The 71,305-nt window shown below is 39.6% G+C and overlaps 6 protein-coding genes across 8 annotated transcripts; 1 reads left to right on the top strand and 5 right to left on the bottom strand.

Moving 5' to 3' along the window:
• The first annotated feature begins 9,486 nt into the window (after window positions 1-9,486).
• On the top strand, window positions 9,487-13,333 carry LOC144716448 (protein ULTRAPETALA 1-like). Its single transcript, XM_078591552.1, has 3 exons — window positions 9,487-10,251; window positions 11,389-11,725; window positions 12,957-13,333. Exons 1-3 carry the CDS (start codon window positions 10,041-10,043, stop codon window positions 13,123-13,125), a joined length of 717 nt encoding a protein of 238 aa, XP_078447678.1. The 5' UTR covers window positions 9,487-10,040; the 3' UTR covers window positions 13,126-13,333.
• THE1 (protein kinase family protein) lies at window positions 13,279-16,479 on the bottom strand. Its single transcript, XM_078571811.1, has one exon. The coding sequence runs from the start codon at window positions 15,865-15,867 to the stop codon at window positions 13,336-13,338; it is 2,532 nt and encodes an 843-aa protein (XP_078427937.1). The 5' UTR covers window positions 15,868-16,479; the 3' UTR covers window positions 13,279-13,335.
• Window positions 16,480-28,135: 11,656 nt separating this feature from the next.
• LOC144716449 (myosin-2-like) lies at window positions 28,136-36,052 on the bottom strand. Its single transcript, XM_078591553.1, has 24 exons — window positions 35,487-36,052; window positions 35,299-35,400; window positions 35,065-35,208; window positions 34,828-34,978; window positions 34,725-34,752; window positions 34,461-34,626; window positions 34,293-34,356; window positions 34,157-34,170; window positions 33,986-34,070; window positions 33,459-33,562; window positions 33,237-33,372; window positions 32,975-33,093; window positions 32,112-32,264; window positions 31,928-32,017; window positions 31,648-31,725; window positions 31,222-31,380; window positions 30,692-30,895; window positions 30,391-30,596; window positions 30,147-30,282; window positions 29,915-30,044; window positions 29,631-29,777; window positions 29,451-29,548; window positions 29,160-29,348; window positions 28,136-28,770 (listed from the first exon to the last, which is right to left on the bottom strand). The coding sequence occupies exons 1-24, from the start codon at window positions 35,784-35,786 to the stop codon at window positions 28,315-28,317; spliced, it is 3,459 nt and encodes a 1,152-aa protein (XP_078447679.1). The 5' UTR covers window positions 35,787-36,052; the 3' UTR covers window positions 28,136-28,314.
• Window positions 36,053-36,124: 72 nt separating this feature from the next.
• LOC144716450 (DNA replication complex GINS protein PSF3-like) lies at window positions 36,125-39,587 on the bottom strand. 2 transcript variants are annotated; one of them, XM_078591555.1, is made up of 8 exons: window positions 39,378-39,587; window positions 39,030-39,196; window positions 38,878-38,949; window positions 38,685-38,785; window positions 38,466-38,558; window positions 37,227-37,366; window positions 36,997-37,120; window positions 36,125-36,249 (listed from the first exon to the last, which is right to left on the bottom strand). In XM_078591555.1, the coding sequence occupies exons 2-7, from the start codon at window positions 39,072-39,074 to the stop codon at window positions 36,999-37,001; spliced, it is 573 nt and encodes a 190-aa protein (XP_078447681.1). In that variant the 5' UTR covers window positions 39,075-39,196; window positions 39,378-39,587; the 3' UTR covers window positions 36,125-36,249; window positions 36,997-36,998. The 2 variants fall into 2 exon arrangements, with proteins under 2 accessions (XP_078447681.1, XP_078447680.1); XM_078591554.1 differs by lacking the exon at window positions 36,125-36,249 and having other exon boundaries at window positions 36,860-37,120.
• Window positions 39,588-51,231: 11,644 nt separating this feature from the next.
• LOC144716452 (uncharacterized) lies at window positions 51,232-52,811 on the bottom strand. The gene is made up of 2 exons (XM_078591556.1): window positions 52,422-52,811; window positions 51,232-51,629 (listed from the first exon to the last, which is right to left on the bottom strand). Exons 1-2 carry the CDS (start codon window positions 52,714-52,716, stop codon window positions 51,355-51,357), a joined length of 570 nt encoding a protein of 189 aa, XP_078447682.1. The 5' UTR covers window positions 52,717-52,811; the 3' UTR covers window positions 51,232-51,354.
• Window positions 52,812-57,904: 5,093 nt separating this feature from the next.
• Window positions 57,905-63,367, bottom strand: AGD5 (ARF-GAP domain 5). 2 transcript variants are annotated; one of them, XM_078591558.1, is made up of 11 exons: window positions 63,097-63,367; window positions 61,990-62,048; window positions 61,637-61,740; window positions 60,637-60,691; window positions 60,431-60,521; window positions 60,174-60,360; window positions 59,396-59,594; window positions 59,125-59,297; window positions 58,787-59,017; window positions 58,340-58,407; window positions 57,905-58,195 (listed from the first exon to the last, which is right to left on the bottom strand). In XM_078591558.1, exons 2-11 carry the CDS (start codon window positions 62,039-62,041, stop codon window positions 58,048-58,050), a joined length of 1,308 nt encoding a protein of 435 aa, XP_078447684.1. In that variant the 5' UTR covers window positions 62,042-62,048; window positions 63,097-63,367; the 3' UTR covers window positions 57,905-58,047. The 2 variants fall into 2 exon arrangements, with proteins under 2 accessions (XP_078447684.1, XP_078447683.1); XM_078591557.1 differs by having other exon boundaries at window positions 61,637-61,727; window positions 63,097-63,366.
• Between the last annotated feature and the right edge of the window lie 7,938 nt (window positions 63,368-71,305).

The raw sequence follows: 71,305 nt of genomic DNA on the forward strand, positions 1-71,305 counted from the left end.
GAAAAATGGCATGTGGATTGAGGCACAAGAGATATAATAAACATCTAACTATCATAAAATTTCATAACATGGTATCTGAAAATTTAAAAGGATTTAGTCTTAAATTTTGAGGGTCAACTGTTCTCTCTATCCTCTAACCATTCATAACCTTGAATCCATAAATAAACACTAATATCTATTTAGAAACTATCCTGTGATTACTCCAATATGGGTAAGAGCAGTGAAAAATGTTATTTCTTGATGCATCAGGATTTCATGATGTTGTTGTCATTGATTGACATTTTAAGACAAAATATATGTGGATGAGCTCTCCTTCAACATAAACATCCCTTGATATTGTTGGATATAATGATGTAAGGTTGCTTCATTGCACTGACATTGTGGTCTTATTCTTAAATGTTTTCATCCATCAGTACAAAAAGCATTCCCAATCTCATCCACATATGATTTATATCATCCCACTATCATACATCTAACATGCCCCATATTCTACTAAATCATTTTATATGCATGTATGAAAATATCCGTATTTCTCAATTCACTGACTCATCCACCCATCATTACTACATGTCCTCATCTCTCTCATAATCTATCTCTAAATCCGTGAACTCCATCTTTCCACATTTCAGAGAATCATTATTTTTTATATTTTCATATTACCATCATTCATGTTTATATCTATTTCTTATCGTATGAAATATCCCTTGTCATCCCCCATCACCATTTAACAAGACATTAATTCCCTCCACTATCAGCCTCTAATAGGCACTTAATGTTGTCAACCAAAAATTTGTTGGAGAATTTTCATGAAATTTTAGGTGTTTAATTCATGGTCAAGGAGTCCATGGTGCAGACAATGTCTTTTGCAGTCATTAATTCAATCCTACGCCTTGTTTAAGGTTTCACTGACATCATTTTTCAAAGAATTTGTCTTTCCTATTGACTTGAATTTCTTTAAGAATTTAGCTTCCAGTTTTGCCCTCGAGTTAAAATGAAGACCCAGTTTGCAAACTAGTCATTAGTTCAATTCTTGAGCTAGTTAACAATCATAAAACTCTCATGTGGGATGCTCCTGAACTAGTTCATATCTGGGTGGCAATGAATTCTGGCATGTGCTTGTACGGTTGTTCTGAGATTGTCTGTTAAAGCTATAATTAACTCATAAACTGATAATCAATTTTAAATTTAATGGTTCAGTTTATGATTGATCAGACTTTTGTTACTGCTGTACAGACTTTGGGTGTGGAATGATTCAGCAATATGTATTGGCTATGAACTGACTTCCACAGGAAGTTGGGAAGATGAAGTAGGTGAGAACTAGACCTTGGGGGTCAAATTGGTCTGGTCCTTGACCTGATCTATATATGTGTCTATGGATGGACACATAGGTAGATACATAATCATTTGAACTCTAGGTCAGCTAATGGAATCTTTAGGAACCTAGAACTGTGAATGAACTACTCAATACTACTAAAGCACATCACATATTCCTTCAAAACATCTTCATTAACTTAAGAAATGCTATAAACTATTGTATCTGCACTTTAAATCATTTCAGCGATATTACATCTTCAACAAGAAGCCCATAATAACTTAGTTAAACGAACAGAGAGCTAGTAGAGGTCTCCCTTCCATAAAAAATGTTAGAAAAAGGATAATAAATAATAAATATTTAAATAAAAATAAAATTCTCATATTCTATTTTTAAAGTTTTTAATTTATATATGTTTATTTAATATTTATTGGATGAACATTTAGAATTTAATATGTAATAAAAACTAGTATAAAAATGGCATGGTCATTACAAACTATAAAGTTATAAATATACGAAGATAACACAAAAAAATATATAGTTGGTGTAAGAATACGATGTAATCTTTACATAAATGGAGATAAATATAATAAGATGAAATAAATAGACAACAATTATTTTTTATTTGTTACAGAAAAAGGGTGAGTTCAATATATTTAGACACAGGGTGTAATTATTTGATAATAGGTATTTCATTCTTCTGAGTTTCATGATATTTACTTAATTAAAATCATCAAAAATATGGTATCTACATGCTTCCATCATCATCATAAAAAGGTAAATGATATGGAAATGATTCTTCCAAATCAGAAAACAATCAGGAGATTAAATATAGGATTTAGTAATCCTGAAATTTAATTTGAGATAAGAGAAATAGTTACCTTGTTTTTTAAAAAAGTCTTTAAAGTCCCCAAATTTATTGATAATTGTATAACTAATTCAAATACTAGCTCATAAGGGATACTAAGCTTAAATAATATTATATATATTCTCAGAAAAATGGCCCTATGGGATTAAAATAATCAGTTTAAATGCACGTGTATATATCCAAAAAATATCATTTGTACAAAAAAATTGTAACCAATGTGATCAAAAAATAAATTATGGAATTGGATTTCTTGAGTAAATTTTTACTTAACATTTAAGAGATTTTTGAGCTGACATTTCTAAGAGTCACAAGTCTAACAATTGTGTCTCTGTGAATAAAACTTCACCAAAACATGATTCTCCATGGTGATAATTGACTCCGAAACATGTTTAAGAAGGATAAATCCCCAGGATTCGTGTGAAATGATGTTTGAATCATGATCTCATTATGGGTCCTGATTAAACATGCATTGAAATTTATAACTAATTTATATCAATCAGAAAACTTCGAAGATACTAAGCCCACGGTAGTTTGTCGGAGTTTTGTCTCAAATTGTTGACATGGTGGAATTTTTCTAGATGATAAGATGCATAAATGGATAAGTGGGCCAATTGAATTGAAAAATCTCACTCAAAATAAACTAAATGAGTTTGTACTCAAAATTGATGATAACACATTGAAAATAGTTTCCGAAGTGAACGATTCACTGTGAATAGGATCCATGGTTTTTAAACGAAGAACTGTATAATTCCAAGCCTCTGATTTAGAGAGAAATATCTACTTCCAATAATCAGGTTGCACAAATTTATGCAGGAAAAGAGCGTTTGAATTGTAAAGTGGCACTAAACATAACTTTCAATCCACAATGATGTATAGTTTTTGCACTGTCTATGAAAAGGAGGTTCTATCTCCAAAGAAATGAAAAACAAGATTTATTTTTCTTAAATAAGAAAAATATCTACCTATCTGACCAAAATGGAGTGTCATGATTAACATCTTAGTTTTTTATCGCATCCTTTGTTGTTGTTTTGTAACACACCAAATCTATTGACACTTGAAATATGGATTGACTCAGTCCAACCTGAATTTTCCTGCCAGACTCTGCTATAGCTATGCCTGATCTTTCAGTGTGTTTCACCCCATTCCTGCCAACCTGTTAAGCCTGCTTTGTGATGGCCGGCCCACTCTGTAATCTGCCACTTATGATATGCTTTCACTAATGTGTTCTACGTCTTGAACTAGGATTGAATAAGCCATTAATCCTAGAATAAATACAAATAAAAATTTAATATATAGAGGGACTTAACCAAATCATTATTATAAAAATAAAAATCTCTCAAGCAATATAAAAATTACTCATTTCAAAATGAATACAAATTTACGCATATTGTACAGATTCTGCATAACTATAACCTCCCATTATCAAACAAACCCCCATAGCTTGTTATAATCAGTTTTCCATGATGGATCAAATATTTCCTTATGTGTTCAACATGTAACTATTTGTGTGCTAATCATATTGTGTATCTTAGTATTGCTACAAAACTGGCATTTACTGTGAAATATAGATCATATATCAATAGAGGGTGAATTTAGTTGATATATTTAAAGTTCTTACTGAATTTGTTCGAAAACTTGATGGCATAAAAATATGTATTTAAGATGAACTTAAAGGGTTTATGATATCTTTATTCACATTTTATAAAATCCGAATGCAACTTTACTGTATTTTAATTTTTACTTATGAGAATTTGGTTGGAAGTCATCAGTGCAAATATGTACTAAAAAGGGTTGAGGTAACCTAAATATTATATACATTTATATATATATATATATATGTTTTGGATTTTTAATTTTACTAAATTTGCATTTATGCCCTCACTTCACTCCTCACCTGTGGCAGATACTTCTATGTGGTGTTTGAGACCTAAAATATTGTAAATCTTGTCCAAGGTGAGTCTAAAAGTTTTCTATTATTTTTACATATTCTAACTCATTGTATTTTTAAATTTAACACTCATGGATGCTATTTTCTCAATACACTGTTCTAGATAGTTTCCTTTGTGCTTGACTTGTCCTTGTCTCTTATTGATCCCTACAGCCGTACCTTCATCTTTGTTGTCTCTTGATCCTTGGCACCAACCCATGACTCCTTTTATTATGCCTTAGCACTGTGGAGATCAGGCGTGGAGCGAAGTCAATAAAGATGAAGATGAATCAGGCGCGGAGTTAAGAAGTTATCTTCAAGATAAGTTCTGCAAGAAATGAAAAGTTCTGATTTCTCAGAATTTTTTTCTTTCAGTTCTTTTAAGGGTGAGGAACTAAACCATAGGTATTTCATTGGTCAATAAGAGTAAACAACAATCTGAAACTGATAGAAGATATATAAAAACATATCTTGATGAGAATCCTTTTGAGAAATCCATTTCACGACATAGCACTATGCTTGTGAGTGAAGATAAAAAAGCAAGTGTGTATGGGTGACCCAAAGGTGATTTCGCAATTCTTAGACCTGGGAAGTCCTCCCGGTAACTTCGCTCTGTCGCTTCTGTTCCGCTCGTCTTCATCTTAATATTCAGACGAGCATCCTTCCCGATCAACCAGTATCCAATTTTAAAATATTTAACTCTGACATAATCAACCACATTGCATATTCCAAAGTTCTCACCAACTTTCCATTAATCACTTCTTTAGTCACACAGATTCAATCACAGCACTTATCTTTAGTCAAGTTGAGTCTTTTGCAGTCTATACCACAACCTCTCTTTGCCGGCAACAGTATATGATATTATTTATAAATCCAAAATTCCGATCCTAAGCTGAACCTATACTCCATATTATCCAAATAATATTATATCAATACTCCTAAATTACAATTTACACTCAATAAATGTAACAGAAAATATGTCTCATACTCAATCTCAAAAAAGTTCTCATAATATGAATTTCTTTGTCATCTTTATCACAACGTGATACACCATGTGAAATTATACCAATAAAATGGATAACATGCATATACATGATACATTTATATTTAATTATTATTAGTTTCATGCAGCTGAATTATTGAAATATTTTAGGTTTGTATATATATCCTAGTTATTTATGAATGATCGTAATACTTTGTTACTTTATATTACAAAATGAAATGAAAATATGATGCATCAAAATGAAAATCAATTTCTGACTTTCTCCTAATCTATTAAATTATCTGAAAGATGCATGATGATTAAGGTGAACAGGGAATGGGATGTCTAAAGACAATCCTGGGGTTGGATAAATCAATCCAAAAGTATCCAGATCTTTAATATCTGGATAATGTAATGACCTTAGAGACTCTTTCCTCATTCGAGGGTGGGAGTATTGTCTTACAACCACCATGGTAACGTTAGGTTGAAATTCAAACTCCCAAATGATCAACTAAAAGATGGTGCAAATCTATTCCACTAAATTTAATGGCGGTGAAAAAAACACAAGAAAACATTATAAGAGTAATGTTAATCATCAAAGAGTGAAAAGTGGACCTTCAGTGTTACCGTAGCATGATAGGGTAGTTCAGAGAGTAAGAGTCATGAGTGACAGAGGTTGGCGTGGATAACGGTGTTCTTTTATTGGCCAGATGTGGATACAATTGGTAGATGATGTATGTGGTACGATGGTACATGGTAATGGTAGATGCTATGTGTGAGCGGCTGTCGGTGGAGAAAATTGTGGCAGGCAAAATTGGGGTGTGCTAGGGGGGATCACAATGAGGATGACCTGTAATGGGCTTTCGAGGCTATTGGGGAATGTGAGTGGTGGCATAAAGATGATATTGATGCGCATGTGACAACACATAAAGATGATACTTAAGCAGTGGTGAGAGGGTGTGGTTGACCAGTAGCACTCAATTGACAGTAACTGAAATATTTTATTAAATCAACTGCTGGAGATTTTTATGAACCATATTTGAGTTTGATTCAATGAAAAAATATTTCCCAGGATAAAATACATATCATAAAATTTGAATCTTGTGATTTCGTGAATGCATTGAGAATATGTTTCAATTTTGAATCTCAGTGTGGAACACAACATTGAGTGATATTAGCGAATAAAGTAAATAATATGAGTATTAGAGAGAATAACAAGCCGAGAGAAAGGGTACCAATATTTAAGGGAAATTAAATTTATATTTTTACATATGTTGGAAGTCTTCTATATGCATTCAGACCTTCAAGTATACCTAGAACACTAGATAAGTATTCTTACTGAAGCTTATCAATAAGTAATTAAGAAAATTTTGAGATTATTTTATTGATTTATGTTTATGGAGAATCTTTGAGAATTTTTTTTGGGGATTTAGCATTACTTATTTTGTGAGTTAAGTGGGATATTTAAGCGATTGAAATGTCATCATTAGTGCATATGTTTGAATAAAAGACTATAGAAACATATTTTAGTGTTTCCTAGAGGGACTTGAGGGAAAAACAGGAAAAGGCTTTGGGAGCCAATCCTGAGGAAATTTTGGGGGCCAACTTAGGGGAGTTGACATTATGGCTCTCTACCGAAGAATTTGGGAATCATGGAGTTTAGAAATGAACTGATTTTTCTACTTTGTTGACATCCTCGTCAAAGTATCTTATTTTCAAGTAGTTTTTCTTGGGATCCCTCACAGAAACTTGGGTTAGGTTTTCCACAAACCATGGAAGATGATGAAGTGAATTAAAGGGCCTAAAATTTAAAAATATCATAAAAGGTGGAACGACTAACCACTAAATCATTCCTAACTAGGATGAATAATTAGGGTTGGAATGATTTTAGTGACTAAGGGTACATTTAATTCATATATAACTATGTTAGATATAAATATTATTAATTGTAAAATTATACTAAAATGATTACCGCAACCCAACTCCTTGGAAGTTATTAGTGACCTTTTATGCCCATGTACAAGTCTAGTTAATTACTTTATTAGCCAAATATTTCTTTATTGGTTAACTTTACACATCCATAAAACCATTCATTATAACATTAATAAATAAATCTATATGAATTAGGTCTAATAACATTAAAACTAATGTGATTGCAATATTCTTGAATAGGATTATACATGAAAGTTACAAGTACTCCTTAAAATGTTTCAGGATGGTGTCTCACTTCTGATACTTAAACAAAGTAAAAATTTATAAATGTATTCAAGGTTCATGGTAATTGAATTTTATAAGGTGTTTGAGCATAAGTTTTATGGGGTTCAGTAGGATTAATATCAGTTGTGACAAAGACAAGTGCAAACAATTTACTAGAAAGTCGAATTATCTATCTTAGGGCAAAGCACATTGGCATGAAAACTTACTTCATTAAAAAATTAATTGAAATAAAGATGCGTAAATATTTATTAAATATTTTATTGTAAATAGCACTTTTCATGTTTGGAACACAACAATACATGAGTCTTGTTAAAAACTAGGACGTTGGAAAGAAAAACTTAAATTACGCTTTGTGTCTATGGTTTTATAATACCTTGATGATCAATGAATAAGTGATTTTTCACATCATAGCTTCTTTGGCTTCTGATTTCTCTCCATTCTTCCTCTTTTTCGGCGCTGCCAATTCTTCATGGGACTTGAACACTTAAAAGCGGTATTTGATTGGGACTAATTAATTAAACAAATTCAATATTTAGTACTAAAGATCCAGGCAAGGTTTTCATCCTCTTTCTCTTTTTCTGCACCCCTTTCAAATTCTGTTCTTCATGTTAGTATAGGGGTAACATCAAGAAATGCAACGAAACTGGGAAAGTCAAAATTCAGAGGCCAATATTTTAATCTGTCCTTGGTGGCCATGGCCCCAGCCTTTGAGGTCGCCCATCCTGAGATGGCGAAGTGCACAGAGATGCGCAGCTTCGAATTCTTCTGGCCCCGGTTGAGTGCTAACCTTTATGGCTTTAATAGCCCCGTCGATCATTATCATGGTTGAGTTTGGAGAAGCCAACTCAGCGGGCAGTTTGACAGATTCAAACTAGAAAAGTCAGCTCAGAAAGATGATATATAGATAGATAGATAGATAGATAGATAGATAGATAGATAGATAGATAGATAGATAGACAGATAGATAGATAGACAGATAGATAGATAGATAGACAGATAGACAGATAGACAGATAGACAGATAGACAGACAGATAGACAGATAGATAGACAGACAGATAGACAGATAGATAGACAGACAGATAGACAGATAGATAGACAGATAGACAGACAGATAGACAAATAGATAGACAGATAGATAGACAGACAGATAGACAGATAGATAGACAGATAGACAGATAGATAGACAGACAGATAGACAGATAGACAGATAGACAGATAGACAGATAGACAGATAGATAGACAGATAGACAGATAGATAGACAGATAGACAGACAGACAGATAGATAGATATATAGATAGATAGATACATAGATATATATATATATATATATATAGATAGATAGATAGATAGATAGATATATAGATAGACAGACAGATAGAGTACGTTTACAAATAGATAGATTGATACATAGATATATACACATATTAAAAAAGGATAGATAAACAAATAGTCCATATATTCTAGTCTGAATATCGATGGATGAGACGGGGGAGAGGCCAAAGAAGTACGCTAAAATCTTTCACACAAGTTTTAGAGTCGTCAAGAAAAAGGCAACCTGTCTTCGTCTCACGCCTTTTCTCTATACACTACCAAAAACCAGCCTGTGAACAAAAATTTGCGTAGCCTCTCGTTGACCTTTTTTGTAGAAAAATGGACGCCTAGGCCTCACGCGGTGATTCCCTATCTCTACCATGTTTCTCTCTCTCTCTCTCTTACTCTGTTTCTTCTCTCACTACATCTCTTACTTTGTCTCTTCTCTCACTCTCTATCTCACCCTGTCTCTTCTATCTCTCTAACCCAGTATCTTCTCTCTCTCTCTAACCCTGTATCTCTTGCCCTGTATCTTCTCTCTCTCTAAACCTGTATCTCTCTATCTTACTCTGTATCTCAGACATACTATCTCGCTCCCTTACCCAGTCTCTTCTCTCTCTCTCTCTACCCATGTATCTCTCCCTCTTACCCGGTCTCTCTTTTCTCTCTCTTACCCTGTCTCATCTCTCTCTCTCTCTCTATATATATATATATATATATATATAAATATATATAAATCTGTTGCGGGTGTAAATATTTTTTCGTAGGTTTGGAGTTAGACCGGTCGGGGGCCTCCTTGGTGGCCGGTTTTGGGTGTGGACGGGTTGAGGTCACGTCGAACGGGCACCCACATAAATGTCCTCATTTCTCGTTGGCGGCCCGTCCTGGGAAGCCACGCCTAATCTTCCCTCTCTTGCCTCTTCCATCGCTCTCCCTCGTTGCCCACGTATTTCCCTCCGAATAGGTGGCCACTACGTCCCCTCCCCTACCCCCTTCTCATCTCCGTCGAGGACCACTGAGATTGAGCGAGAGCGGGAGCGAGAGCGGGAGCGAGAGCCAGCGATAGATAGACAGATAGATAAAGAGAACGTTAGAGAGAGCTAGAGAGAGAGAGAGAGAGGCTTTCTTGCGGTTCCTACCCGTCGAGCATCGCAGAAAGTCTGGCGGATACTTGGGGCGTACGAATCGGGAAGCTCGAGGAAAGCCCCACGCGACCCCCGTGTCAAGGGGCGGGTTAACTTGGCCTTCTCCATCAATCTCCTCGGCTCTCTCTCTATCTGTCTATCTATCTTTCCTCGTTTCTTTCTATCTGTATATCTCCTCGCAATACGCGAAAAAGGAAGGCTTTTTCCGTTTTCTTGGCTCAAGGGTCGGCGAGATTACTGTTGCCCCAAGGACCCTTGTCTCTCACGAACACGACGATGGCGGCCGCGGGCGGCGGTGGTGGTGGCGCCTCCGTGTTCACCGACGAGGAATTGGGTGAGATCGCCGGCCTCAAGCGCGGCGAAGATCACATCGAAGTCACCTGCGGGTGCACCAGCCGCCGCTACGGCGACGCCGTTGGCAGGCTTCAAGTCTTCGTTTCCGGTGATCTCCAGATCGCATGCGAGTGCACCCCTGGTTGCCCCGAGGGTGAGTATCTTCCTCTCTCTTTTTCTCTCCATTTTTTAAATATCTCCATCTCTATCTCTTTCTCTATATTTATCTCTCTATCGCTATCTCAATAAGAGATCTCTATGTCTATCTCTATCTTTATATCTCTCTCTATCTGAATTATAGATCTCTATGTATCTCTATTTCTTCCTTCGTCTCATGCCATTATCGCATGATCGAGATTCCTTGTAGTCTGGTGCACGCGTTATGTTTGAGGATACTACCCTTCGGCGTGGCTAGCCGAGAACTAGGAGTTCTTTCCATGCAGTGTCTTCGGCTGAGGGATGATAATGTGAAACTGTTACTGTTGCGTTGTTTCTCTCACTGATCATCTTCTTCTACTCTGTCTTAGACACAGAGATGGAGACAGAGAGATAGACGTAGAAGGCCTGGGTAGACTCGCTTTGTTCTCTTCTGGGTTTTTTCGTCATGGCCAAACGATGGTGTCATGTCTCTCTCTAAGAGTATACTGAGTACTTCCCAATGCAGGGATCCTTAGCCTCTCCTCTAGTTATTCACGTACGCTTAAATCCTGTATTCATCGTGCATCAAGTGAACAACCTTCATCGTTTTATTCTCATCATGGCCATCGCATACTGGAGAGAGATGACGATGGAGACAGATATGAAGACGAAAAGGTGATGGTAACAAAGATAGATCCAGGATTTTCCCTCATGGAAAACGACGGCGTTCTCTCTCTCTCTAGAATCTTTAAGTGAAATGCAGGTATCCCTCTTTTTGGGGAGAAATAATACCACTATTTTCCCAGCATGCGCCAAAGGAAGAACCTAAGATCTCTGCGTTTTTCCCTTGCTGAAATATCCGGTGGTGCTTGTTCTGATACCCCGAATGAAACATGAGCTGCCTATTTGATTTTCCCATCGAAATTTCCTTTCCATGGAGGGGAAAAATTCTTCTCGGCATTCTTCAACTCAACTCATCCTCTTTTCTTTTGATGATCGTCAGAGATTATCCTGGGATATCGCCGACAAGTTTTGAGTTTTCCTTGACCAACTATGACTAATTTCCTTTGTATTACGCAAGATCATGATGTGGGATGGGTGGTGTATGAAGAAATGGAGGTTGACTTAAGACGTGGGATGGTTAATTGTGCAGGGAAGTTGACTCCGGTGGAGTTTGAGAAGCACTCGGGGAGGGAGACGGCGAGGAGGTGGAAGAGTAACATATGGGTCATCGTGGAAGGGGTGAAGGTGTCGCTGGCGAAGACGGCGCTTCTGAAGTATCACAACCAGGCGATGAAAGTGAAGCCTGGGAGCGGGACGCACAAGGGCGGGGGTGGGGGCGGGCGACGGGCACACCGGGACGAGTTTGTGCGGTGCGCGTCGTGCGGCAAGGACAGGAGGTTCCGGCTGAGGACCGCCGAGGAGTGCCGCGCCCACCACGATGCTCGGGCCGATCCCCATTGGAAGTGCTCCGACATGCCCTTCGACAGGTGATCCTCCTTTTTCTCTCTCTCTGTCTCTCTCCCTCTCTCTATATCTGTCATTCTCTCTCCGTCTCTCCTCTCTCTTTTGTTCTGTGTCACACTGTCACTCCCTCCCCCCTCTCACTCTCTCTCCTTCTCTCTCTCATTCTCTTTCTCTCTTGCTCTCTGTCTCTTTTTATCTCTCTCATTCTCTTTCTCTCTTGCTCTCTATCTCTTGCTCTATCTCTCTCATTCTCTTTCTCTCTATCTCTCTCTTTCTCTCTCATTCTCTTTATCTCATGCTCTATCTCTCTCTTTCTATCTCATTCTCTTTATCTCATGCTCTATCTCTCTCATTCTCTTTCTCTCTATCTCTCTCATTCTCTTTCTCTCTACCTCTCTCTTTCTCTCTCATTCTCTTTATCTCTTGCTCGATCTCTCTCATTCTCTTTCTCTCTTGCTCTATCTCTCTCTATCTCTCTCATTCTCTTTCTCTCTTGCTCTCTATCTCTCTCTTTCTCTCTCATTCTCTCTCTTGCTCTCTATCTCTCTCTATCTCTCTCATTCTCTTTCTCTCTCTTGCTCTCTATCTCTCTCATTCTCTTTCTCTCTTGCTCTCTATCTCTCTCTTTCTCTCTTATTCTCTTTCTCTCTTGTTCTATTTCTCTCTCTCTCTTTCTCTCTGTGGTCTCGACAGGTGACATGCCCTTCACTCATTTTTTCTGAAAATTTGAGGCAATTTTGTGTCATCTTTGAGCGAGCGCTGTTTTTTTATTTTTTGTGGGGCTAAGAAAGATGCGATTTGATCGGAAGTTCAGCCTCTCTAATGCTGAACTCAGCTCTGAAGCCCGTGGCTGACGACTCTATCTCTCTCGCTATATTTATGTCTCTCTTTATGACCAAGTCTCTCAGATCCCTCTCTCTCGATATCTCTACGTCGCTCTCAGTATCTCTCTTGTTCTCACTTTCTCCCTCTCCCTTTCTGCGTTTCTCGTGCTTTCTTCTCCACACCTCCTGTGCAAATCACACACTCGCTATCTCTCCTTATATGTCTCTCTATCTATCTATTTATGTATCTATCTTTATATACTTATATCTATCTATCTCTAAATCCATCTCCCTATCTCTTTATGTATGTATATATCTATATATATCTCTATCTTTTTATGTATGTATCCTTTCTCCAAAACTCTACATTCGATCTTTGATTACGCGTCTCACGGCCTCTCTCGCTGCGTGTTTATTTGCTGGGATGCAGGGTGAGCTGCGAGGACGAGGAAGAGAGGGCGAGCCGGAAGATCTACCGCGGCTGCGGTAGATCCCCCCTCTGCAGCGGCTGCACCTCCTGCGTCTGCTTCGGCTGCCCCCTCTGCCGCTTCCCCGACTGCCCCTGCCGCCTCTGCGTCGACTTCCACGACAACGCCTAACTCTTTCCCCCTCTCTCCCCTCTCGTCAGAACACCTCTCTCTCTCTCTCTCTCTCTCTCTCTCTCTCTCCCCTCTCGTCAGAACACCTCTCTCTCTCTCTCTCTCTCTCTCTCTTACCCAGCCGGTACCCACATTGCGGAATTGCACCAGAAGGAAGACGCATTCGAAGATTTATTTATTGAAAAATGGTGTTTTTTTTGTCCCATAACGTCACCGGCCGCGGGGGTTGACGAGCTGGGAGAAGACGGCGGAGGCGGTGGCGCCCTCGTCGGCGGCGGGCGGCGGAGGCGGCGGCGGAGGAGGAGAGGAAGAGTCGAGGATGAGGCCGGCGATGTGGTTGGTGGAGCTGTCGCGGGAGTCGTCGGCCACGGCGGCGGCCTCCTGCAGCTGGAGCGCGTACTCGAGGTTCCAGAGGACGTCGCCCATGGCGGGGCGGTCGGCGGCGTGCTCGGCCAGGCACTTCTCGGCGGTGTCGCCGAACTTGCGGAGCGAGGCGGGGCTGACCTCGGCGGCGATGGTCGGGTCCACGATCTGGGCGAGGCGGCCGAGCCGCTGCCAGCCCATGGCCCATTCGGCCAGGTTCACCTGCTCGCGCGGCAGCGCCGGGTCCAGCGCGGGGCGCGCGCAGAGCACCTCCATGAGCACCACGCCCAGCGAGTACACGTCCGACTTGTCGGTGAGCTGCTGCCGGCGGAAGTACTCGGGGTCGAGGTAGCCGAAGCTGCCCTTGACGGCCGTGCTGACGTGCGTCTGGTCCAGCGCCGGCCCGGCCTTGGAGAGCCCGAAGTCGGCCACCTTGGCCACCAGCTGCTCGTCCAGCAGGATGTTCGTCGTCTTCACGTCCCGGTGGATGACGCTCTGCGCCGCGCCCGTGTGCAGGTAGTGCAGCCCGCGCGCCGCGCCGATGCAGATCTCCAGGCGGCGCCGCCAGGGCAGCGGCGGGCGCCCCCCCCCGTAGAGGTGGCTCCGCAGCGGGCCGTTGGCCATGTACTCGTACACCAGAATCATCTCCGCGCGGTCGTCGCAGTGTCCGATGAGCGAGACGAGGTGCCGGTGGCGCAGCCGCGACAGCATCTCGATCTCCGTCTGGAACTCGGCCAGCCCCTGCTCCGACCGCGGGTTCCCCCGCTTCACCGCCACCCTCGTCCCGTCGTCCAGCGTCCCCCGGTACACCCGCCCGAACCCCCCCACGCCCAGCACCGCCGCCTCGTCCCACCGGCCCGTCGCCGCCTCCATCTCCGCCAGCGTGAACTTGCGCCCCGCCCGCTGCGCCGCCGCCGCCGCCGACCCCGCGCTCGCCGCCGTCCGCCGCGACGACGCCTTGCTCGCCAGGCTCGCGCTCCACCCGCCTCCCCCGCCGTGCAGCGCCAGCGGCAGCCACGCCGACCCCACCCCGCCCGCGCCCCGCCGCCGCCGCCGCCGCGCCGCGCAGCCCACCGCCGCGCACAGCGCGGCCACCGCCAGCGCCGCAGCCGCGCAGCCCGCCGCCAGCACGGCGGCGCGGCGCCGCCGCTTCGACGAGGACACCGGGTGGAGGAGCGCGGCCGCGGAGGCGCCGCCCGCCAGGCTGCCGGCGGCGTTGGCCAGCTTCATGACCTCCACGCCGTTGAGGATGGCGTTGGCGAGGTCCGCGAGAGGGTCCGGCCCGACGCTGACGATGATCTCGGCGGCGGCGGTGGCGTTGCAGACGAGGTCCTTGTAGTAGGGCACGGCGAGCGCGCCGCGGAGGGCGGAGAGGTCGAGGCTGGGCACGGCGAGCGCGGAGTTCAAGTAGACGTTGAAGACGAGCGTGTTCATGGCGCGGCTGACGATGTCGCAGAAGTGGAGGCGGACCAGGTAGGCGAACCCCGACTCGGCGGGGAAGACCCACGTCATGTTGAAGTTGGACCCCGTCACGTTGGCCTCGCCCATGGCGTCGGCCGTGGCGTAGACCCAGACCGGGGCCGTCTCCGGCGTCGGCCCGCCGGGGGGGTAGCGGATCGCCGCCGGGTCCGCCGCCGCCCGCGCCGCCGAGCCGGGGACGTGGAGGAAGGCGCCGTCCGTGGCCCAGCTCCGGCCCAGCGTGTCGTTCTCCGGGGTGACCGCGGGCCCGCCGACGTTGAGGCGGAAGGCCGTCTCCAGCGCCGCCAGCGGCGGCCCCGAGACGGCGCCGCCGCCGCCGGGCAGCGCCGCCGCCTCGGCGGGGACGAGGTCGTCCGGCGCGGAAACGAGCTCGATGGCGCAGACGTAGGCGAGCCGGCCCGCGGCGGGGAGGAAGGTGAGGGCGAGCTCCTGGTCGGGGACGGCCAGGATGAACTCTTTCAACGAGGACTGGTTGCCGCCCGGGAGGAAGTTCTCCATAAGGACGAAGCCGGCCGCCACGGCGGTGATGGGGGCGGCGGCGAGGTCGTGGGCGGAGCTGGCGGCGGCGGCGGAGAAGAAGAGGCGGAGCCAGTGCCGGCCGGGGCGGCGGATCTGGAAGCGGTAGGTGGCCGGGGAGGGGAAGAAGCGAAGGGAGGCGTAGATCGGGGACGGAACGGAGGAGGCGTCGACGGAGAGGGCGCCGTCGCCGGAGGCGTCGAGGGAGACGGCGGAGTGGTCTGAGTCGGGGACGTAGTCTTGGCCGTGGGCCGTGACCTTCTGGGTAGAGCCGCAGACAATGTAGTAGCTGTCCGCCGGTGTGAACGCCCCCGAGACGTGCCACGAGAACTCGCCGAGAAAGAAGAAGAAGACGGTCAAGACCAGTCCCCACCCCGGCGCCATACCCGGCTTCTTCTTGTTCTTCTTGTTCTTCTTCTTCTTCTTGTTCTTCTTCTTCTTCTTCGCCGTCTTGTTGTTGTTCTTCTTCTTGGTTTGGTTGAGGAAGGTGGAGTAGTTCCTCGTCGCTGGTTAGATCGACGACCGGAGGGTCCTTGTCTCGATCTCTAGAGGAGCAGGAGCTGTTTGTGGAGATGGCTGAGGCACGAGGGTAGCTGGGGAAAGGGGATGACGGGTTCAGAAGATCTGCGGAAGCGGATGAGGAAGCGACAATATTTAACTATATATTTAGAGAGAGAGAGAGAGAGTTTGAGAGAGGTCAGTTCAGAAGAGAGAAGAAAAAGACACGGGATATCTGATCTCCTTGAGGCGGAGGAGAAGAAGGCGGTGACCCAACCGGACGAACTACGGCTCCCATTTCATTTGGCCTAGAGAGAGGGAGAGAGTGGGAGAGAGAGAAAGAGAGCGAGACAGAGAGAGAGGTTCACAGCTCATAGATATCAGATCTTTCCAGGCTGGTCCTGGTAAGCCTGTCTTCTACGCACCCGAGGCCACGGCGGAAGCCACCCGCGCCGCAAGGGAAGATGCTTGGGAGGAGAGCGAGAGATTAGTGAGAGAGCGAGAAAGAATCATTCTTTTCTCACCGTTTTCTTCTCTCCTCTTTTATGTCTCTTCAGGTTCAGGTGGGGGGTTTAACTTTCATTTCCGGCGGCAGGTACCCTTTGGAGCGTTATCTACGGGGGGTGACGCAACTCTCAGCTGCTCCCCGTCCGATGAGGAGGGAAAAGCGATCCATCAAGAGAGAGAAACAGCACGCAGTATAATGAACGTGTAACTCACATTCCTCCTCCTCCGACCCAAATTTGATGAATTAACTTGATTCTTTGCTAGTGTTGCGTCACATGCCAGGAAATAGGAAGAATAGGAGGTAAAAGGCGCATGCTATTTTATCTAATATAGTGAAAGACGAGGTCTGCCGTCGGCGTAATCTTCTTCACACGCGTGGCGTGGCACGCTCTTCGACAATCGACATCTCGCCGCGTGGAAGTTTCGAAAACCCTTGTCCGAAATCCGAATTGACCCACAGTTCAGCTACACGAGGGCTGTTCTCGCTCTCTACCATCTCGCTTTGCGTACCTCATACGATGGAGATGCGAAAAGAAAAGCGTCTTACGGCCCTTCTCTCTCAAACAACCATTAACATGCAAAGGAGAGATACATGAATGTGTATAGAGCGAGAGAGAGATAACAAGTTAAATAGAGATCTTTCGAGAGAGTGAGATTGCGAGATAAACAGAGAAATCTTCCGAGAAAGAGCTGGCAAGATAATCAGTGACATCCTTAAAGAGAGGGAATAGCGACATAAATAGAGAAATCTTTGGAGAGATGGATAGCAAGATAAATAGAGACATCATTAAAGAGAGGGATGGCGACATAAATAGAGAAATCTTTGGAGAGATGGATAGCAAGATAAATAGAGACATCCTTAAAGAAAAGGATAGCGAGATAAAATAGAGAAATCTTTGGAGAGATGGATAGCAAGATATATAGAGACATCCTTAAAGAGAGGGATAGCGAGATAAATAGAGAAATCTTTGGAGTGATGTATAACAAGATAAATGGAGACATCTTTAGGATATATCAATAAATAGACGTAGTAAATAGATAAAGAGATGGCGAGACCAATGAGACATCTTTCGAGAAATGGATATATAGAGATATTTTGAGAGAGAGATACCACGATAAAGAGATATATCTTTAGGGAGAGAGAAAGAGGGATAGCAAGATATCTATAGGGAGAGAGAGATAACTAAATAAATGGAGACATCTTTAGATAGAAAACTATCAAGATAAATGGATACATCTTTCGAGACATAGAATAGAGATTGAAAGAGTAAGTCGCTGTTTCCAGATCGTTAAACAGATAGCCATCTTTGGCATTACACTTTGGCGAGAGAAAGAAAGGCACAGTTTTTCGGCGAGGCATCGATGGACATAAATGCTCCACGGAGAGGGAGAGTAATTGGGAGGGTAAAACCTAACACTCAGACCGGAGATTTTTACCCGCACAGTCTCTACCTCCGTAAATTTTCCATAAATATATTTGTGGATGCGCATGTGACTGGCTTTTCTAATGGTGCAGAACATTAAATTGCAGATAGTGTGTCAGAGAGAATGGTATAACTTCTTGTATTATCGTTTTATCTATCTTTAAGCGTTTAATAAACTCGATGAAATCCAGAGAGATAGGTGAAGACAACGCCTCTGAACGACTATCAGAAAGACATACAAAATAATATCCAATGATTGAACTCGTACGCATAATATTCATACGATACGAATAGAGGAATGTCAACATTTTTGACAATAAAATTTGAGATAAAATCAAAATCAGGTCTCAATAGAGTGATTTTATGAAGAAAATCTCATTAAAGGAGGATTAAAGTTTGGGCATTTCATACCCATTCAAATTAGAAGAAGATGTTTGTCTTGCTTCTCAATGTAGCGGATAACGGCATGATATCACTATCTTGCTATGCAATGTCAATCACAGGAGTCAAGGAATTAACCCTCCCATGGAATTAAGAAATCTCCAATGACAACAAACATACATCAACCGACGCCTCGGAGAGGAGCTTTAAGCCAGCCACCAGACTTTGGAGCAGCATCCTTGGCGACTGATAATTACAGTCACTGGCGACCGAGGCACACCACAAATTTGGAAACAGAATTAATAAAGATCAAATGGGATTGTACAGAGATTTGTTATCTGATGCAATACGCTATAGGGGAGGCCCACTAATGTACCCCTGTGCACTTACCGGAGAGTAAGTGAAATGGATATACCTGACTAATGGCGGTATAATATCGTATTGATGATGAGACAGAACCCCGACAGAAAGAAATTATCAAAAGTCGATGTTCACTCCCCATTAACCCTGACAATGGGGTATTTATAGGGAAAACAAAGTATTCAAAGACATTTAACTAATGAAAATGAGATATCTTGTCTTGGGCCATAAGCAGTTGTCATGGCCGAAAGGATGGGGTGGCTGAATTCACCCCCTGCTTTCAGCCATGACAAGATCTTAAGCAATGGGTGGTGGGTGGTCATATCATATTCCCCTATTGCATAAACTCCCACATAGTACTGAATATTTGACTACGTCAAAGAGGATGAATGCCTAGGGATATGAGCCAGAAGTATAGGCAGAACCAGGTATCAATGATGGCAAATTGAAGACTCTGGAAGCTCCTCCGTGCTGGGTAATGGGGATGGTGGCAGTGCTCGATGATGATGTTGTGATGTGCGGCAGTGATATGCCAAATAGCGAGCAACTCCCACATCAACATACTCCGTCACCTGAAAGGAAAAATTATAATGTTCCAAAGAGTAGTCACATGAACAGGTTTTATCAGTGTTAGAATCAGAACTAATGTCGACAATGGTTGGGTGGTTGACATCTTCATTTCCGAATATTTGATCATTGATGGAATCGAGGTTAAAATCGAAGCTAATGGTGATAGGTGTTGCATTGGACGTGCATTGAGCCATTCGTTGGAGTAGAAGTCATACGTTCCTCCAGGGCACTCTAGTGCTTAGTCTTGGAAGAGTATTGGCTTCCTATGGTGTTGCCATCTTTACCAAGTGGGCTTTATTAGGAGTATTTATGGTACATTGAAGATAACAATCCCATAAACAAGGAGATTAGTCTAGTAAGTTGAGGGGATCTTTCCATTTCATTAGGACTTCTAGCACATTAGGGTTTTGAACACTAGGCCTCTCTACAACAAATTTCTCAATAAAAGTTGGAATCAATGGGAAGAGTTCTGGTACTAACATTCTTTCTTGTATGAGGGACGTGAATTGAGGGTCTTTTCTGGGATCTCAGATTTGTCATGATGAGGGATAAGATATGCAACATTAAATGCAGTGCTAACTCTCCGACGTGCTAGAATGTAAAAAACATGAGCACTGGGAGTAATTTTGTGGAGGATATGTAACGGGACAGCACTTAGAGTATGTAGCTGTGCATGTTAATGAGTGAGTCATATTAGATGAAGGCAAACCATGTTCAGCATATAAAATATGGAAAGAGCTCAATCCCATCCAACGATTTGGGGTATTTTCGTAAACATATTCCGCATGTGAAAAAAGGAAATCCCATGAGATGTGGTAGTCGTGAACAAAGACAACGAAAATTTTTTTCGAGACACCTATTTACCACCTCCATTTGTCTGTCATTTTTAAGAAGGAAGACCAAGGAATATTATATTTTAGTCTCTATATGGTGCCACACAATTTTTCAAAAATAAATCAAAAGTTATTATGTCACGGTCAGAGAAAATTGTCTAGGGCACACCACCAAGGTAAACAATTTTTGTGAAGAACAATTCGGCTATATAAGTAGTGTCTTAGGTTTTCTAATATGCAATGAAATGTGTCATATTTAGAAGTGGTAGGCAAAAACAAAGATACTGTCAGATTTTTTGGACGTTGGAGGAAAGCCCAAGACAAAGTCCATGCTGATGTCACACCATGGCTTAACAGGAAGCACAAGGGTTGATGTTGATGGAAATAATGTGGTCGGCAAGCCAATCCTACATTCCACATCTCGTTCCATGTTCATTAATAGAACATATTCATTATAGTGCACGTGTGATGCGTATAATGAAGTCCATGAATACATGATCGGACTTAGCGAATTATGATGAGATCGTAATACGGAGATCACTAGTCTTTAAGCATGTGATCTAAACATTCTTATTCAAAGGAAACACGAGATGGACATCAAATATCCAGATAGAATAGCACTATCTAGCCTCACTCATATGATGAGTATGGTCGGTCCTGTAGTCATTAGTGTGGAGACACTTAGGATAGATAGTGGGTGCTCTTAAGTGGAAAGAGTTCACTGAATTGATTTGTACGAATCCCTAAATGGTATTATACCGAACAGTCAATCAGGTTGATTCACGGCACGGTTGTGTAAGTGATCCTTAGACCTGAGACGCCAAAGATGTCTTGTGGACGGACGGTTCTACTTTGGCGATGGCCAACGAGTCTCTAATCATGGGATTCTAAATGGTCTTAGTTCGGGTACATCAAGAAGTTCACGAAGAAGATTGAGTGGTCAAGATGGGATCGTCCACCCTCGGTATAAGAGGTGACAGCTCAAGGAAGATGATGCAATGAAGTCCTTGACCAAGGCAGTGAAATATCGGAGAAGAGTTCTCCGGTGATTTCCGAATGCATCAGTACTAACTCGGATGACCGATTAGGGTTTGACAATTGACCATACCCTAAGTCATCCAAGGAGTGTCAAGTGGATGAGGGACTATACATACATGGTAACTGATGACGAACAGGTTCCATGAGTGAGACGATACACACTCCTTTATATCTTCTAGGACACGAGGTGTAGCTTGGCACCCCACGTGTCGGAGACTCGAGCTATCGATTGGGTTAAATCGATCTGATGTTAATTAATCTATATGATGATATAGTTAATGATGGCTAGGATGCCAACGCATCGACATTGGACGTGTCACCACCGTCAACCGAAGTCAACGCCGCCGCTACGGACACTCCGCCACCGTCATCGGAAAAAGTCAACACACTGGCATCACGCACGTCTCCACGCACGCACACTCCTTCATGCATCATGACATGTCGCCAACGGTAGATCAACAACTGCCCCTTGACGTGACACGAATCACGTCTCTCGTCTTTAATTTCTCATTGTTAAGTTTATTTTCTCTTTCCTCCAAGGCCTATATGTATAGGCCATGTTTCAAGAAACAGTTAGGCAAGTTTATTTCAAGAATTGAGTTATCTTTCTCTTCTTGGAGTACTTGCCCCAACCCTAGCCTCCTCTCTATCTCCGACCTCCACCGCCGCTGCTGTCGTCGCCACGTCGCCGGACTCCCTCGGTTCGACCTTGCCGTCGCCAGCCCGCTCAGGATCGCCCAAGGCTGCCCCAGGCTGCCCGCCCAAGGCAGCCCTAGGCCACCCCAGGCCGCCCGCCCAGGGCCGCCCAAGGCCGTCCCAGGCCGCCCGCCTAGAGCCGCCCTAGGCCATCCGCCCCAAGGCCGCCCTCGCACGCCGCGTGCCCGTCACCCACGCTTCAAGAAGCCCTTGAAGCTTCTGACCGCGCCGCATACTGTTTAGGTTTCAGGGCGCTGCCCCGAACCCCGCAAGAGGGCGGCTCCCCCCTTGACCCCCCGCCAACTGACCGCGCAGTTGGATCCGCGACACCCTGTCGAAGCGCACATCAATCGTCCCGCCAACGACGCCCCACGCCCAAGCACTCCGGCCACTAAAGCGCGGAACGTCTCATTGACAGGGCCGCTCAACGCCCGGAACGTCCAGATCTTGTCGTCCAGTAGGCCATACAACGCACGGATCGCCCAGTCTCGTCATGACCAGAATTCCCCGCAGCCTCTTCACGCACCCCTGTGCCGAGGTACGCCTGAACTCTTTGGTGTCGACGTGTTCTTCGTCCAGTATTCTGCGAGAATCTTCCACTGCCGACAGATTTGATTTGATTTGGAATTCCCTAAAGTTCCCTCAATCGTGAGATTTCCTCATGAAGCAAATTCGTGTATTGGATTTGGTGCTTCGGCATCGTCGCGGTGGTTGAAGATAGTACTCCCGCCCTCGACGAGGAAAGGGACTGCACCACCAGTATTTCATCAGTTTTAGATTCTAAATTCGATCTCGTGGATTTCTGTGGTCTGTTTTATCCCTCCATCCAAACCCATCTAATAGCCTCCACCCGTCATTGTCATTCCCATCTTCCCTAGTTGTCCTACATCAATTATTTAATTTAGAAGGCAAATAAAGGTTATTGGGTCGCTGAAGTCATTAACTAGACTGATACATGGGCCTAGAGGGTCACACGCAAATGGTCTTTTGAACGTTGAAAGATATACTTAAGTTTTGGGGGTTTTATAAAAAATACCCACTTAGTATAAATAGGGGAAGGCCCTGAATGAAATTCACCCATGCCAGAACTGTTCAGGGGTCTTTCCCCTTCTTCTCCCATCTCCCAACACCCCCTCTCCCTCCTGATGTGATCGGGATGACGTAACGACGCCGACGGAGAAAGAACCAGGCTCGTCAACGAGGAGGAGATCTGACGTGTCGAGGACACGTGGATACGTCAAGAGGCTGCACACGTGAGCAGCTCAACTCGGTTCACTCCGGGATCCAAGGAATCATGGATGCGATCCGTGGAAAGGTACTTTGTTTTAATGTTTTTGTTGATGACGTTCGAGCTGTTCAAGTCTTCCGCTGCGAATCGTTTTCATTTATTTATCCATGTCAAGGCCTCTGAACCCAACATATGTATCCCTGAATTTTGATTGACTTTCTTCCCTAGAGTTCAAGAGAAACAAAATATAATAGTGCGAGTGACATGGCATATCAGACCATACCAAAAAGAGCATCCAGATAGTGCAGCAACACTCTTGGACTTCCCCATGTGTCCTGCTATATCCATATATTTCCTTGAAGCTCCCATATGATAAAGTTTCGTGTGAACGTACACCAAATATATAAATAGTTATTATTGAGTAAATATCCATTAGATAACACAATTTCATCATTGTAATGGAGGACTAATTCTGTAATTGTTGATAGATGGAGGCAAATTCAGGGCATTCCGTCAATAATAATAGGATAGCTTCAAGTGTTGTCAGTATGTGTCATTTCTGGCTAAGGGCATCAGCTACTTAATTTTCAACGTGTGGCTATGTTATAAAATTAAATTAAATGCTTATACATTTTCAACCCACTAGGTACGGCAGGGGTTAAGATATTTTTGTGATCTCAAATATGTGAGAGGCTCATGATTAAATAAAAGAATGAATCTGAAAGCAATAAGATAATGGCACCAATTTTGCAACACTTGGATTATCACGTATAGTTCATTCTCATATGTAGAGTAATGTTGTTTGCCTTCATTAAATTTCTCACTGTGAAATGCAATAGGTTGCCCATGCTGGTTGATAACACCACCTAGTCCCATACTCGAAACATCTCAGGCAACTTTAAAGACCACGTTAAAGTACAAAAGATTAAGTATTGGGGGTTAGGCACCCAAAAAGGTAACTTCATTTGGTAAAATACTTTCTTCTTCTAGATGTTGAAGAAGTGACTCTTGTAGAACTGTAAAAAATGTCTGAGAAGTCCTTGGTGCTATTATCTGGTTTGACTATATACTAGTAGGCCATCAAAATAAATGATGACACATCTGCCCAACAGCTCATAGAAGGGTATGTTATTACATGCATGAATGTGTTTGGTGTTTTGGAAAATTCAAATTGCAAGAATTCACATACATAATTGATAAGCCAAAATAGGGGCAAATTTTACAATTTTATTATCCCTTATCGTTGTTGATTTTAGCTTATACAACAAAATTTATAAACTCTAACTTAATATGTAAAGTGATAAAAATAGGTATCGTCCAAGGGATGCTATTAAGGAATTCAATTAGTGATCTGCTTGAATAAATTGAACCTAATTAGAGTTAATTTAATCTTCAATGAGGATCAAAGCAGCCTGATTACATGAAAAGTTTGGAGAGGGGGATAGAAGAGATGGGAAGAATAGAAGAAAGATCTCTAGATCGACTTCTTTGATCCAATAAAAATGATCAAAGGAGTCAATTAGAGGAGTTAATTAGGAGATTTTGTCTTAGTTTTTTTTTGGGGTATTTGGAAACCGAATTCACTAAGTATTATATCATAAAGGCAATCTAATATATTTTAGAAATTAAACTTTTATAACTTTTTGTTTAATGTGCAAATGGAATAGCTAGATAAATTTCATAATCTCTCCTCTCAATCCCAGTAAGAGCTTGTACATGCCTCTCACGCCAAGCGAATTGTAATTTCATACTAAGATCAAGAAGAACGATGACGAAATTCACTAACAAATCATCCCAATTACACTAAAAATTAAAATACAATGAAATACAAATACCAAATAGAGTTGATCCAGACTGGTGCTCCTCTCTGTATTGCAGCTATGATAGAGCCCCTCCAAAATGACCTCCTCAACTCAAAATTCTTCTTTTATAATGCAATGACGTGTCGATCTCCAATTGGCTGCGAATTTTTAGACTCAAAATGGGGGGGTTCTTTCTCGACGCACTCCATACCCCCCCGCTAAATAATAAAAAACAATAAAAATGGACATCGTACATAGTGATTTGCACGTACCTGTGCGCCTTTAAATTTTCACTGAATCACAGGGTGCCATGTCACCTACCGTGCGTGCTCCTTCTATGTGTCGCACGGGAGGTGAACTTACCACCCAAAGAGAGAATTTTCAGTGATTTTGCGGAAAAGTCCCTGATTAAATGGGCATACGCAAACGGACGCCGCCCAAAAAGTATCTATATATATGCCCCTCTGATTTCTCTCTCCTCCATATTTTCCTAAAAACCAATAAAAACCTTAATTAGATCTTTATATTAATTTCATAAAAACCCTGTAACTATTTAAATTAGATCTTTACACCTGCAATGAGCGACTGAGAGCTGTTTTAAAGGCATAATTGCAACAAAAATTTAAGAAAAACCCCTCTGACCTTAGAAATTGCTTTAAAACTCTTATTTTCCTTATATATATATATCATTTTCTATGTAAAAAGTCATTTCTTTCTCAAATAAATTCCCAGAAAATCCAATATAATTTAAGAAAAATCTTGAAAATTCAGTCATTCGCCCCCACATTAATTAACATTAAAATTAATTTTTAAACCTGCCATTTTCATTTGAATAGAATTATTCCAAGCTTAAATAAATTCTGTAAAATTCATAATTAATAAAAAATTAGGGAAAAATCAGAATTCACTTGGAAATGTTAATTAGCATGTAAATATATGATAAAAATCTATTTTAAACTCTTAAAATGCATAAAATCGTGTTAATTTCTTGAATTAAATACCAAATTTAGGGTGTTATCAATAATCGAACCCTTCACGTGTATAGCACCATTGATTTATGTGCCTGGTTGGGGATGTGGTCCAGGTGGTGCTTCTCTCAAAGTTAAAGCTTGGGGCTTAGGTGCTTGATCTTCAATTCCCTATAAGGAAACCAGCAAATTGAAAGGTGAGAGCATTGATGCTGGGTACGGAGGTTCCCATAAATAGATTCATCCAAGATAACAGCTCTGGTACCAAATCATGTAATACAGTATAACGGAGGCTCAAGGGTGTGCCTCAATGTACTCTCTCAAGAGTAAGTGAAATTGATGGTGAGATAGAAGCCTTACAAACAGCTATTGAGAAATGAGCAGAGCATAGAAAAAGAAGTCACTATATGAAGTAAGTAAATAAAGTACTTATCAAACGTCAACATCACTCCCCACTAACACTCACAATAGGATATTAAAATAATATGAAGAGGTATCTTGTCATGGCCCTTAAGTGGTGAGCAGCTGCTGATGTTATCCCTTGCATTTAGCCATGACAAAATCTTAAGCAGTGGCGACAGACGGTGGGCAGCCATATGCCCCTATTACATCACAATCCCTCAGCTGACCTCAAAGTACATAAATTGGTTAGAGACCAAGCCAATGACCTCGTTTGTAAAGTTTATCCCAAGGTGAAATATAAATTCAGGAATCATGTCCTTGTGGTTCAAACATAGATATATATATATATATGATTTACATTTAACTATATAATTTGTTAAATAGTAAAGTGAGTATCGAAGATAATATTAGAGGACTATATTAGAAATATTGGACTAGTGTGTAATGCTATTTCAGGTATCCAGTTCAAGGAGATAATGAGCATTAATCAAGTTTTTGTGATTAAGCAAAACACTTGGAAATAAGGTGTCACAAGGATACCAAGAAAAATAAAATTTTCGTAAAGAACTATTGTCCCATCCTTGACCCCCAAAGTCTTCCCCGGAATGAAAATGCTTGATGGCCTTCCTCGACTCAGCCCCCAAAGGCTCTTCTCCCTTTGTCCCCAAAGCCCTCACCTTGTTGACCAATCTACAAGTTTCTATTTTTATTTAATCCAAAAACTCACTTATAAGCTGATGATTAAATGTTGGTTTATCAACTGCATCATTTCCATGGAGCATGTGTCATTGAGTTAATGAATTTATTATTATTTATTCTTACATTATGGAAAGAGAAATTTTCAAGGAGGACTTCAGAGTTAAGCCTACTCACTTAATCATTTGATAGTTTTTGGATTAAATGATGTTCCAATGCAATGAGTTCATATTTATATGGAAAAAATTATCAATATGACAATCTTAGATAAAATAGAAACTATGATCCTTATGATACATATCAAGAATCATATGAGCACTAACATTCTAATTTTCAGCATCCTAAAAGAAATTTTATCTATTCCCCTTGATATTTTTCCTGAAAATCATTATCATTCTCACATTTTCTGTAGATTCATCACATTTATGATTTAATGCTACTGAGAACTTCTCAACTTGGTGATTCTTTGGAAAATTATTGATATTTCAGAAATTGTTTTTGGCGGCATCAAGAGAATATCAAGCATGGATGAATTAATTAAACCTGATTTCTGGTTTTTCAATCTCCCATAAATCATCCTACAAGTTGGTTGTTCTCTTTTCTCTTAAATTTTTCAATGTTCTCTTTTGTTCCCTAGTATCTACTTCAATCCTGTGTCAGATGATACGGATTTGCATGAATGCTAAATTTTATGTTCAATACAAAGTTAAAAAATAGTTAGAAAAGATCTCCTAGTGATGGTCTTCATGCCAAGGTTTCTTATGACACGAGACTTAGTTCACAAAGTATTCCTCCTTTTAACTTACTTCAAACTTGCACCAAAAAATATGATTCCAAATCCTGTGGATACGAGATAATGTTAGAAATAAATATTCTGATGAAATATTTCTCAAAAATAGTATGCAAATATATTCACAAGGTGAGATCTCTTACTTTCTCTTTATAATGCAATTTTTCAGCGAGAGAAAAAATTTTCATTAATACAAGATTAAAATATATTCCTTGAGAACAAATTATTTATATTCTATCTGAAAGATAACATAAACACAGGGTTAATCTTGTCTCAGAAGTAACTTTGGGCCCTCATTTTGTCACAGTAGGTAACTATGTGGATGAGCGGGAAATCTTTAAATGGGCATATTAATAGTCAGGATGAGGTGCATCAATTTTAAAAGTTCTTGCGTGTAACCCTACTCTGAGCAGAATGATGGAAAGTGGAGTGAAGAAAGAAATGGAACAAGATGAAACAAGCAGGATAAATAAAATTTCATTAGCATTTAACTCTGAGCATCTCTGTTTCTGTACAAAACGCCCCTTTTGCATTCCACATCAGAGCAAAATGGGTAGATAAACTAACCCAAATGGAAAAAAATCAGGTGATGAATATACAATTTAGGAACTAGAGAAGAAAGGGAAATTCGCCCCTATTCACTTAGCACTGAGCATACCCCACCACTTCTTCCTGCTGGACTTGTCGGATTCAGCCTTCTGAAGTGCCACTTTGGTTTCATGCAACTTTATTTTGTAATCCTTCTTCCAGGCCGAAAACTGGAGCTTGAGCTTCCTGAGCTCATCCATTGCGCTGGGCGTGCTCGGTCTCCCCTCGCAAAGGAACTGAGCATCATCCTCAAACACCTGCTTCTTCTGTTCAAACTCCCTCAAAAGATGGGGAAAAGCGCATGAGAGGAAGCCATTAGAATCTCTTGGCCGTTGCCTGGCATGGCGAGACATCCTGAACGGGGTGCCCTCTGGGGTCGGAGCGCCAACAGAGATCGCGTCTTCGGAATCGTAGAGGTGAGGAGCCGGTGAAGAAGGGTATAGCTTTCTGGGTTGAGCTGTTTCGTCATCCATAGCATGTCGACTCTGAGCGGCAGCTAGACTTTCCTGGCAGGGGCAAGGACTTAACAGTTACATACAGCTTCTTCATGTCTCTTCATTGTCCAAGTAGCAATGAACATAACATTCATGCAAATCCATTTCATCTGACAGAATGGTCAGCGCTCATGATTTTATGTTCATGAATTTATGGTGGAAAAGATGCAAATCCATATCATAAAATAGTCAGAATGGTCGCAATTTTGGGAAATCATGAACAAAAGAAATCTTCCAAAGATGACCCCAGTTTCCATTGTTCTGCCCATTTTTAGTAGGTAAATGCTTCTAGAAGGTCATCTATCCGCGAATAATCTTTGCACAGAAAAAACCCTCATATGCAGTTCTATGATAGAATTTAAGGGAAAGTAAAATCTCAGAAAAAAGGTCATCCAAGATACCTTCAGCGACGTCAGTTGCTTCTGCCACATGTCTTCCATAGACCTCATCTTTGTCTCGTAGTCCAACCACCTCACATCACACAACCTAAGCTGTCTGCGCAACGACGCATTCTCATCTTCTTTCTCTTGCAGTGCTTTTTCCACCATAAAAATACGTCTTTGGAGCTCTTCCATGCTCGGAATATGCTCCTGATGAACAAACACGTATGATTGGAAAAAGCATACAGCTCGCAAAACTGCAGATCATTAAATTAAGTGAAAAATTAAGCAATATACTTGAAAATATACTACCTCAATTTTGGCTGAAGTCTTAGCATCCCTGATCACCAGTGGTGGTTTTCTAACTAACAGGGCATGGAAGCGTTTCCTTGCCATGTATCCACGAACAGCTGCACAAGAAAATATAATTACTAAAATAATAAAGAACGTACGGTAATTAGGTAATGAGAAAAAAAAAAAAGACAAGCTCACCAGATTGCAGAATAATTGCAGCTCTCCGTTGCTGTTTCAATGACTTCTGAGCAATCCACATTTTCACGTATTTCTGCATAGTACCAGCTGCTCTCCATCTCCTCACAGTAGACTTCAATTCTTTTCTTGCATTTTCCCCTCTAACAACTGGACACGCCACGTTGAACAAATTTAATCTCGATGTAAAAACTTATGGAAGGGAAATAATGAAATAAGAAACCTGCAAGTGACGAGTCTAACATGAGAAACTTCGTGGAAAGAACGAAGCAGAGATAGATAGTTACATGATTGTAGTGCAGTTGTCGCATTACTGAGTTCCTTGAACTTCCTTCTAGCTTGAAAGCCGCGAAAAAGCCTCTGTACAGTAAAAATCCCACGGAGAGTTTGGTTCCTTGCATTTTCTAATAATTCAATCTGCAGGAAAGCCAGAGGATGTGTTGGTTTTAAAAATGCTGACGAAATATTAGAGAGAAAAAGACACACAATCGCAGGTTTCTTCCAAAATATGAGAATTACCTGCCCCGTGCGAAGGAAAATCTTGGTAAATCCGACCTTGTACATGTCAGGCAAAATATTGAACTGTTGAAGTACAGAAACTGAAACGCTGAGAAGATCTTGCAACATAGCCTTCTCTGAGAGAAGAAAACCGTAACTGAAAGATTGAAAACGGCTTTATTCATATGTATGAGATAGAAGAAGGGAAAAGAAGGATATAACCCTATTTTCATAAAAATCCAAGGAAAGGCAGCAAATCAACCACCTTTGAGCAAATTTCTGATGGGTCATCCGTGTCGGATAACCTGCCTTTGATATTCTCACAACCTCAAGAACTCTGCCGGACTTCAGCTGCTTTAAGACAACGTCACTTTGATAAATACTGGGTGACTGTTTAACATTAGGTCTGATGCATCGAATGAAGAGCGGCGTTGTGTTCTCCAGACGTTGCAAGACAGTAAACAGCTTAGTCTGCAAAAAATTAATCTTTTTCAAATAAAATCAAATTTCTAACAAACTCTAACTCTAACCCCAACTGATACCGAACGAAAGATTCAAGACAGTACCTTCAACTTCATGCATACGCTCCGGTTTTGGATATCTCGGCCGTTTGAGTTCCCTAGATGAGTCGATGACTTCTGGGATTGATGGAGCATACGCGATGCCAACAACTTGGGTAGAGGCAAACTACTAGACCGCAGCAATTCAATAGAAATGGTATGCAATGGATCCCCGTTTTTCTCCAGGAATTCATTGGTATTGTACGCGACCTGTGGTACAAATTTGACCCAAAAAAGTATTAGATGGAGTTATATATTTTTAGCATGACTTGAATGTTCTGTCTATGAAACATTCCATTGTCAGATAAGACCGTTATACTGAGGAAAAAGGGACAAGGTTAGACAACAGTGACGAATATTGAAGCTCAAACGGTTGCTATGATAAATATTTCAAGACTAATGACAAGTAATTTATCAATTTACGAAGAACATCCATCAAGATAATCATAAATAGGGAAAAGGAATCGAAGAGCACATTAATAAAAAACATTAAAATGATGATTGAAGTTTTAGGATAATGAAAGCTTTCAACAAACCTCTCCAGCATAATGGCTGACAATGAAAGCACCGTCTCTTTCTCCTTTGAAGCATGAGTTTTGAGTCAAGTGTTTTTTGAGTTTATTGGCAAAGGTTAAGTCTGTTGATTTAGGACAAGCTGTCTCCTCGTCAAGTAAAGAGAGAAGTCCCAGAGGTCTCTGCAAAATACTTCAAAAGAATAAGTATCATCAAAAATCAACGTTTTATGGTCCTTGCTGGCAATAGCATATTAATCATTACGGGAACCGATAGGTGGCATCGATATGTTCAAGTGTTTTACCCAAATATTCATCATTTACTGAATAAGACGATACCAATTCTTCAATAGGGTAAAGGTAACACATTTCTAACTTGGCAGGGCATGAGATATTTTGAGTATCAGAACAGATTTTTCAATTTAATTGCTATAGAGCCGGCAGACGCACCTTCTCAAAGAGATCAAGACACTCAGAGTTGTCAGTAAAATCAACTCTAACCCAGTCAATTCCATCCAGAATGTACTCCTGAATAAGGGGTAAAACAGAAACTGTGAGAAACGAACAAAAACAAATGAAATCGACCAATAATATGATAACACGAGGAATCCGCCAAAGAAATAAACCAATAGAGATTCCAACTAACGTTTACTTCAACCAAAATATTAAACTAAGGAAATTTTGTTTATTTTGACAATTTCTGAAAATTATATAATCTTAGGACGTTTACCTCCTGCTCCAACTTGAACAGATGCCGATTTTGATGCTGATGTAGTCTTTCATCAGCATAGTTAATGCAAAACTGCTCAAATCCATTTTTCTGAAAAAAAAGGAAAAACAATTTCTTGAGGAAACATCCCCATCCCAAGGAACTTTCATTTGATTTGCATGTTTTCTGTGACATGAATACTGACGTGCATGGATTCAAAGCCGTATATGTCCAGAATACTTATACATCTGTGACCATCTGATTTGCTGACATCAAGCGACTTATTGATTTGGTCAAGGAGCCAGTCAAATATACCGATATATATGGATTTTGCCAACGCATCTCTCACATCAACAGCCTGTGAGATCAATAAATTATCAGAAAACCAACTTCGAGAACTGAAGTAAAAGAAATGTCAAGTATGTTTCTCATTAAAAAAAAGCTGCGGAGTATGTTGACATAATCTCCAGATAAATATTAAGATGTTTTCTTTGTTTTTTTTAAAGATGGGTTGTTTACTTCTGATACAATCCCGGATCTAGGCTCGTATCGGAGGGACGGTAGATGACGAGATAAGGTAGAAGTTCCCGGGGTAGAGAGGAGAAATGGGAAGGGTAGGAGAGGAGGCCGAGCAGGGGAGGTACGGATCGGCCGAGGGACGAGCCGCCTGGAGATGCGGTGAGGAAGAGACGATCGCGAGGGACAGGGATCGTAGAGGGAGAGAGGGAGGACAGACCTAGAGGAGGAGGGAGACAAGAACAGTTCTTCTTTCTTCTTGGCTGCCCTCCTAAAGGGAGGGCATGCCTATTTAAAGGTAAATACATAATAGTAAATGACAAAATGCCCCCGTGTGCTAAATGACGAAACTACCCCTAGATAGTTTAGGATCCTCTCAAGGATCCTATCATTAAAAATTGTCAAGTACCCCTAGAAATGCAAAGTATGTTTCTCATTAAAAAAAGCCCTGCAGAGTATGTTGACATAATCTCCTGATAAATTTTAAGATGTTTACTTTGTTTTTTTTAAAGATGGGTTGTTTACTTCATGAGTCAGCTTCAAATTGAATACCTGCGCTAGTGTCATCTTTTCGGTAATAATGTCTTTACCGTTGCATATCTGGCAAGTTGATACGGCCTGGATCAAGCTCTGGACACTACACCCCAACAATTTAGCTGCATTTATCAATCCTGTCATAAAAAGAGAGAAATGTATTATTGGATAGAAAAAGCAAGAAACTGATCGATTTTGAACAAACATAGAAAAGTAACCGATAAGAACGAGATATATTGGCCAGCATAGAAACCCAAGTATGACATCACTCTCTCTATACCTTCACTTTGAACAACTTCTATATGATTATCATCATTGACGGAAAAGGAGACGTTCCCAAGCCACAGTATCCCCGCAAGCAAATCAAACAGCTTGTCTTGGTCATCCTTTGAGATCTGTATGACATCTAAAGCTTCCTAAAAAAGGAAAGCAAATGAAGTCAGATAATGTTAGACCAGAGGAATCTGGATCTCCCAGAAAATACTGAGGGCTGAAAAACTACCATCAGAAGGAGAAATCTTTCAGCATCATTAACATTATCAATGGCCAGGCACATACTATGCTTCAGGTACTCGAATTCTTCGGCACTTCTCAAGTACAGACGTTCTGAGGATCACGACAACCAGTGAGATAATGAAATGTATATGGAAGTGCTTATATAAAACGTGAATTAACAGTACAACATTCATCCTTGTACAGGATTTAAATCCGTCAATCATATCGCTTCTCTGATCTTTACGTTATGATGAAACAACCCAACAATGAAACATAAGCAGTGAAGTTCGTGCAAAGGGTTTACTAAGTTAAATGAAACCAGAAGTTACATATTTACAGGAGTTTTTAAGCGGTGAGAGAATATAAGATATTGATTGGGAGACGAGAACGGACGAATGCAACACATTCTTGAAAGATATTCCCCAAAATTTTCAGGAACTTAGTACTAAATAGTGGTTTTACCCCCCAAACCAACATGTTCCAGACAAAAAGCTCAGCAGGAGTAGAACTTAAAAGAAAAATTAGTAGACCAACCTCTGAGGTGTTGAGGAGCTCCGGCACAAAGTTGGTAAAAGATGTGATACGATCTTTCATTCCTTGCTCTTTGGACGACTCTCGACTGCGAAAATGAAGCACAAGGGGCTTTTTTAAGTTGCTCAAATAATATACAATCGGTTTCAGAGCACGAGCATAATAAATAAGTACCTTTTCGAGTAAAACTGCTCCATTTATTCGTAATTCCGCCGAAACATGCCCAAAAAAAAATCCAAATCAGTTTCTCACCCCAGAATGTAAAACTATATCAGTCTCGTATAAGAAAGAGCTGAAGAAGTTTACTGACGAGTTTGAATCTGAGCGCCGCAGATCTTTCCAGAAGAACTAAAATAAATATCAACTAGTTTTCCCTGAAGCCAATAGCAGGAGTTAGTTTAGAAAAAGGAAAGAACAAACTGACGCCCAAGCCCGAAATCCAAAATTAAATGAAGGAGAAGGAAACCTTGAAACTTACAAATCTACTAGAATTGTCATTTATGACAGTCTTTGCGTGACCAAATGACTCTAAAATGAAATTTGTCTGCAAAAGTTTATAATCTACACCACTTCCTCCACCTACTGCGGCCAAGTACTGCATCGCAAACTTTGCTGTTTCAGTCTTTCCAGATCCGCTTTCACCACTGTACCACAATGAAGAAGAAAATATAGAGATTCAATTAACTCAGCCGGTAATTTAAAACCTTCGTTTTCCTGAAGATGAAAAAGCCGAGTAATTCACCTGATGATGATTGATTGATCAGTTTCTTCTGCAAATGGAACACGGATATGTAAATAATAGTGAAATCATGGCGTATAAAGAGGCAAAGAGAAAATAGTTTTACCCCGCATCATCCCTCTATATGCAGCGTCTGCAACAGCATAAACATGAGGAGCGTCAACGGCTTTCCGCTGATAAGCAGAAATCAAATCGTTTCCGTAAAGAAAAACTTCTTTAAAGGGATTGACCGCAACCAAAACTCGCCCCGCTTTAGTCTAAAGAGGAAAAAAAATGCAAGTTTAATCAAAAACTAAACACCAAAACCGAACTGAATTTAATATTTTTCCTTAATTTTTCATACGTAGATTTTATCAGCGGAGTATCTGCACTGCAGATTGTGAAGAACCGCAGGCTCGTTGAGATAACTGAGACGCAATAAGTCATCCACCCCATTCAGAACATCTGGGTTCGCAGGTAAAATGTTGTCCGGAGATACCTTCAAAACCTAACCCGTATTTCACCCAAGCAGGCAAAGCACAATTAGTCTAATTACAACCATTAAACCTATTCTTTGGGTATAAAATACGAAGCTTACTCGGCCATCTGGCACATAAACATGAGCCTCATTCGACGAGAACGACAGAACAGTTCCCCGCTCCCAACCAAAATTCGGAAGACGACACCAAACACCCGACTTCTGCAATTAAAAAACAAACCACAATGAAACCAAAAATCGAACCTCTTCGCAAACCTAGAGCAAACAAAAGTACCAAAACCTCGCACCTCCTTCAAAGAACAACTAACCGCGCCATCAGACCCAAACGGATACTTGTTAGAATCCGAAGCAGACGAAACAGCGGGAAGAGAAGAACCCAAATCATCTTCTCGGCTTCCAACTCTATCTTCATCTTCTTCCACTCGCTTGGATTGGGTAGGAAGGGATCTTCTCGCAGAGGGCAACCGCCCACGTTTGATGGGTCGATGAGGAAGAGCAGGCGGAGGCCCATCCAGCGGCTGCTCGTCCCTTCTTCGTATGGACTCCAGCATCTGCTCCAACGAGCTCCTCGCCGCCATTGAAACCATGGCCAACGGCTAAGGTCAAAAATGAAGAAACAGGAGAAAATATAGTCTCCAATAGACTATACCGAAAACCCAGATGTAGCTAGGCGCCTCCTCGTCCATGGAAGCTCTGCTCTATCTCCGAGTTCTTCTTCTACCCTCTTGAGAGAGACGAAGACGAACCCAGAGAGGGAGAGTTGTTGTACAAGAGGAACAGACGCGCCCACAGGTCACACACACACAGCTCCAGCATTTGGGTGCCCCAAATTTTCAAACTTTCGGGCACCCACTCATTCGTGGAACCACGGCAACAACGTCGCCCTCTCTCTTTCTCTCTCTAAGACAACCCTTGGCTGGGTTGGCCCAGACTGTAAGACAGAAGCCACGGAAATTTAAGGAAAGAGAGAGAGACGAGAATACCCCTGAGAGAAGTTCTGGAGTCGGGCTTCCGGGGATTAGTTAAGAAAGCCGGGGCGGCGAAGAATGGCTGTACCGTAAATAAAAGGGTATTCAAGGGCGATGAAGTTGGCGGAGTTAAATAATGAGAAATGGAGTGGTGTTAGGGACGACACGTTGGGAGGGGTTTGATGGCTCTTAATTGTTGGTCCCAATCGGCCCCCCTCAGAAGGTAAGGGGACTGAATTCAATGGTCTCTGAGAATTATTTGACATTTGTGAAAAACTTGCAGAATGATAACTGATATACAGAGAGAGAGATGATAGACATCAAGACTGATTCAAGAGGACATTTAAAAAAATTCTGACCAACAACTGCATCTTTTTATTGAATCCATGAGTCAACTCCCCATCCATTTCTTTCCCTCATCCTTGTAATAGAGCGATGGGAGCCCACTAGTCGACCTAACAGAGGTAATAGTCAAAATCTCTTTCTCTTCTCTCTTCTCTCTCTCTCTCTCTCTCTCTCTCTCTCTCTCTCTCTCTCTCTCTCTCTCTCTCTCTCTCTCTCTCTCTCTCTCTCTCTCTCTCTCTCTCTCTCTCTCTCTCTCTCTCTCTCTCTCTCTCTCTCTTCTCTCTCTCTCTCTCTCTCTCTCTCTCTCTCTCTCTCTCTCTTTTATACATATATCCCTCTCAGCAGACTGAAGAAAACATCTTGATCAGAAGATAAGATAACATCGTGATCAGAAATGAGAAAATCATATTGGGAAACCCATGTGCAGACATAATCATCATCCTCATTACTGGCATAATGAATGAATCAAAGAAAACCCATGTACCGTCATTTAACATGGCCTGCAGCAGGCTTCCGCTTCCTCCCCAAGATGGAAGCCTTCTCCATCCTCGACCCGCCCACCCGCCATTTTCTGAATGCTGCAATCGAAGACTGTGCTGCCCTGAACACTGCCACCCCACCCCAAAAGAAAATTTTCAGACATGGAAAATTTTCAGACAGTGCTGAAATTTGTGAGCTTTCTCTCTCTAAAAAAGTCAACGGGGGAGGTCTCACATTGGGTCTCCTCGTGGGTGAGGCGCGGCACATATCTGGGGGAGGTGGAGACTGGGCCGCTATGGGCCTTGCTCAACATCTCCTTGTACCGGCTTGTGAATGTGTACAGCAGGAACTGCCCAATGCTCTTGTCGTTAACTCTGCACACAAATCAGATCCTTCTGGTTCAAACAACTCAACATGATGATGATGATGATGATTAAGATGATCACAATGATGATGATGATGATAATGATGATTAAGATGATCACAATGATGATGATGATGATGATGATAATACTCGTGGATGACAATGATGAAGATGATGGAAATGTGGATGATACTAATAATGGTGACGATGGCGGCGCTGATGACGCTAAAAATGAAGATGAGGATGAACATGATGATAGTGATTGCGGCGTTGATGATGACAGTGGTGAATGATATGCTTCACATTATGACAAGAAATATGTCCACAAATAGATTCCTGGAATGAGACATTGATTAAATTACATAGAAAACAGATGGATTATCAGTATAATTGCAATCCCTACAGGATCTTACAAAGCAGAGATGCAACACATGCGGCCTCAGATAACATAATTGTCTCCGAGAGTTGGGAGGGACAGAGTGCTGATCGATTAAACTTATTGCAGATCAAATGAGGTTTGACCCTGATAGAGATGATGATGAATGGTGATGAATTTAAACCATGGATAACAATGACAATGTCCATGACCATGACGGCCATTGAAAACTGGAGGACGAATTCAAGACCACTGAAAATGATGATGATGGACACAGAAAACCAGATAATGATGACGACAAATAGGGACGGGAAGTTCGTGTTCGTTATGTCACGAAAAAAGAACAGGGATTTTAACATAGTTTGAGAAAGTGTCTATCAGTTGGTGTTTGAGAAAGTGTCAGTTGGTGAACATATCCTTAAATTAAGAAATGAAAGGGGGCCAAAAGGCAAAAATGCTTCCCGATTCCCCTGATTCTCACAAAGGTGAGAGAGTGTGACGAAATTGCATCACAATGATGATGATGATAATCAGTCATCAACTGATCGATGACAGTGACCGCTTTTGGAAACTGGATAACAATGAAGATTTGTCGTCGTCATCATTGTTATCTGGAACACATCATCGTCATCCAAACCCCATTCAAAATTGAGCCATAGAGAAGCCTTAATGACGTATTTCGAATGAAATGTAGCATAGAAAAGAATAAAATAGGCAAAACAGAGCTACATACAAAGGAAATATCTTGCATCCGAGTTCATAAAAGAAAGGACACCGGCTCCTCAAGTCCACACACGCAGCATCTGCCTGAACTTCTTTCCTGGTTCTGATCACAACAGATGAAACAAAAGCGCACAGATGAAAAAAAAAAATTAAAATTTGAGAACAGAAGCCAATTATCAGCTTGACATCCAAAAACAATTAATTTATGGGTAAGATGCATGTCGATTACCTCTGGCTGAAGCACGGAGGAACCACGAGGGAAACTGCTTGGCGCAGGTGAAGTTCATGAGCCAGCCAGAAAGGAACATCCACCTTCGCTCCGGTTTCAACCTGCACAAAAATGTTTACCATGAGTTGGGGAAGGAGAATTTATCTTTGATTCTCTCTCGTTTTTCTCTAAAAAAATCCAGAACAAAACGTACACAGTTGGATTCCGAGCCGGGATCCAGCAGTCCGACGCCACTTGCTTTGACCTGAAAGATGGACAAGATGGGCTGCAAGAACAAACCACGTTAAAGACTGTTGAAGTAGAAGAATTCCTCGGATTTTATGAAATTGAAGATCTTGTTTCCACCTCTTCCTCCATTAGAATGTCGTCAACGTTGTAATAGTTCGCCATCACTCCTCTCCTCGACTGTGATCAGATTTGGGCGACAGATCGCGCAGGCAGTCAATCCGCATGTACCCACACTTCAATACCCATCGATGCACCTCGAATCTAGGGTTTGATAGGACTGCAAACTGCATCAAAAAAAGGAAAAAACACAGAAAGTTAAGAAATCAACAATTCAGAGAGGCTCCAAAAAAAATTACAATCAAGCGCGAGTTACAGAGAGATAGAATCAGCGACATCAACAAGAAATTGTAGAATTCATCACTCATTATAAATTGGAAAACTGTAAAATTGGAGAAATTGTCGTACATTCGGTCGTTGAAGCAGTGATGCGCGAGGCGACGGAGGAAGGAGAATCCTTCTTCCTCGTTCGTGTGTCGGTGGATTGGGATTGTAACGACGAAAAGCGGGACGAGAATTTTCTTTGGAAATGTTTGAATTTTCGCGCCTTTTTCTCTCCCTGTAGAACTACGAGTAGGGTTCCAAGTTTCTTCTATCAAGAACATTCGGCCAATAAGTACAAAAAATGTTGCTTGGAATTTATAAAGATATCATAAGTACAATATATACATCATGTAATCGTTATTCATCAGTCGCCCAATAACATCAATATATCACACTACAGAATATATTGCTTGAAATTTCTGCGTAATCATTATTAACATAAATCACTGTTAATCGATTTCTAAAAAGAAGATAGTCCATTAATTTGTTGCTTAGGAATTATTGAATTTGCTATAAAAGAGAATCATAAGTGCAGGAATCATATGTACCTAGAGAGATAGATTATCGAGGGTAATATTAAATGAAAGATAAGGGGGGTATAGAGAAAGAAAGTAGAAAAAATAGATTGAGAGGGGAGGAGAGAGACATGCCGTCTGACAGCTATACAATTTGAGAGGGAGAAAGATTGGGATAGAGAGAGAAACAGATAGAGAGAGACGATTAGTCGAAGAATTAAACTTGTATCAAAAGATACTGATTGGCATACGTAGATGTATGGATAATAGAGAGATATAGATATATGGATAAGAGAGAAAGAGTGAGAGAGAGAGAGAGAGATCATTTGGGAAATAGATGGATTGAGATTTATAAATAGGGAAAGATGGAGGACAGAAAGAATTAAAAAGACAGCTAAATGGAGGCTGACAAAGAAGGAGATTAAGAAAGCTAGATAAGGAGGAAAATAAGAAGAGTGATAATGAGATAGATAAAGGAGAGGGAGGTCATGATATTTAATCAAAATAATCTTTTGTCTTCAAATCCCTAGCCCTACTCAATTTGTCAATTGCCAATCCTAACAGCTAACCTAACCCAATAAAGATGAAATGTCTTGGAGTTGGGTCAACTCTAAGTCGGGTTGACCAACCATCCCAACCAGTTCCCCCTCCAACCCCCAACCCAACCATGACCAAAGAAGTGTTGGGATAGCCAAACCAGACCCCAGACAAAGTTATGACATGTCCAAGTGGGCATGATGGGGAATAAAATGATAAAAGGAAACAGAAAGCTTGTCCATTTTAAGCTTGTCCATTTTATTCTTCTAATTAGGCCTATTTTTGTCCATTTTATCATTCATGTCAACAATTAAAAAACCGTATTGAATTGTTGAATTTTTAGACACATTATTAACATATAATAGATTTTAATTAGAGTAAAATCATGATTTATTTGATGTAAAAATAAATGTATATTTCGAATACTTATTTTATGAGATACAGGAAATAAATTTCTACGTCGACATATTAAAAGAATAAACACATAAAATAATAATTTATTTAATATAATATTTATTACAAAATTCCAAAATTTAAAATGATATGCTTATAATCAAAACTAATAGTGTTTATTGAGTTTTATATTGACATAAATTGCTTCATTAAAAATAATAACGATTAGTTTTGAATCATCAATAGTTAAACAAATGTTAGACAAGTTACATATTTTTAATATATTTCATTCATCACATAACTGATTTCAGAAAAGAGAAATCATTGTATCCAATGTTTGAAACCAATTAAGAAATGTTTACTTTAGATAGAGTTATGTTTATAAATATAGCATTTACTCATAACTACTTAACACATCAATACACTAAATTTATATATTTTCAGGTTTGACTGCCATGATAAATATTATTCATATGAGAAAATATTATAATATATAAAACACTCATCCTAACAGTAATTATGATTTTGCTAGTTTGTGTGAAAAGACTAGTTGCTAATTTTGACTTCAACCTATCTTTGATTAGATGTTTCAATCAATTATCAAAACCAATTCATGAATTATAAACGTGGTATTTATCTATTATGTACTTTAATTTAATGGATAAGTGATTCACTATCAATGAAGACAGTTCGATATCCACATGAATAATTTGAGGATTAAATCATGTATTTCCAGTCTCTATGAGAAAAAAATTGTAAACATTGATAACTTTTGTGTTATATAGTGTTATAACATAGTAATGTAGATATTATAAACAATGAAGTTGAATGAATAAAAATCCAGTTTAATAAAATTCCAATTGAAATTTTCATTTACTGAATCACGATATTTAAATATGTGATTATAACTAGATTAAGCATACATTGTGAGGCGAACTATTAAATTGATTTAAATATTATTCCATCTCATAATTTTTTATTATCAATAAAAATTTACATCATAATTACTTTACAAGTCAAGCTGATACTAATTAATTACATAATTATTTAAAATCCACGATAATTATTTAAAATATTTTTTATTCATATTTTATAGCAATGGGCTTTTGCTCTTAAATAACATGTCATCACTTAATTTTAATGTTTTTTATATCGATTCAATATGATTCCATGGCATACTATTATTATTACTTTTATAACCACACCATACGTAGCTGAATGATTTCAAATATGATTTAAGCTAATACTAAGTAATTGAGTAATTATTTTAAATCAACTTTAAGAATATTTGAATCATGTAATATTATTGATTCATATTTGACTAAAATTGGATTTTGCTCTTAAATAATATGCCAACACCTAGTTTTTATTTTTTCTAGGAAAATAAAATGGAAAATTTGATTCCAAAGAGTCCCCATAGGTCTCCACTTACTAAGCATATAAGTACCCTTGATGCGAGAAAGTAGAGATTTATTGAGATTTCAAAAACTAAATTAAAAAAGTACTGGTGCTCTCAATCTCTATCTCAATATACCAAACTATTTACATATCTCAAGAGCTTTATATAGCTGTGTGTGTATAAAGCACTTACGTCCGACTAGTAACATGGAAATAAATATTCCCAATATTACACGAAAAATTTGGAGATATTATAAAAAATAGATTCCAATCTCCTTAAAGAAAAATTGTAATATCAATATCAATTTCTTGATAAGTTCTAAAATAATATGTGTGTGTGTGTGTTGCTCTAATGCAAACAGATGTCACTTATAACTGTCGACAGATCCTTATTGAAACTGATTTCAAAAAAAAATAATATCTTTTTGAATTTATGAGGTCTTTAACTCAAGTTTTACATAATATCTAATCAAATATGTCATTGATTTTTTTTAACTACTAAATCCAGTTTCTTAAATTATATTCTATAAATATTTTCACACTTTATCTCTTCAGAATATATTTAATCAGACCATGGTGAAAGTAGGATATCATCAAAGTCTTGAAGGACATCCATTATTTATGGGGCATTTTGACTTGGCGAGTCATAATCTTACAAGTATATATTGATTAAATAATCATTAGAGATAACAATAAAGATATTAAGATATTATCTAAGTATTTAACAGAATAATATGACATTTAATCATACATCTTTTCATGGAATTAAGCTTGCACAATCCCATTTTTTTTCCTATAACATTTATAACACAATATATGACACTTATGTTACTTTGGAAAAGTCATATGGACTAAAAACCTCCTACCACACATGAATAAAACCATAAACTACAAAGTGACATAGGACATGAATAGATTGATTGTGGAATATACCGGATCTTAGAAGGGAAGTTAATTTAGTTACTGAACTCATCCATATCTTTCACAGAATGTTAATTTAATAAGACAGTTACAGAAAAATATTATCTACTGGATGTTCACATATGAAACATACTATTGGATATGTTAGGATGTGGAAACGATGGAGGACTGAAATAAAAAATATGTAGTAAAACTTATTTGCAGTTTTCGTTATGCAACACAATACACAATATTTTATAGCTTTTCGTTATGACAAGTTAATTGCCTCCTTACAAGTATTTATAATCAGTCTCGTTAGCTCTTTTTCAAACTATCTCTTTCGCATTCCTCAAAAGTAGAGATTTTATCAGTAGAAATCATCCTTGAAATGGTACTTTATATCTTTAACGCTTCACTTGTATGTTTATTAGTGAATATATGAATATAAAAACCAAAAGAATATAACGGGTATTGCTAAGGTACTACCCAAAGAGAAATGGCTAAGTCGGGGGAATCAGATACAATAAACTAAAATATTTGTACTTATGTGATATTATGCTCAATTTTATAATTTATGTTAGGTTATCCTCATACAATAGTCATTAGTTGTAATTAAAATTGGAGAATCATTATATCTTACTCAGTCCTAAATTTATGAACTTATTTATCTATGAGACTAATCCCACTTGATCCATTTGAGTCAAGTGGATAAATTCTGGAATTTTTGGAGTTTATTTGAGATGCATGGCATAGTTGTATTTAATGAGAATTTAGCAAAGTCAAATGGGATAAAAGGAGAAGCCAGGCCAAAGCCCAGACTAGAGGAGAAGCCCAAATTGCAACCTGGAAAAGGTGAGGAAGGCCAAACTATTAAAACGAGAATTAGGGCCCTAATAAACCATATTTTGAAATTGGGTAAAATAGATACAAGCTTTGGGCATCCGAGATTTTTTTACATCAAGACGTTAATTTCTAGGACTGGACCACTAAGGATGTGGATCTCAGGCTAAAACTCAATTAATCCTGGCCTTGAAATTTGAGCACTTCTATTTAAACCCCTATCTCACATTCGTAATTTTAACCTTGGATTTTTCACCAAACTGTTTTTGGCAAATTTAGTCATCAATTTATTCGGTATGCTTGTTTTCTAACCATATTTAGGGATCAAAATTAAAATATTAATCATGAGTGATGTGAAAAATCACCATTCAGGGCATCTGGCATGTGACAACAAGGTTAGTGTTTTTTATCACCCTTCTTCTAGGTTCATTACGTAAAAGCCTAGACTTGAGATTTCTGATTCCATGAACCATTTCCAAACATTCTACCTTAACCCAAAAATACATAAAAAATGTTCCACAACATGTCATCTCCACTCGTGATCATTGCCACAATAGTAAGCACCTGAAATAGTCACCTGAAATGCCCAGAGTACCCAACCATTGTCAAACTTTTATTGAATTGGCGGTCCTAAAATGACCAAGGGTATCCCCTTTGCTAGTGTTTTCCAGTTAGATATTCAATATCAGACAACTGATATTCAGATGAAATATAGACAATTGCAGAAATCAGGTATTGTATATTGGATGGATATTATTCGATGGATACCACAACCGATATGGATATCATTGGGGTCAGGGCATGGCAGATGTACCAGATATTGGATCCAATATTCAGATATCAGATATCAACATCTGTACTGAAAATCACCATCCAGATATCAATACTCAAAAAATTGGATATTGATTTCAAAAATCAGCGCCTCTTGTCCCATACTAAAAATAAATAAATGAATAACAGAGAATAAATGGTCTCAAATGAAATTATATTTAAAAAGTATTGTGTGAAGAGCATCAAGCATTAAATGATGTTCACCAAGCTAAATGAGGTATTTGGATGTTTTCAGATTCATACATGATTTAGGTCATGCAGGACGAAGTTCAACCATTATAACTTCATTGAATATTTATAAAATTCATTAAAAACTATTAATTATACTCATACAGGGAATATATGACTCTTATTTTGCAATTGTGAGTATATAAATTAAATAATATTTATATTATATGTCGAATATCAAAAATATAATATATGATGCTGATAATTAATAACATCATCCAAACCCAGGATGAAGATGAATGTTGATATCTAGAACGATAAGAGTATCACATATTGTACTGTAGAACCCTATGTCCGGCATCATCATCCAAGATTTTGATGTCAGTAAAGGCACATATTGAACGTTCTATTTTCAGTATCCAGTTAGTATCCATCCCGATATTGGCATCCTATATCGAGCTCGGGATAGGTGGACACTACCATTTGCCCATGCACCTATTGATCAAAATACCCATGCTCACATACTACAAACAACATCCCAATGTCCCACCTACCCCAAACTGCTGCTGAGGCCACTACGCATTGACATGGGACATTTTTTAATATTTATGTTTCATTTAAATCATAAATATTATTACAAAATTTCTATAAAACGTAGATGAATTATTCTCAAAATAGATAAAAATATTTTTTATCAGTTTTAAATTAACTTGATTTTATTTAAATATAATAAATTCCTAAAAATACATTCAAGTTGAGATTTACTTTTTCATTACCTGATTCCCATGGATTGAACCCTTACCATGAACCAGAGAAGGAAAAATTCGTATTTTTTTGCATAAATGACAGGTCTGACATGACATTTCAACTCTCATTTATAGTTTATTGGATATTAGCAATCGTTATCATGTAACTACACATCATAAATATTGAGATTTCTCAGTGAGGATAAAGTTTTAGTCTCATTCCTTAGAGGAATGATATGATTATCATGCAATAAACTCTTAATTTTTATTTCATATGCCATTATATGTCTATCTCTATGGTTAAATATTAAAGTTGCAAAATTATTCTAATATATCATTTCATATTAATATTTTTACATGCCATTTTTGTTGTGAAATGATCTGAATCTGTAATTGCTTAGGAATTCCAACTATATCCATGGAAAAAAATTGAGAATATACATGACACAAAAATCATCTTAAATTTCATGATATATGATGAAAATAAAAAATGGTTAAAGTTTTGAAGTGAACAAACACAAAACTTTTGTCTCTTGGTCCACAACAATGAAAAACTACCAACAATGGTATCTGAGCAAGTTTTATTATTCATAATTAATTTCTTTTAATATTTTTTGTGCTTTGAAATCAGTATTGGTTTAACTAAATCATGATTTCATAGTTTATTCATCTTTATGAACCTGGAGGGGGGTTTTAGTTAACTTAGATAAATTATTTACTTAATTGAAATAACTATGACTTAATGATCTATATTTTTATTAAATTATGATAAAAGGTTAAATATCATGTTTCCATAACAATGATTCACAACTTATGCTGTTTAAAACATGACGAGATTGATAAAAATCACTTAGTCCAACTCGTTACTTTATTGAAATCATTATGACTTAATGATCTAAATAGAAAATTTTTATTTTTTAATTAGTTCTATAAAATTAAATATCATGTTTCTATTGTGATGATGCACAGATTATGATGTTTTTCTAAACCTAAGATACGTGTTTTATGTTATTTAGTAATATATTTCATTTATTCCAAATATATGATTTCACAAGTCCGATTTTTATCATGTTGACTAGGGCTCATCATTCAACGCACTAGTTGTTATAAGTCATTGTGGAATCCATCCAAGTAGCAACATTGTATTAATGTTAGTGTCAAATTTTAGTTTCATCATGATCAAATCACAACGTCTAGATATATTATAAGATAACTTTTAGTAAGTAGATTTGATTGACACACCAAAAATATCAATATAAGTTTACTTTGGTTTATATTGGATTTTCTGTGGCAAAATCTCTGTCTAACATTTTCAGTTATGGATGACTGACAGTCACTGTATCAAATTTTAATCCACATTAAAGTACATGACTGAACTTTGTGAATTACATATAATCTTGAATGAATACAATAAATTATAATTTTCCTAAGTTTTCACCCAGAAATAAATAAACTCAATTTCAATAACCAGAGAAAAATTCAAAAACCTCTAAAGATATCTCCTTAATTTTCATCCATAAAAGATATTAAATGAAATTAATTTGAGTATAACATGTACCCATTTTAATATCTGATGACATGCATCACTGTCATACATTTAATATTATTTTCATTTTTTATGCATTATACCGATTAAAATATTTCTTGTCATCCACATTGGTATATTATTTTAAGATAAATCAACAATATTGTGCATGAAATACACTAAAAAATAAAATGGAATAGGCATAAGTTTCTATTTTTATATATTTAACTTTTCTAGAAAATTCTAACTATAACACATTTAATAAATTTTTTGCTACTATACATTTAATTAATTTCTAGATATTATACATTTAATCAATTTCTAGTTATTACTTAAAAGGTTTATTTCCATTTATTTAATGAATCTTTGGACTTCAAATACTCGTGTAATAGTGCCCATGGATATTTATACCAAGTCATGAGAGTGGGCTTGGTCGAGTATCAGGTTATGTCTTCATTGTTGCTAACAATCTAATCAACAGATTAGTATTAAGAATTTTCTATGTTTGTATCATGAAATTTTCCAGATATCTAAAATTTTCGTGCAACACTATTAATACGGAGAGAGAAATATGAAGAGAGAGGAAATCAGAGAGTTGAGAATGATTCAACTTTGAATCGGGATATTTGATGATTCAAAAGGATTTTGTGGTGAAATTTTGCGTGTAGCTTTGTCTTTATCTCCTCTTTGCATCCACATGGTTGGATTTACAAATAGGCAGCTTCATTCATGTAAAAATTATATTGGAAATTTCTCATACTCTTGTGGGCTGAGTGAAAGAAAGCATTTTTGTGATACATCAAGTCTTCACTGTGTTCTTTATAAATTTAAATTAGGAATCAAAACAGAAGAAGAAGGGCTTCCCACTGTTGAAAATCACATTGATCCTTTCAAAATATAAGGAACTACAATGACACTTCTAGTTCTTACTCCTTTGTTTTCTTCAAGCCATCATCCACGTCCATCCCCATCTATCTATCATTAAATTCATAATACACGTCCACCATGACACTAATTAATCAAATTCTTTTGAGTCAATAGCTATATTTGTTAATCAATCGACTCAAAAAAAAGTGACATACCCTAATTTGATTTCATCAGTTGTGTGTTTCCAAACAAGCAAGAAGATTACACTTGGGGAGCCCATGTCCCTGATTCACGGTCTGGTCTACTAGGTCTCACACTTATAAAGCAGATCCAAGTTGACCCAATTTTTAGGGGGAGGTGCTTATGTAGCATGTCAGGGGAAGACCTTAGTTAACTACTAAGCTCAAGACCAGGAATAATATGCTCAATTTGATTCAGATCAGATGGCCTGGATTAGTTTGTTTATTTATGAACTATAACTCCTCTTTCTTCCTTGTTTGGATACAGCCTCCAACTCATTTGGACCATGTGACATCACTTATCCATTATGGGGTGTGACTTTTAGTTGATGGAAAGCTAAGATCCATATCTTTCGTCAAAGATAAACAGTACAAGACTTTGTGCTGTTTTTGAGAGAAAAATTGAAGCTTTAATTAAAGTTATGGTTGACAATGGGTAAACCTAGGGTAGTTGAAATACAAAAAATATGAAGATTTCGCCCAGGTTATTTTTTCAAATCTCACTCATCTAAGATAGATTTTTAATCATAAATTAACACATTATTTCCAAAACTATGCAATTTCATTATCCTTACCTTTCCCCTTCAGATGGTTGAAATACCTTTAATACCCCATTTTGTTACACATTTTTTCTATCATTGCTTTAAATCATCCACAAATCCGTAAGAAAATTTGATTAAAATCAATTACTTGACTTGCTGGTTTGTATTTTTTGAATTTTTATAAGCAAAAATGAAACTTTAATTTTCATTGCATGGTTTCACCCTCCCTGCACTGATTTTAATCCAGATTTAACCCTTCAAGATGAGTTATCATTCAATTTATGAAACCAATTGCAGTAACATCTATACAAGATCAGTCCTTGACGAGAACACTAATGCAGTGTAAATGACTTAATATTTTCATCAAAGCTATGGTGTCACAAATAATTATTTCACTGATGCCATAAAATTTATTTTTTTTGTGATTAAGTTGTTGTTGCTTTTTTCAGTTTTGTGTTCCTATCTATGAATATTTTGATGTGAGTAACATTTTCCCCGCTGGTTTTTGTGTGTTATTAATCCAACTTTAACAATGTGATTCTGGTTGGTACATACAAAGAAGCCAAGGAATCGGGAAAACCATCTGGGACTAAATTTGAGTGTTTACTGAACATTGGTAAAATATTTTTTTTCTCTTATTCTACCTCATTACTATCTATTTTTACATAAAACCCATTTGTTATTTCAGTCTCTATTTTATGTAGTGTGTACTTAACATATTTAGTTATTTTATCTAGTGTGTACTTAATACCTTTGATATTAACATCTTTCTTTGTTTCTTATTGCATAATCCTTTTGTAGATGGACACATGGCTTAGTGTCCCTTTTAAATGAAATTTATAAAACATTCATATTATGAATAACTATATAACTAAAGTTTGGATAAATGCCATCACCCATCTGATGTTAGGCTGACCATCCATGGATCTGAAGCACTATTCCTACCTTTTGTGTAGAGAAGACCTGTGTCTTCCATCAGGGGGATAATTGAAGGGAGATGTTTTGCGAAAATTTGTTTCTCAAAATGTCTGGAAGGGAGACTGGATGCTGAGTCCCTGTAGCTACAGCCAACTATTATTTTATCTATGATATTACTATTATGTTCAATAAACCATACAGTGTAATGGAGTAATAAAAAAGATTCCAAGTCATAGTATGATGGGAAATGGTTCCCTCTTTCTTCTCTCTCTTCCTCTCTCTTTTCTTCTCTGGCACGTTTTTTTTCTCTCTCCTTCCCAGACTCCTTTCTTTGACTTTTCTTCTCCACTTCTTCTCTCTCTTTCTATCTGTCCTCTATCCTTCTTAACCGCCTACAATTATTGACTATTCCACCTTTCTTTTTCTCTCTAATTTTCTCTCTTTCTCTTTTCTCTCATAGCTTCCAATTTGACTTTTCTCATAACCTCTCCCTCTCACCTTTCTCCACTACTTTCTCTACGTGGAACCACCCTTCTCCATACCATTTCTCTTCAACCACCATTCCGAATTTGACAGTTTATTTTCCTTGTAACTGCATGTTTCCTTCCTTTTAAAAGGGCCATGAGCCTGCTTGTATGGACACCTTTTGCTTGAGAATTATTGTGAAGTGTTTTGTGAGAAAAAAGAGTGATTCCTTGGTGATCTCCTCTGGCGATAATGGCAATAGATGCGGATCGACAACAAAACGAGTACGTGGTTTGTCTTTCTTCAACCTCGTCAACTCCTCTTGGGTTTCTCCTTCTTCTTTGTCCATACTTCCCTATCCATAACTTACCTATCCACGTATCCCTACCATTCCCCATCATAGAACACTTTCCTTCAAATTAACCCACCTTCTTCACCTAGTTCTACCATCCTTCTTCTTCATTTTACCACTTCCTACACCGTTTCCCATCCATCCTCCAACCTCATACTTCACCTCCACTTCTTGCATCTTACCCATCAACCTTCTCTTGTGCCGACCAATTCACACATTTCCTTTTTATCCGTACTTCCACACCTTCCCTTCTCTCCGTTTGCATCACTCATGGAGCTGCAGTTCAATGTAACTCAAGGCCATTCAACATCAAGATACTCAAGCTATCGGCTTCCATCTTTCAGGTACCTTGAGACACCTTAACTTTTGAGATATATTTGGTTCATGATAACCATTAATTTGCTTGAGTGAGAGTTGCTTAGAATTTCCATGTCACGCTTTATACGACCATTTCAAATGCTATATTCCCATTAGTTATTACGTTATTGTATTACCAAAGTGCCTTGTAGAACCCCTGCTCCATTTATCTAATCCCTTCCTATAGGATTATACCGACTTCGGATCACCCTCAAGGAATCATAATTACCAACATATTTGTGTTATTTTATTAAATTCACGAAGCTATTGTTTTTGTCCCGCATCATAGTACATGTTAGTCTTTTATGGTTTGTTGGTAAACTCTAGAGGAGCTGAAACACGGTGTTTGAAGTAAACTTGGTAACCGCTTCCTTAATCCGATAAACCTTGTAGTACATAATACGACGCTAAACATAGAATAGCCATAATTATGTCATCAAAGGAGAAGACGAGGAAACGGCTCTCATATCAAAACGCAGATAACCTTTCATCAAAGCGTTCACTCCCCAGCGTGGGCGTGCGCCTGCTGATTGTCTGTGAGAAGCGCTTGAAGGACTCCTGCCTCCTTAGTCTAATATCACCCTTGACCTTCATGATGAACTCCTCTGCTCGGCAGTGCAAGTCTTCTTTTCCAAGCGAAGCCTCCCTCCTCACTCCCCACAACGTCTCCTCTTTGCCCACCGTCTCCGCTGAGCTGCCAACGTTTGCTTTCTTCTTTGGCTTCGCCACCCCCAGCGGCTTCCCTATTTTAATGAAAATCAAGAATGATTATTTAATGAACCGAGATAAAGAATCACATCATTGTAGTGAAAATTTGAGTTTTCATGTTTGTACCGCTTTGGGAAACCCATATTTTAATGGGTTTCTCTCGCCATGAAGTATGAACCAAGGAGAGAGAACCCAGACAAGGAGGGGTTTCTCCTTTCCCCTCGTACTGGGTTTTATACTTTTGCTATCTAAGTATCCAGATCGCTATTTATAATTAAGGGGCTGGAAGTGATTTATATATTCGGAAAGATCTAGAGTGCAAGTAAAGCGCCTCGGAATAGAAATAAAATACCTTTGAATAGACTCATGGGCTTCCCAAACTTGGAGAAAAGATCAAATGCCTCGTCCTTATTCCCTACCTCATTTCCCTCACCTATGGTTTTATACATACTAGCTAAATATCTAGGCCATAAAATAACTAATCGTGATACAAGAAAGATGTTAATTTACATTTTAAAAAGATTTGTAACATACCTGTACAACCTCCCTAAAAAAAGTAGACAAAACAAAATGTAAAAAATACACCTCAAGGGTAGAAAAAAATACACCCCTCTTAAGTTGTTTTCTTGGCATGGAAACCGACACACTTGATCCAAGCTAAAAATGATAATGCACATTTCACTTACATAAATAACTACTGACATCATGAGATTAACAATGGAAACTCAAATTTTAAAAAGGTTTAGAAAACCCATGTTTCAGCTCCAAAGCTAAAACCCGGGATAGAAAAACCCAAACAAAGAGAAGGAGACCGAGTTTTCTCTTACCTTCTGAGCTCATCTTGGGGCTCCTACGAAGGGAGAAGCGAGCAGAAAGCAGAGGCCTTTCTGGTACCACCACTACCGCTTCTTCTTCTTCTTCTTCTGGCGGGGCCAAGAACTTCACAAGCTCCTCGGCGAACAGCGTAGTATTCTCCCGCGGGTTGCGCAAGGATGACGAAAGGGCGATGACGACGACGATGATAAGGTTGGCAACGAAGTAGATGTACGGCAGCGAGAAGACGACGGCCGCCTCTTCATATCCCCCATGCCATGCAGCCGTCGCCACTTTCAAAACCTTCATCCTCTCTCTATCTGTCTCTCTCTTCTTCTTCTTCTTCTCGCTCTGTCTCTATCTCTATCTCTATCTCTTCTTCTTCTTCTCTGTATCTATCTTCCGCTGTCTCTCTGGTGGTTATATTGAGTGAAATCAAGAGGACATTACGTGCACTGTGCGATAAAGTTGCACCCTGTCCCCCGCGTTTGGCGGGTGCGGACTTTCTTCCGCTTACGCTGCTCTTCCGATTGAAGATCAGTCCGATTTCCTGGAAATGAACGGTGAGATTGAAGCCACGTTCGTATCTTTTCCTGGGTTGCCGCCAAAAACCAAGTGGCAAATGAAGGAAAAGTATCTGATCGATTAGCACTTTTGAATAAAGTATTGGGGACGTCTTACTAGCAAGAAGTTTGCTATTATCTGGCTATCTATCATCCAGCTTAGATGGGTAATCAATATGCCATCAATCTTGATCAGCTTCAGGTACTCTTGGTGGGCCAGATAATAAGACAAGCCCAAACAGAAGAAGGGGTGGGTTTTAGAAACGGGACAGACAATCGAGGAACAGAAACAGGAGGAATTCATTGCATGGACGGCTGAGATTTAAGGTTGGTGCCATAGATTGGGTAGACTCGACCCAAAGTAGAGATCTAGGCAGAGTAGACATGACTCGATTTGCTATGTTTGTCAGGTTGCCCGTCAGATTGGTCAACTGTGGATAAGTTTCTCTCTCTCTCTCCCGAATGCTCCAAGGGGCCTTGATATTTTCTCCTCTTTAGGATTGTTAGACGGATGACGGATTATCCTCCAGTTTTATTCGGATCCGTCATCCGTTATCTTCCGGGCTGATGGACAGATGATGTTTTGTCATCCGTTTCATCTGAATCCGTCATCCATTATGGTCCAGACTGGTTGACAGATGACGCGTTGTCATCTGTTGTGTCTGAATCCGTCATCCATCATTGTCCAGACTGGAGGACAGATGATGGGTTGTCATCCATTTTGTTTGAATCCGTCATCCATTATTGTCCAGACTGGTTGACGGATGACCCATTTTCATCTGTTTCTTCAGAATCCCTCATCCGTCATCGTCTAGATCAGTGGACAGATGACAGGACCAAGATATTTTTGTCATTGGTCGTCAGACATTAGTCCTAGATGACAGATGACTACTGACGGAAATGAAAGATGAATGATGGGAGAAGAACTGAAAAATGGGGAAATTTCAAAACTTTTTTAGGCTGGATAAGTAATTTTCTCAAATATATATCTATATTGTATCTCGGATTTCAAAACAAAGACATATTCTACCATTGATTATTTCTTACGATGATGACAAGCATTGACGTAAGTGTCATCGACGACGATAGGGACTGTAGGTGCAATGACAACAAGGACATCAACTCTCTCTAAAGTGTCATTAACTGTCGTTGAAGAAGACAATGACCGTGATTGACAATGAATTTATGTTAATGATGGAAGTCAACATTGATGGGAACAACTATTGTTGACAAGGACGATAACTGTCGTTAATGGTGAATTCATGAACAAAACAGTGATGATGAATGTTGCTATGATCAGGACAAGCCACATTGATGAGGAAAAAAGTGATGTCGAACGTCGTCAACAACGTCGTCTAATGGGTAATTTGCTAATGGGAATATAACTACGTCAGGTGGGAATGTATGTGCAGGTTTGACTTGGAGATCTCAGCGAGTTCTGAGCGCCGGGATGGGCAACAGATGACATTGACGGTGACCTTCTGACCACGTCAGAGTGACGACGACGACTATGGTGCCGAATGGAATAGTTCCGTAGGGCTCGCACGTAACGGTGGGGGGGGGGGCTCGACTTGTGCCTAGGGAAACACACAATTCATAGTTTTCTCGATAATTCTCTCACCTAAACTAACCCGAGCGCGGTGGAGTACAGTCAAAAAAATACTGAAAGATGTAATATAACTGACGAGCAAAAGGGAACGACGTACCTCGTTGGTGGCGGCTTTCGTCATCGGTGTCTTCGACGGTGCACGGGCCGGTGAGGATAGGTAGGTGGAGGCGTGCCATTTGCGAAGGGCATGACGAGGCTTGACTGGCGGTGGTGTCGCAGCACAGGAGCAAAATGGCGGAGGTCGGAGGATGTGAGGACGAGGAGGCGTGAAGGAGCGGTGTCGTCGGCCAAGTGCAGTGGGCGGCTGAGGGAGGTCAATGCAATACACGCTCGGCACGGTGCAGTGGACAGTGCCCGGACAGGTTGAGTATGGGTTTTAGTGTCAACAGTGCAATCAGAGCGCTCCAAGCAGTCGTCGACGGAGTAGTCACTAACGACCGGAAGTGTGGGCACGACCCAACGACGACGCTGATGCTGGGGAAGATGCATGCACGAGATCAGACGGTGTCAACCATGGCCGGATGGCGCCGTCGAGATGGTACAAGTACGGTTTCCTGCAACACGTTAGTTCCACGGCCAGGGGATAGGAAACGAGTGCTATCACTCCTTGATAAGTGTGTTGTTCGGCTAGTCGCGGCAGATCCAACGTCACGTTGGTCCGGCTGGTCGAACACGATCGGTCAACCGAACGGCGTGGCGACCTTCCCGTGACAGATTCAGTCTCCTGGTGATTTGAACACGGACGGGTCAACCGATCGTCGCAGCGACCCTCTCCTTTCCGTAGCAGTTCCGGTCGCAAATACGTTGATTCCTCATCACGGGCGTGCAGGCTGTTGCATGGCGAATGGCATGGTTCACACGCGGTGCAGCCAATCACTCGATAGTTTGAGGAGTGATCATCAACACGTGGAGTCTGCGCGGTGAACAGCGACGGAGACAGAACACGGGGCCGACGATCCGGACACATCAGCATGGCGAGGAGTCTGGTGGATGTCGCACCTTCGTTGCTGGGAGCGACCGGTGGGCGTCGAGGAGTTTCCTGGCGCCGCTCGCAGACTCGGAGGTCTGTTGAATGGTCGATTGAAGCCTGACCGGGCGATAGAGACTGTTAACTGACGGTGTTTACACCCGCAGCGACGTGGAACCAGCGACAGTCATCCTAGTGCGACCGTGCGGCGCTGGGCGATACGCAGACGTCGGCGGGTGGCGCACTCGGGGCAAGGTGAGTCCCTGCTTCTTTCCCTTCCTTCTTCTTCTTCTCCTCCTTCCTCCTCTCCATCTTCCTCTTCTTCTCCCTACCTCTCTTCTCACGGTGACACCTCGATGATGAATGATAACTGCCAAATGCAACTTCCAGATCTGACGAACGTCGTGCACATCATGGCCTTAAATAGGGCCATGATGGGCCCCTTCCAATGGGTCCAACAAGGGGAAGTCCAATAAGAGACCCCCCCTATTATAACACAAATAAAGAAAATAAGAGATTAAACACGTGAAAACAAAACATACAGACGGATACGAAAACATGATGATACAGACACGTCACGACGAGTAGGGTGTACTCGTCATGATGAACACCAAACATAAAATTAAACAAATGAAATAGATAATTAAAACGCGAACACGTGCGCGTTTTAACGGATGCTTTGGCGTGCCGGTCAGGCTGGACACGGACCGGCGGTGATTTTGTTGACGACGAGGATGACTGCGATGACGTTCCGTCGATGTCGTTTGGGCGTGCTCTATCAAAAAGACTGTTACTGATGAAAATATCAATTTCCATTGATAAGGACAATAACTGTCATTGATGATGAATTTATGTGGGCGAAGATGACGTTGCCTATCACTGTGATGACCACAAGCAATGTCAGCGGCAGTGTCAATCGATGAGGATGACAACTATCCTTAATGAGGATGAAAAGTTTCTTTGATGTGGATGAGAACTGTCCATGATGAGGACAATGATGTCCTTGACTGTCCTTGATGAGGATGACAACTATGACTTTTTGTCAATTATGATTTTTGTCGATGGTGACAATTACGAATGTCACCACGAAGATGATGGAAAACATCAATGGAAGTGTCGTCGACGAGCATGATGCATTTGTTGACGATGACGACCATTGTTATTGATGATGACTTCCATCGAGGATGATGATTTTTGTTGATGATGATTTTTTGTCTACAATAAACAGAAGTGTCCTTGATGAGGATGACATAAGTCACTTATTTGGACAATAATTGGGATCAATGATGAATTCTTGTTGACAATGATGATGATGACTATTTCTAGGATGACAATGAACAGCATCAATGATGACAATTAATGTCATTACCAAGTATGACGACTGTCATTAATTTTTTTGTTTTCATAGAGGATACTGCATCACTTTTCAAGATGGGATATTCAACTAAGAATTTCTATTCATATGATTTTGAAATTGGTTGATGCATGAGGCTTTGAAGTTGCATAAAATAATAGTGATAAAACATTATTTAAGTGTTTTATTTTTAATTGACTTAAGTTTTGTATCTTTTCATTATTCCTTCAGTTTCTGTTAAAGCTTTTTTTTTGGCTGTCGATGTTCCTGTCTTAATTTATATTGTTTACGAGTTTGAAGAGTTCACACATCCCATATTCTCAAATTTAAACTATATTTTTTAATGTAATTTATTTCTAGGTAATGGAATTTAAACTATCCACATTCTTCATAAAATACAGCTGCTGTTAATTTAGATACAAGTGATATATGGTTTAAAATAACTTACATGAAAAGTTTCAACAAGTAAATTTAAGATAGTACGTACAGTATATGATATATTTTCAATTAGATCACTTTTATAAGGATTCTTCTATACCACCTGAAAAATTCAAATATAATTCTTTCCAATCATACATTATATATATATTTTTAATAACATGATAGTATATATTTTAATAAAAGATTAAAAATAATTTATCTTAAACCACTTAAAAAATTATTGTAAATTGCTTGAATTGGTATTATTTCATTCGTAAAGAATACATAAATATAATAATTATTTTTCATATTTTCAAGACGAAATTAAGTTATTAATGCTTCCTAAAGTCAGTTAACATGTCAAATGACAAATTGTATACATTTTTCAGATGCATTAGTTTGAATTATCAAACCCAACTGTAACCAGATCAACCCAGCCAGACTGTCAAACTTTAGAAAGAATTCAAGCAGCTGGAAACCCCCAGCCGTGGTCTGTGTTCAATTTTGGATTTATCTATAAAGCTAGGACTTGCTTTCTAGTGTCAGATATGATGAATTCCTGATCACTAATCAAGACAACAAGATAGAAAGCCTCATACTTGGTCATTATTTATTATAGAAAGAATACCTCGATGGTGCCACGTGTAAGTTCAGGATCATCTTTGACGGACAGCCAGGATCATCCGACCCTCGTAATAACAAAAGACATTGATTTTCAATCTGCCACTTACGGTTTAGGAAACATACCCTGGGTCAACGACGAGAAGTCAAAGTCGCCACCTGGCCGGTTTGACCCGACCCCATTCCTGGGGCCACCACTGCCGTTGGCGGGTGTTCCGGCGGCAATCGGCGGCGCCAGTCCCATGGTATACACGCTGCAAGGATGAAGAAAGATCCAGAGGAACGAAAATTTAGAGCAAAATATGTTTTTGATTGAAATTGAGTATATATAGCGGCAGGGAAAGGAAGCAAATAACCCAGAAAAAGAAATTACAAATAGAAAAAGGAAGAAAAATTACCCTGGTGATAAGGATGGCGTAAAGGCTCCCCCTGTTGTAGGAGGTGGAGCCTGCCGGTGGCCTGCAACCTATTGAAAGGTAGAGAGAGAAACCGATCAAAAGAAAGGAATAAATAAAAAAAGATTGAGATAGAGGGAAACGAGGTAAATAGGAATAAATAGTGAGACAAAAGAGAACAAACCGAGAGAGAATTAGATAGCGAGTGAGAGAGAAAGGATGGGTAGGGAGAAACTAGAGAGTGACTGATAGTGAGACCAAGCAAAAGAAAGAGATAGGTAAGTTGATAGAGAGAGAAACCTACAGAAAGAAAGAGAAACCATAATTTAGATAAATAGATATATATTTTGGAGAAACCCAGAGAAAAACGTATATAGGTAAATAGATAGGTAGCAGATATATAAATGGAGAGAGGGAGAGGGAGAGTTGAGGATGCTTGATGATTTCTGCCTGGGAAAAGCCGCTGAGATCAGTCCTGGCTGGAGGGAGATGATAGCCCATGTTTGACCAGGTCTGCTGCGGCATCGTCTGCTGTGGGACCCTTCCCAGAGTGGAGGAAACGCCAGCGACGGCGCTACTTTGACCCCCTGTTGCAGCTGCCGCCAAGAGTAGAGCCTGCTGCTGCTGGGCCAGAAGAGACATTTGCTGGTGGTGGGCAGCAAAAGGAGACACCATGTTCGTCTGCGAAACCCCATTAATGGCACTTAATTAGTTTCAATGCCAAGCCTAGGCATGATTAATGCATAAATAAATACCTGAACAAGAAAATAACATTAACAGAAGCCCACCTTCTCAAATAGACTCATGATATCATTTTTAACGTCCTTTTGAGGCTTTGATGAAGAACCGATAGCTGGCATCAAAGGCTGATCTTTGAATAAGTCGTGGGGGAAGGGTTCAGCCTTTGTTTTGATTTCTTCTTGCTTACTCACATCAGCTTTCGCGGCCTGCGTCTCTGCAGCTGAAAATACACAGCAAATTCAAAAGAGAGGTCATAAACATTATTTTATGAATAAAGGAGCAAAAATGGCGAAGAGCAGTTGAAGATTGGCTTCTCACATTGGAAACCAGCCCATGAATTATCATCAGCAGTAGAGCCCGAACCATTGTTTGCAGGCCCATTTACTGTAAGCATCCTAAATAAGTCATCAGCGAAGTCAACCTTTGGGGGGGAAGAGGCAGCCATCACAGTTGCAGGAGCTGCTGGCTGAGGCTTAACTGGGGCTGGCACCACGTCAGCCTTCGGATTAGAAGGCACCTACACCATAGCCAAAGTACTTCATAAATGAAAAAGTCCAAATATCTTTTAGCGATTAGTTCATTGCAAGTTTTCCAGTATCTCAGTATAATTGGCAGGTTCTTGGAGATTCAATTTAAATATGATCCCCAACCCCGCTGTTACAGGTCGAGAAGCTTTTGAATCAGGCTGGTTCTGCAGGAATTCTCCTGGAGGGGCCACTTAGCCACAATATTTTTCAGTGATGTATTTCTATCATTTCCTCCCCTCCCTCCCGAGACCCATCCATGAAAAAGAGAAAAGAAAGAAAGATAACAATGACAACAAACCCAGATTGCCGCCTGTGCTTCCTTTGGAAGAATCTCCCAATCCGAAAACCAAGCCAACAAAATTCAACAATTTCTTCACTGCCCTGCTAAGCCAAAGGCTTCATCTATTTAAAGGGAAACTACCCAGAAGGCAAAATACGGAAAAACCCCATTAAAGGGTTGGGGATCCAATTAATTTCTATGAGGATTGCATTTTACATTCACAAGGATCTTTTGGCTTGAAACAACGATTTTTTATAATTTATGGCAAATAAATGATAATTTAAGGTACCTTAGGGGCTTCGGGAGGAGAATTGTTTTTCGGATGTGCAGAAATGCTGCTTCTTTCTACAGATGGACGTTCTCTGCCATTAGGTAACTTCGTCACGTTTTTAATACTGTGCTCGCGTTGCTCAACCCGGGCTTCAGGGGCAGGCTTTGACTTTCGGTCCTTTGGGACCCATCGTTTCTCTTCATACCTATTGAAATATTTAGTTTTGGAGAGAAATGACAAATGTAATGTTTTTAAGACGAGAGTTTTCTTCTTACTTTGCACGGATAAAGTTTTCGATGCCAACTCTGTCATAGTTTGGAGGCAATTCTGCTTCCCAGTAGCTGTTGGACTTGTCGTTTCCCATTGCTGACAGCAGTCAGTAGAAAAATAAGACCAAACAAACAAATAAATAAAGAGGAGACATTTTTCCATTAATGAGCGTAAGAGTAAACTTAAAAGACAACATAATGCTTGTACTTACATTGGATGAACGCAACCTGTTCGGGAAGCCATGTATCCAGCGTAGCAGATCGGACCTACAAGAGACGTCGAGTTAAAGATAAAAATACAAACCCAAAAAGGAAGGAAATTCTCCATCTGAACTCGTGAGTATGTTTTAATAAATTTCATTGGAAAAGGATGGAAAAATAAGAACGCTTCAAATTTGAAAGGAACCTTGATTTAGGTCCAACAATTCAAGTTTGCATAAAAAATTCAAACAAATCATACAGACTAGCAAACTTAGAGCTGTACATTTAAAGCCTAAAGACCAACCTTCCAGAAACATCAAACTTACTCTCAGATCCTACAAAAATATCATAAATCAGCCATCAAGGGCAATGATATGATCCTCAAACCCTGCAGGGTCAAATGCATGTAACCCCTAACGTGGACGGGAAAGAAGATACAACCACCTGATGGCAAGAATGGAAGAAGCGAGCAGTAGAACATGAGGAAGGGCAGATATCTCTAGGAAATGCTCCCCATCCAAGGGCTGATTCGCTTTGGGAGATGATCCATACAAGGTTCTTGCATTGATTTGGGCCTGTAGCTGCCGCTGTTCCTCAGTTATATTTCTGTTTTTTTTTCTTTTAATCTATCGTTCATTTGTTTTCTTTCTTCCCCTCCAAATCCATTGCTCAATAAAGACCTAGATCGAGGTCTCTATGAGACACCAAAAAGAGAATCTATAAGATATATGGACCAACATTTAAAAGGATTCTTTACTAGGAATAATCCCGTAAAATACCTTCAAGGAGTGAATCAAGCCTGAAATTCTATCCACTCAAACGAAAAACAGGTCAGAAACAACCGATTAAAAGTATACAGGCCCTACACATTATAAACCTAATTCGAAAAATGTGGCATATGATGTTGCACATCGCATGGACTACCCCTATGTTTGATATATAAATGCAGAATATGCTTTTTTTAAGAATAAACGCAGAATACGTTATGGAGCATGATATAAAAAAGTTCACCTTTGAAATATGTACACCAAGGCTTCTATGGATACCCGAGCACTGCATACATATGAAGATTCCTAAATTAACACTAGCCCATCTCGGACCCCTGAAAAGGTTGCCTGCAGTTAGTTCATAGAACACGGGAAACATATTAGTCTGAAACTTAGAATGGGAGATGGTACAGAACATCTAAAAAAATCGATAGTCTAAAGAAAATGAGTGAGAAATACTAATTTCATTAAAAAAATTTACTGTAAAATTATCAGAACCATAATATAAATAATGATTATAATGCCGGTAACATAAAGATGGAACACACTGCAAGAAAATAAACCTGACAAATGCAAAAAGCTACACCATTTCCTTACTTGCTTTTGCAGTCTGCACATTCTCTGTTTTCTGGCAACTTGAGAAGCCCATCTAATATCTGAAAGGGATTTGAATAAAAATGAGAAAATACTATTATTTAAAAACTTGAGAAATAAACTTCACAAAAATATTAAGGCTATTTATTATGAAACTACGAGAAGACAGAAGATAATCCTGGTAGACCTTCATGATTATTAATTATCAACATAAACATCCCTGGGTCTAAATAAAGTAAGATATTCTGACATTTCGGAAACCAGACCAAAGAGGTGAAGTTTAACGTTTTAACTTCTTCATAGCATTGACTTAAGAACGCGAAGCTCGGAATCAGCAAAGACGGTAGCTTGACGCAGAATCAGCCGTGAAATGGGGTGGTCCAACCGGCGTGAGCGGGGCTCCATGAGAATGAGGGATCTTCGAATGGCAGAATTCGGCCAAATCAATTTATTATGAGATTCCGTAAATCGACAGAATTGTAAGTTTTTAATAGGCTTTTCAAGGGAGTATGATAAAATACTTTGCCTGCTTCATAGTTTTTTTTACGGAATCATCAAGGATTCTGTAAAAAAAGTTCCCACGCCATAATCGTAATCCAAACATAAAGCTACTTCTGCTCCACATTATGACAAGAAAATTTAGAAGCGTGTAAAATAAAAAAAAATATAAAAATAATATGAGTCCCTTGTGTCGCAGTTGGTCATGAGGTTAAATTATAAAAAAATAAATAGTCTGAGAAGAGAACTACACGTTAAGCGGATAATCTCAACACGAAATTGAGGGTTAACAATTAAATACTTCCGGGAACGCAGTCGATCATTCAAGATGCTGCATCGCGAAGAAGAAAAGATTGAAGATCCAAAATTTAACCACGTGACATAGTAGGATCTAAATTTGGGCAATAAATCCTAATCATGGCAGGGTCGCTAAATTTCGTTTTATTAACCACACCCCAGAAAAAAGAAGTGCAAAGAGGAAACGAATCAGAGATCATAATTTTGTGCCCCGCCACTTAATCTCGATTCCTTGGTCGCCAATTCGAAAAATGAGAACACCGACGAATCAAAAATCAGACCCAAAAATGGAATTTGAATAAGAAAGGAGAAAACCTTTTTATGCCGGGCGTTGAGTTCCTTCGAAACTGAAGCCTTCTCGTTCATCGCTTCCTCACCAAACTTTTCGTTCCACCGATTCACTCAACAACCGAGACCCAGAAAGAAATCAAAGAGGGTAGAAATCAAGAAGGTAAACCCCCTCTCCCTACCTCTCTATCTTTCTCTCTCTACCTCTCTCTTTCTCTCTCTCCGGCGCTTGGCGAAGGAACGAAGAACTCAGAGAGAAAGAGGGAGGGAGGAAGATGGTAGACTTTCCTTCATTTTTGACTTTCCTTCATTTATTTCTCTGCCCGAATATTGTCCTGACATAAATACCATAATCCAGCTGTATTTTTGGTACTATTTTATTCACCTATTCCCAAACAAGATTACTTTGCTCCTTGTGTGGGCATGCCTTGAAGGTTTTCCATTACAGGGTAGGGTATTCAAGGAGTAACTGAATTTCAATATTACAATACTACTTAAACTTCTCGATAATACTAATTAATCTTAAACTTAAACTTCTCAATACAGTAATGTGTTGTTGTTTCCCAAAGGCCTGGACATGATCTGAAGTATTGGCTAATATAATAATAGTTTATGTAGCATTTTGCCAATTACTCACTAGTGAGTTTATGATGGCTGTTTATTTTCTATTATAAGAATAGATAATGATAGATTTATCATATGATATCACTGTATTAACCTCTTTAATGTGTACCACGAGTTTTGACAATGTTTTTTTAAAATAAAATGGCATCGATATATAAAGAAGTATACAGTTCAAAATTTAATCTATTGGAAAATCTTATACTTGATGGGTCTTATTTTTTCATAAGATTTCAATGTGGCATCACAAGAATGAAATGAGCATAGTCTTCTAATTATCTTGTTAGTCGTCCTACAAAATATCTGACAAAAATTAGCATCATCTATTTATCTATTGTATGAATTGATATTTCTTGATTATTATTTTGATATATAGACTCATATAGATTGTCTTTAATTTTTTTGGAATATATACTATTGTTTGATAATTGAAAGTTATTACAATCACAATGCTCATAAAGAGATTCAATTGAGAAAATTATAAGACAATCTTATCCAAAACTATTTAGTCAAAGTGATTCCAATTAACATGCATACAGAATGAGGGGCTGAATAATAATTACATGCCAAAATAATGAGAAGAAAACGAAAAAAGTAATATGATATCTAGACAAACAAATTTTAACATTCAACACCAGGGGGTTAGAGATAGCATGATGCATACTTAATTATAGTGGATGACATCATATGAGTCATTGAATAATCATAATGATGATTAAAAATGCCTAATGTCATTATAAATTATTCTGTTAGCATGTGTCACTTCATTAGAATAATGGGACTGAAGACTTAGGGAACCACTAAGGCGGAAAACACAATGGCTTGTTGTTTCACTTCTGCCACAACCTAGGGTTGAGATGAGATTTGTGCAGTGGTATAAATTTTAATCAAGGATGAAATTAAAGCTAAAATAAAGATGTTTGATGGTTGAATCACCTTGCGCAGAGTCAAATCCACAACTTCTTGGTTCCTCGGGTGTGTCATTTCAAGCCGCACTGATTGTCAACCTCTAAAAGTATTCATGTGGTCCTTATCACATCAATATGTCTAGAGAATCATTTCACCATTCCCATCACACTGAGGGAAGGAAACTCAAGGAACATGGAGTAGAAGGGGAGAATCTCTCAAGACTTTGGGTCCTTTAATATTTAAATTATTAAATCGTTCCAAGAAATATGTTATAAGTTGATCCCTCCAGAAATGATAGAAAATTAGTGTGAGAATAGAAGAGAACGGATTCATAAGTTCAACTAGTACTAAACTTGGTCAGGTGATGCTCTATTAAAATGTTCTTAGTCGAATTTATTATATTGGTTATACATGACCCAATATGATGGATTCAATATTGTAAAATGCTTAAGCAGATATTTCTGTAGATATTCTCTTTGTTTAATAACCTAAAGGGGATAAAAAGAAATTATATTCCATGTGTCTTTCTTGATGTATTTATTAAGATATATAATAATAATTAAAAGTACACATCCTTACATATATGCATGAATAATGAGTGTACACTGATAACACGTAAATTATAGGGTTAACTCTGGGAAAGTTTCATCTTTTTTGCATTAAAATTAATATAAATGTGTGTTATCAATCTTTAAATGGTTAAACCTATTTTTAGATTGATATCATAATTTTTGTGGATTTAATCAGCTTTTAAATAATTTTTCTGACATTAAATTCTTAAAATTACTTAATTTTCTGATTCAGAATTATGAATTTTCTGGACTTGTATTCAGAGAGATATAATTCTTCTAAGTCACAATATATATTTATTATATTTTGCGACTTAGTATTTTTATGATTTGTAAAGTATTTTTTTGGCTTTAATATTTATCCGACTGTGTGTCCCTATTTGATTCGTCGAATGATGACCAATGGCAAAATTCCACAATGATTTTCTGCGTAAAGTAATCATCATGAAGGGACAGAATCATTGCAAAAGCATCGCATATCACATTGTCATATTGTGCCAATCATCAGCTGTCATTTGATGTACTTTTTGGATGAGTGACGTGGACCAATAGAAAAAAAGAGCTGACTTGAATTGCAATATATGCGATTTGAGAATCGAGAGAGAGAAGATTAAAAAAAAAGGAAAAAGGAAGCCAACAATTGTGGTGGTACATGTACCGCACACATGTACCCCCCCAATATATTAAAAAGTAAAAAGGCCGATAACGCAACATGAGGAAACACGTGTTGTGTCAGATAGTAATTAGGGAATATTCCGCCTTTTCTGACGTGGATGACATGCATCAGCATTGGACCAAACAGGTCTCTTCTCATGGTCCTCTTAGCTGTCGTCACAGGTTACCACAACCTCAACACTGACCACACAGGTTACTAGGTCAACCTCCTTAGCCTCTTGAGGGGAATCTTATTGTTCCCTAAACTACTTAAAATAGTTAAATTAAAGTAGCGCAATAGAAAATGCAAATATGACAAATATTGTCAAATGATGCTTTTCTTGCATTTGGTTCTGTCCTTGTAATTTGATGTTTGAATTTTGAATTTGACTCTGACTAGTGAAGTTCATTGCATTATTGGCTTGCTAGAGAAATAACACAATCACAAAAACTATCAAAGTCCTCCTTAATTTCCAAGCTTAATCACTTATGAATAGTTCTAATTATTTTCAAAACTTGGCCCAATAAGACTTTATGAAGACACACTAAGTTGCACTAACTGTGGCCAACTAAGATTCACGCAAGTCCAAAAATATTCCTCAACAATGAGAACTGCTGAGCTGGCTACTCTACCTGGTCGTTCAGGTGACTAACTGTTTTTTCTCCTTCCGCTCAAAGTTGCGCCTTCAAACACTTATTGTTAAAATGCATCAGAATAAAATTACACACAAGAAGCGGGATGGTCTTGAAGATTTGGCTACTTTACAGACCTTTCAGAGATAACTAAATAAAAGGGGTCTTATGAGGAAAGCATAAAGATTTATGATTACAGGTTGGCACTTTTTCCAATAGGATTATTAAATTTCTCCTCACAATCAGGCCCCATACGATATTTTGAGTATGGATCAACACTTATTCCAATAACATGATCAATCCTTTAACTTTCCTCAAAATGGGCCCAATAAGACTTAGATGGAGGCCCAAAAAGATCTATGATAGACGGCCAAATAAATTCAAAGATTAGAAGATTAAAAATATTCTTTAAATTTAACCCAACAATCCTTTCTTAAAAACCCAACTACTTACTCTAATTGAATAATTTAATACACCTCTTTCCTTTTCAAATATTTCCTAACTTCTTCTCACAAATCCCCCTTTTTTACGCTTTCCTTTTACAAAACCTTCCTAAAATATTTTTCTTTAATCTCTTTAATTCAAAATTGCACTCTCCAAATGATGTACCATAAATTAGGATTAGAAATGTCATTTAAGGCTTATTGTCTATGAAATAATACCTATAATTTTCCTTCCAAGAACAGTGCACCCAAGGATCGAATCCATAGGGAGCAAGTATTGAATAATTGAATTTTGGCTTTAATTTCTATTTTTTGTTTCTTTAAAATTTATTTTAGGAATTAAATATAATTCACAAAACACAAACTAAACAAATTAATTCCAAATAATTATAAAATTATCAGAAAATAATTTTCCTAATTAACCTAATTTATTCAGAATTTATAGAAATAAGTTCAAAAGTTTGAATATAATTTTATAGAAAAAATAATTAATTCTAAATAAATGCCTTCTGCGATGAGAGACTGATGAAAGAGATACCACCAGCGCATGCTACAAAGATGACGACTAATACACGTGGATGAGAGGAAGGGGGAAAATAATGACAATTTTACCATCCTTGGTGGGATGGAGATGGAGGTGGATTTACACATAAGTGGATACATAGCGTCACTGGTGTGGCCTCACCGGTAATAATTGATTAATACACTTTAGATACCAATATAATTAAAAATAAAAAATATTACAATGACCATTATTATGGGGTAGGTATTTGTAATCCCAGGCAGGCCTCACTGGTAGATCATGTTTACTGTAAAGTATTAGAATCAGCTGGGATAAATATGAGAATATACAAGATAACCTATGGCTAGATAGAAAATATGAATGGTACTAATGTCTAAAAAATTAGCATACATATTTTACAATGAATTTTTAATTTTTATATAATTCCTAAAGGTCTCACAAAGTCCTTGAATTTAAAGGCGTGGATTTGAATATTCTAGAAACTCAATGAAGGATTAGATTACCTAGGCTCTCCAGTAAATTATGAGAATATAATAAAGTCAATGGGCATATTTGTATTGGATATAATATGGCTGTCAAGCCAATCACACTTCCATGTTATCCTCCAATTTCATTAAAATTAATGTTTTTTTAAATATTGTTTTGGTGTGGTGTTTATAATGAAGTCCCTAAATGCACACAATGATTCATTAATTATGACGATACAATAATATAATGATCATTGGTATTTAAAACACGTATTCCAAATACTCCTATTTGGAATAAATTTGAGGAACTTCATCACATCATCTTCCTAGAGCTATGTCTTCTTATAGTGAGGTTGGAAAATCAGATCTTGACCTCTAAAATATCATTGTGAACTTCTTGGGGCACCCAAACTAAGATTGCTTAGAATTCCATGATTAGGAACTTGTAGGTCATTGGTGTGTCAGGGCTAAGGTCTATTTACCCAATTGTGATGTTAATCGACCTGGTGATATTTTGGTATAGTACCATTCATGGATTCATACAGATCAATTTAGTGAAACTTTTCAGCTTACAAAACCCACTATCTACCCTTGATATCTCCACACTAATGGCTACGAGATTGGCTGTACTCATATATTTGGATACTTCAGTGTCCTTCTAGAGTATCACTCAGATAGGAGCAATTATAACACATGCTTGAACATTGGTGATCACCGCTTTATGATATCATCATATTTAGTAAGTTGAATCATGTATTCGTGGACCTCATAATAAGAATCATATGTGCACTACAATGAATATATTGTATTTATAAAAAAATGAATGAGATGTGGAATGTGTGTTTGTCTTGGCGTACACCTATATTTCCATTGATAAAAAAGTGTGAAATATGCAAGGATGGAAAGCCATAGATATAGAGATGGGAGAAGAGACTATAGATAAAGAACACAAATGATTATAGGATAAGAAGGATAATAAGTAGACAAATATATGTACCTGATAATAAATGTATGTAATTTGTTCATGGAATAGGGGACATGGTTGAATGATGAAGGGGACATACATCTAAACCAAGTGTAGAGAGGGACTCCTCTTAGATAATTATATTCATGCATGATCACGGCTATTCGCTGCTTCAAGACTGAGAGCTCCTCCACTTATCCTTTAAGACTGAGAGCTCCTTCAATCGACGTTTTTGGGGAAGAAAATTTACGGATCTCAAACTCACTTTATTTCACTAGGCCTACTAACCTAAGATCCAATTTGAGGTGGCCAATCTTATTTGCATATACTCCTTGATCCTCTTGTCATGATTTGACACATGTCCTGTGGACTGGATGCAAGTCATTGATTGACTACAAAGTAAATAAGTCACATTTAGCACGTGGTGGGATGGCATTTGATTACGATAAACTTTAATTAAAATCATAAAACCATTTAAATAAATACATAAAATGATATCAAAAAAGAAAAGCTGTTAAAATTTTGGAGACAATATCAGAAAATTCATAACAACGAGATTATTTTGGAGACAATATCATTATGGAAATAGATTTAACTATTTCAACCTTGATATTGTGTAAATTTAAATATTTTGTGTAAATAACATGCAAAGTTAACATGAATAATATAATCATTAATGTGATATTGATATAATAAATAACCTGTTATCTTTCATAATAGTCTCGTGCATTTATATTTTTATTTCCATTAATTTTTTGATAGATAGTACAAATATTTATGTGGTTAGAGGAGAGAGAAAATCATATGGTTGAGAATGATTCAACTTTAAAGTGCAATAGATAAAAATTAAAGAGTTTCAGGCTGAAATTGTGAGGTAGTTTTTCATTTTTCCCTTCTATGCATCTATAGTCCCTGTGATGCAACACGTCCGGGCCGGGATCGACGGCTCGCGTTGCAACACAGGGCGAAATAACCGAACGAATGTAGTGACTCAATGGATGATGATTTGATGCAAAATTCGTAAGAAATAAGGAGAAGCACAAGACGGTGATTGAGGTAAGGCGAACGTCCTGGAAGTGATCCGTATGCTCCATGTACGATCTGACTCCCAATGACCCATTAGATCAACAAGAAACACTGACGGTGCGGGTTCCCACGATTGAACTGGACTACTCCCGAGCAACGAAGACAGGATCAAAAGTGACACGGAAATAACCCTTCCCAAACCCAAAGGACAGGAATCCTATAAACGCTAATCCCCGACGATGGAGCACGCGAGAAAATATTGAAAGAAATAATAATACTCAAAGGGGGGGAAGCGGGTTGACCTGCAGGATCAAAGTCCGGTAGATCGCGGTGAATCGAAGCCGTGTTTGTTTGGCATGGAGTAGACCAACGCAGCGGCGGGCAGGGACGGTTGGCCGGGCGGCGACGGGGTAGTTGGCGGCGTCCAGGTGATTAGCAAGCAATCTGGGCGGCGGGCTTCCGGGTCGGGCATCAATGGGGCCGGCGGCGGTCGTCTTGTTGGGGGCACCGACGATCGGTTGGCGCAGGCACTCGGGCTGGGCGCCGGCTGTAGTTCTCGGCAGCGGGTGCCCAAGTTGGGGCGCCGGTAGTGGATGAGCGGCAGCGCCCCTGGCTGGGCGGCGGACGCTCCTAGCGGGCGCCGGTCGCACTTGATCGGCAGGCGCCCTAGTAGGGGCGCTGGTTGTGGACGGGCACCCTATTCGGGGGCGCCGGCTGCTGGCTGGGCGGCGGATGTCCCGATTTGGGGGGGGGGGGGACTCCGGCCGCGAGCTGGGGGCAGGCACCCCGGTTGGGGACCGTCGTTCGCAGGCGGGCGACGGCCACTCCGGACGGGGGTGACGGCCACGGACTAGTAGGCGGGCGCCCTGTTTGGGGCATCGGTGGCAAGCGAATGGTTGCGCCCCTGATTGGGGGCGCCGACAGCGGCCTGAGGGCGGGTGCCCGAGTGGGGCGTCGGCTGTTAGCAGGTGGTGGGCGCCCTGATTTGGGCGCCGGCCTCAGAGCGGGTGGCGGGCATTCTGGGCTGGCGCCGACCGCTGGCCAGTGCTGGATGCTATATTCGGGCGTCTACTGCTGGCTGGCGGCAGGGATTCTAATAGGCGCAGGGGTTGGCGGCGACGGCGGGCGCCCTGATTGGGGGACGCCGGCGGCTGTCTCGGGGCGCCGGAGTCGGCGGCGGCGGCGTGCTCCGACGGTCTCTCCTCCGAGAGATGGGAGTAGGAGCAGCGGCGGCGGCGCAATCCCGGCGTTGCTGATACGATTTCCGATCGACGGCGGTGCGGCGGCCGCGGCTGCGGCGGCTTCCTCTTCTCCCTCAAGGAATTACTCCCTTCTCTTGGAGGGTTCCTCCTCTTCCAATAAATCTGTAAAAACACAATGATAACTCCTTCCTCTAGGGCATCTCTTCCCCTTTTATGGGGGGGAGA

This window comes from Wolffia australiana, chromosome 2, assembly GCF_029677425.1.
Source record: "Wolffia australiana isolate 7733 chromosome 2, ASM2967742v1".
Classification (NCBI taxonomy): Eukaryota; Viridiplantae; Streptophyta; class Magnoliopsida; order Alismatales; family Araceae; genus Wolffia; species Wolffia australiana.

Excerpts from the sequence above, each read along its gene's own strand:
- LOC144716448 (XM_078591552.1), top strand. The coding sequence starts at position 10,041 with ATGGCGGCCGCGGGCGGCGGTGGTGGTGGCGCCTCCGTGTTCACCGAC. Across the intron at positions 10,252-11,388 it reads CACCCCTGGTTGCCCCGAGG|GGAAGTTGACTCCGGTGGAG; the intron begins GTGAGTATCTTC and ends TTAATTGTGCAG. Across the intron at positions 11,726-12,956 it reads TCCGACATGCCCTTCGACAG|GGTGAGCTGCGAGGACGAGG; the intron begins GTGATCCTCCTT and ends GCTGGGATGCAG.
- THE1 (XM_078571811.1), bottom strand. The coding sequence starts at position 15,867 with ATGGCGCCGGGGTGGGGACTGGTCTTGACCGTCTTCTTCTTCTTTCTC.
- LOC144716449 (XM_078591553.1), bottom strand. The coding sequence starts at position 35,786 with ATGGTTTCAATGGCGGCGAGGAGCTCGTTGGAGCAGATGCTGGAGTCC. Across the intron at positions 34,979-35,064 it reads ACTCCGCTGATAAAATCTAC|ACTAAAGCGGGGCGAGTTTT; the intron begins GTATGAAAAATT and ends TTTCCTCTTTAG. Across the intron at positions 33,094-33,236 it reads AGAAGTTGTTCAAAGTGAAG|GATTGATAAATGCAGCTAAA; the intron begins GTATAGAGAGAG and ends TTTTTATGACAG.
- LOC144716450 (XM_078591555.1), bottom strand. The coding sequence starts at position 39,074 with ATGGCGAACTATTACAACGTTGACGACATTCTAATGGAGGAAGAG. Across the intron at positions 38,786-38,877 it reads CCGGCTCGGAATCCAACTGT|GTTGAAACCGGAGCGAAGGT; the intron begins GTACGTTTTGTT and ends ATTTTTGTGCAG. Across the intron at positions 37,367-38,465 it reads GGATGCAAGATATTTCCTTT|AGTTAACGACAAGAGCATTG; the intron begins GTATGTAGCTCT and ends ATTTGTGTGCAG.
- LOC144716452 (XM_078591556.1), bottom strand. The coding sequence starts at position 52,716 with ATGAAGGTTTTGAAAGTGGCGACGGCTGCATGGCATGGGGGATATGAA. Across the intron at positions 51,630-52,421 it reads CCCCAAGATGAGCTCAGAAG|GGAAGCCGCTGGGGGTGGCG; the intron begins GTAAGAGAAAAC and ends TCATTAAAATAG.
- AGD5 (XM_078591557.1), bottom strand. The coding sequence starts at position 63,147 with ATGAACGAGAAGGCTTCAGTTTCGAAGGAACTCAACGCCCGGCATAAA. Across the intron at positions 61,728-61,989 it reads TGTGCAGACTGCAAAAGCAA|GGGTCCGAGATGGGCTAGTG; the intron begins GTAAGGAAATGG and ends CAACCTTTTCAG. Across the intron at positions 60,361-60,430 it reads GAAAACTTTATCCGTGCAAA|GTATGAAGAGAAACGATGGG; the intron begins GTAAGAAGAAAA and ends ATATTTCAATAG.